Source organism: Maylandia zebra, linkage group LG10 (genome assembly GCF_041146795.1).
Source record: "Maylandia zebra isolate NMK-2024a linkage group LG10, Mzebra_GT3a, whole genome shotgun sequence".
Taxonomy (NCBI): domain Eukaryota; kingdom Metazoa; phylum Chordata; class Actinopteri; order Cichliformes; family Cichlidae; genus Maylandia; species Maylandia zebra.
In genome coordinates this window covers 6,297,186-6,369,274 of record NC_135176.1, presented here as the reverse complement: position 1 = coordinate 6,369,274, position 72,089 = coordinate 6,297,186, and the positions used below count along the sequence as shown (strand labels likewise).

At 40.4% G+C, this 72,089-nt stretch overlaps 1 protein-coding gene and 1 long non-coding RNA gene across 7 annotated transcripts; both read left to right on the top strand.

Annotated features, from left to right (window-relative positions):
• Nucleotides 1-10,967: 10,967 nt before the first annotated feature.
• LOC143420666 (uncharacterized) lies at nucleotides 10,968-11,823 on the top strand. The gene is made up of 2 exons (XR_013100392.1): nucleotides 10,968-11,196; nucleotides 11,283-11,823. It is a non-coding gene; the product is annotated as an uncharacterized LOC143420666 (long non-coding RNA).
• A 12,107-nt stretch (nucleotides 11,824-23,930) lies between these two features.
• bbx (BBX high mobility group box domain containing) lies at nucleotides 23,931-70,293 on the top strand. Of its 6 annotated transcripts, none has more exons than XM_004574905.4 (15): nucleotides 23,931-24,036; nucleotides 26,785-26,860; nucleotides 37,732-37,903; nucleotides 38,043-38,294; nucleotides 38,672-38,873; nucleotides 38,958-39,025; nucleotides 41,809-41,889; nucleotides 42,850-42,915; nucleotides 60,182-61,019; nucleotides 61,100-61,232; nucleotides 64,030-64,181; nucleotides 64,856-64,945; nucleotides 65,293-65,487; nucleotides 68,040-68,229; nucleotides 68,922-70,293. In XM_004574905.4, the coding sequence occupies exons 2-15, from the start codon at nucleotides 26,799-26,801 to the stop codon at nucleotides 68,998-69,000; spliced, it is 2,580 nt and encodes an 859-aa protein (XP_004574962.1). In that variant the 5' UTR covers nucleotides 23,931-24,036; nucleotides 26,785-26,798; the 3' UTR covers nucleotides 69,001-70,293. The 6 variants fall into 6 exon arrangements, with proteins under 6 accessions (XP_004574962.1, XP_004574964.1, XP_004574961.1 ...); XM_004574904.3 differs by lacking the exon at nucleotides 23,931-24,036 and adding an exon at nucleotides 25,370-25,489; XM_004574907.4 differs by lacking the exon at nucleotides 26,785-26,860 and having other exon boundaries at nucleotides 23,956-24,036.
• The last annotated feature ends 1,796 nt before the right edge of the window (nucleotides 70,294-72,089 follow it).

Below are 72,089 nucleotides of genomic sequence, written 5' to 3'. Positions count from 1 at the left end.
TCGAGTCTTTAATAAAAAAAAAAAAAAAAAAAAAAACGAAAAAATAATGTTGCAGTTATATGCTAAATGTAAATATTAGACCATGTAATTTTAAAATCTGTTTTTCTCAACACATGACAAAATAGTGAACTTAGAAAATATACACAAATTGTGAAATTGCACCTCTTTAAAATGCAGCTCAATTAAACCTAGTTCCAAGAATAATTTTCACCGACAGTTCTGAGATAAGCTGCATGTTATTCTTGGATGCGGTTGTAGGACCAGCTTTAAAATCGCATGACAAAAATATCATACACATTAAAAAAAAACTGTATCACCAACGTAGCCTGGACAACATTTGCTAGTTAGATGAAGTCAGCTATCTCATCTTAGCATATTTATATGCATATTTATAATCATACGGTTCTTGGAGTGAGTGCATACACTCATGAAGTTTAGTAACCAGGTACAGTTTACCGACGGATGGGTACAGGACCTTGAAATGCACCGTGTAGAACGAAAGACCATCGTACCTATCATAAGTTTACCAGTCTCACAAATTGTCGTCATAAATACACATTCCTTAACCGTTTATTAATAGGACCTTTGAGCTCAACGGTAATTAATTAGTAGTGGAAATAATTTCTGGTACCCATCACAGAAATGTAGCAGTGACAACAATATTGTATGCTGTAATCGTACTGGGCAATTAGTGATACAAAAAACCTGTTTTATCCTGTGAATAAAAGTATATGTTTTTGTCAATGTACCATAATAACAGAAGCGAAACGCAATATTGTGTCAGGACAATTCACTATTTATGCACAATAAATAAAGGAGCATAGCGCGACAATTTCTGTTCAGCGCCAGACTTGCTTGTAACCTATATCACTAATTATGTTAGGAAAATGACGTATTAACTACTAAAAAACACTGACCTTCGTGTAAATGCTTGGAGCAGACTAACCTGTGAGCTGGAGTGTTCTGGGACGTTATATTTGATCTTTGAATGGCTGCAATCCAGGCCATCCGTCGCGTCTTTGTTACTTCGGAAACATGGCTTGAACAATTTCTCTTCAACGACGTAATCCGATAACAACCGATCTCTTTACCCGTCGGCTTCCCGTGGCTGTCATGCGACCGGCTATTGCAGTTAATAATACAACGGCTTCTTGACATTTTTGTGTTTCTTTTTATTGCTGTATAACTGATTTCAATTGAAAGCCTGCGTGCGCTAGTACCGCTTGCCACGAGTTCCCAGAATCCTTTGCGGTTCTACCCGTGAATGACGTCACATTTTCAATCTCTATATAATATGCATGTTAAATTTTATATTTGGGGTAAAATATCAAGTCTTTTCAAGTAAACCGGTTCAAGTCCAATTCAAGTCCCAAGTCAGTGGTGTAAAAGTCCAAGTCAAGTCACAAGTCTTAGAACATTTTTTCAAGTCAAGTCTAAAGTCATAAAATTAATGACTCGAGTCTGACTCGAGTCCAAGTCATGTGACTCGAGTCCACACCTCTGGGAAATAGTAAACAAAGCTGGGGCATAGAAGCAGAACCGAGTTGTATGTGTGGAGGGACAGTAACGGTGTGTGTATATTTAAGCATTTAAACACTGCAGAGAGTACAATTAACAGTGTTGTAGAAATTCATTTCACCGAATACTTTGTTGACAGTGTGACGTCAAAAAAGGCGCACACTAACACTTTTCACTCGATAAAAGTTAGCATGAAGGTATGGAAGCCCGTTTCCGCCACTAAAAAAAAAAAAAAAAAAAAAAAAAAAAAAAAAAAAAAAAAAAAGATCCATAACTCGAAATTTCGAGTTATTAACTCAAAAGTTTGAGAAAATAACTCGAAATTTCGAGTTAGCGCTGCCAATAAAAAATCTACGTGGCTGATGTCATTTACTTGTTACCCAGAAGGATATGGAGCAAAGGGGTGCGCACTCAAAACTGGATCGTGTAGTGAGCTACTGTATAACAACAAATGGCGCCAGGTTCTTCAGTTTTGAATGCCTTCCTACAAATGATAACTGGATAAAAGGTATACAAAAACAGTGTGACAGCGATTGTTACATACAAAGTTGAATAGAATGCAACGTGAGGGTTAACCAAAGGTACCTATAGGATCTCTGTTACACGCTAATGACACCTGTTATGTCTGATGAAACAGACGTTTTGCTGAAAGCATGCGTAATAAGTGTACAACACTGTATAAAACAAAATCACAAATCACCCAAAGCAGGGAATATGACTGACAACTATATAAATAAGGAACAAAACCAATAAAACTGTAACCAGATAACTGAGAAAATGTGGGATTGACTGTATTGTGATGCTGATTGTAGTTACAGTGCAAATGGACACTTAAAAATGCAGTTCCCACTTCTCCACCATAGTCAGGGCTCATAATGTAGGTAGGCACAGATACTTTGATGATAATATGGTGGCTTTATAATAGGTAATTTTAATTTACATCCTTCCTTACAGCATGGGAGACTTGACTGAATTCTTGAAACAAAGAGAAGTCTCTGAGGAAATTATACAGACCTTGGAGAATGAGAAGGTACTTAATTCCAACAAGATACTGGTTGAAATGCAACTTTTCCTCATTGTTCTTAAGTTAAAAATAGGATTGTATTTTCAAGGCTGGTTGTTTTAATAAATTAAATTATTTTTCCATCTTTAGATTGATGCCAGTGTCATAAGTCTAATGACAGATGAGGAGCTGAAGACTTATTTGCCATCATACGGTGATCGTCTAGCAGTACAGGGAGTGCAGAATTATTAGGCAAATGAGTATTTTGTTCACATCATCCTTTTCATGCATGTTGTCTTACTCCAAGCTGTATAGGCTCGAAAGCCTACTACCAATTAAGCATATTAGGTGATGTGCAACTCTGTAATGAGAAGGGGTGTGGTCTAATGACATCAACACCCTATATCAGGTGTGCATATTTATTAGGCAACTTCCTTTCCTTTGGCAAAATGGGTCAAAAGAAGGACTTGACAGACACAGGAAAGTCAAAAACCCTCTAGCAGATCATTACATGAAGGAACCTTTTAAAAAAAAAAAAAAAAAAAAAAAAAAACAAGCGCGTCCATGCTCACAGGTGTACACACAGGTGATCACACCCACAAACTACACCCTTTTTGGCTCCTACCTCAAAGCACACTGTGTTCTGTTGATCTTATGTGCTGCACAATAATGTTTAATATTTAGTATTTACTGTCATATTCCCATATATCATTGTGATGTTGTTTATTCTATTACTCTTGTTCTCTTCTGCTTGTTTTCTTTTTTCTTTCTCAGCAGGTGATCCAGGTGATCGATATATGCATTTTTTTTTCTGCTCATTCTGTTGGTTTTTGTTTTTTGCCCTTCTCCCCTGTCCCTCTTCTCAGCTGTTTCTCTTTCCCTCTTTCTTTCTCCCCTTCTTTCCCCCAGTCAAGTCTGTCCCGTATTCAGTAAGTGAAAATAAAAGAATAAAAGGGGAATCAAATGGACCATTACGGCAAGGCTGGGATGGTCAATTTGGTAAAGTAAATTCGTTGGGCATCTTTCTTTGCCTTTAGACAACAATTCTGATGGGATAAGAGCCAAACGGGACAGGCAAGAGAAGAAAAAAAAAAATAGTGAGATATCTTGCAGAGGGATGCAGCAGTCTCAAAATTGCAAAACTTCTGAAGCGTGATCATCAAACAATCAAGCGTTTCATTCAAAATAGTCAACAGGGTCGTAAGAAGCGTGTGGAAAAACCAAGGCGCAAAATAACTGCCCATGAACTGAGAAAAGTCAAGCGTGCAGCTGCCAAGATGCCACTTGCCACCAGTTTGGCCATATTTCAGAGCTGCAACATCACTGGAATGCCCAAAAGCACAAGGTGTGCAATACTCAGAGACATGGCCAAGGTAAGAAAGGCTGAAAGACGACCACCACTGAACAAGACACACAAGCTGAAACGTCAAGACTGGGCCAAGAAATATCTCAAGACTGATTTTTCTAAGGTTTTATGGACTGATGAAATGAGAGTGAGTCTTGATGGGCCAGATGGATGGGCCCGTGGCTGGATTGGTAAAGGGCAGAGAGCTCCAGTCCGACTCAGACGCCAGCAAGGTGGAGGTGGAGTACTGGTTTGGGCTGGTATCATCAAAGATGAGCTTGTGGGGCCTTTTCGGGTTGAGGATGGAGTCAAGCTCAACTCCCAGCCCTATTGCCAGTTTCTGGAAGACACCTTCTTCAAGCAGTGGTACAGGAAGAAGTCTGCATCCTTCAAGAAAAACATGATTTTCATGCAGGACAATGCTCCATCACACGCGTCCAAGTACTCCACAGCGTGGCTGGCAAGAAAGGGTATAAAAGAAGAAAAACTAATGACATGGCCACCTTGTTCACCTGATCTGAACCCCATTGAGAACCTGTGGTCCATCATCAAATGTGAGATTTACAATGAGGGAAAACAGTACACCTCTCTGAACAGTGTCTGGGAGGCTGTGGTTGCTGCTGCACGCAATGTTGATGGTGAACAGATCAAAACACTGACAGAATCCATGGATGGCAGGCTTTTGAGTGTCCTTGCAAAGAAAGGTGGCTATATTGGTCGCTGATTTGTTTTTGTTTTGTTTTTGAATGTCAGAAATGTATATTTGTGAATGTGGAGATGTTATATTGGTTTCACTGGTAAAAATAAATAATTGAAATGGGTATATATTTGTTTTTTGTTAAGTTTCCTAATAATTATGCACAGTAATAGTCACCTGCACACACAGATATCCCCCTAAAATAGCTAAAACTAAAAACAAACTAAAAACTACTTCCAAAAACATTCAGCTTTGATATTAATGAGTTTTTTGGGTTCATTGAGAACATGGTTTTTGTTCAATAATTTTATTATTGAACAAAAACCAACCAACAACCAACAACAACAAGCATGATTTTGGGCAACCGGAGTGGGAGAGTGTGGGCAGAATCATTGCATTTGGATGGGTTAGAGAGACATATCTGCCTGTGAAAATTGCACCTGCCATTCTGGAACAAGCTGCCTTTGGATATGTAAAGAGTGATATTGTGGAGAATTTCCTTAAGTTCATGCCTGACTCTGAGCGTACAGTGTTAGAGGCGTGGCGATCAGACTTTAGCACCGTGGACCAAGAAGAACTTATAGACATACTTGATAACCACAGCTGCAGAAAGATACCAACAACCTGCAATGCCACTGAAGTCCTATTGGAGCTTGCACACAAAACACTTGTCCAAGAGCCTGCCTACAGTGGGGCAAAAAAGTATTTAGTCAGCCACCGATTGTGCAAGTTCCCCCACTTAAAATTATGACAGAGGTCAGTAATTTGCACCAGAGGTACACTTCAACTGTGAGAGACAGAATGTGAAAAAAAACAAATCCATGAATCCACATGGTAGGATTTGTAAAGAATTTATTCATAAATCAGGGTGGAAAATAAGTATTTGGTCACCTCAAACAAGGAAAATCTCTGGCTCTCACAGACCTGTAACCTGACCTGTAAGTATTTGGTCAATAACAAAAATACAACTCAATACTTTGTAACATAACCTTTGTTGGCAATAACAGAGGTCAAACATTTACTATAGGTCTTTACCAGGTTTGCACACACAGTAGCTGGTATTTTGGCCCATTCCTCCATGCAGATCTTCTCGAGAGCAGTGATGTTTTGGGGCTGTCGCCGAGCAACACGGACTTTCAACTCCCGCCACAGATTTTCTATGGGGTTGAGGTCTGGAGACTGGCTAGGCCACTCCAGGACTTTCAAATGCTTCTTACGGAGCCACTCCTTTGTTGCCCGGGCGGTGTGTTTTGGATCATTGTCATGTTGGAAGACCCAGCCTCGTTTCATCTTCAAAGTTCTCACTGATGGAAGGAGGTTTTGGCTCAAAATCTCACGAGACATGGCCCCATTCATTCTGTCCTTAACACGGATCAGTCGTCCTGTCCCCTTGGCAGAAAAACAGCCCCATAGCATGATGTTTCCACCCCCATGCTTCACAGTAGGTATGGTGTTCTTGGGATGCAACTCAGTATTCTTCTTCCTCCAAACACGACGAGTTGAGTTTATACCAAAAAGTTCTACTTTGGTTTCATCTGACCACATGACATTCTCCCAATCCTCTGCTGTATCATCCATGTGCTCTCTGGCAAACTTCAGACGGGCCTGGACATGCACTGGCTTCAGCAGCGGAACACGTCTGGCACTGCGGGATTTGATTCCCTGCCGTTGTAGTGTGTTACTGATGGTGACCTTTGTTACTTTGGTCCCAGCTCTCTGCAGGTCATTCACCAGGTCCCCCCGTGTGGTTCTGGGATCTTTGCTCACCGTTCTCATGATCATTTTGACCCCACAGGATGAGATCTTGCGTGGAGCCCCAGATCGAGTGAGATTATCAGTGGTCTTGTATGTCTTTCATTTTCTGATGATTGCTCCCACAGTTGATTTTTTTCACACCAAGCTGCTTGCCTATTGTAGATTCACTCTTCCCAGTCTGGTGCAGGTCTACAATACTTTTCCTGGTGTCCTTCGAAAGCTCTTTGGTCTTGGCCATGGCGGAGTTTGGAGTCTGACTGTTTGAGGCTGTGGACAGGTGTCTTTTATACAGATGATGAGTTCAAACAGAAGCCATTCATACAGGCAACGAGTGGGGGACAGAAAAGCTTCTTACAGAAGACGTTACAGGTCTGTGAGAGCCAGAGATTTTCCTTGTTTGAGGTGACCAAATACTTATTTTCCACCCTAATTTACGAATAAATTCTTTACAAATCCTACCATGTGAATTCATGGATTTTTTTTTCCACATTCTGTCTCTCACAGTTGAAGTGTACCTCTGGTGCAAATTACTGACCTCTGTCATCATTTTAAGTGGGGGAACTTGCACAATCGGTGGCTGACTAAATACTTTTTTGCCCCACTGTAGGCAGGCTCTTGGACAAGTGTTTTGTGTGCAAGCTCCAATAGGACTTCAGTGGCATTGCAGGTTGTTGGTATCTTTCTGCAGCTGTGGTTATCAAGTATGTCTATAAGTTCTTCTTGGTCCACGGTGCTAAAGTCACACACACACACACACACACACACACACACACACACATATATATATACACACATATATATATATATATATATATATATATATATATATATATATATATATATATATATATATATATATACATATATATATATATATATATATATACATATATATATATATATATAAATAAAATGCTTTCTCGATCTCTGTAGCTTAAGCACTTAATTATAAAGGCTCTCGATCGGTTTGCAATGGAGCTTTGCCTTGTATTTATCCTGTGCGCTCTCTCCAGGACAGGAGGGGGAATTTCCAAAGTATCCGATATAAACTTCTCCATGAAAGACCGTGGATCTGTACCTTCTTCTTTTTCAGGAATGCTGAGGATCCGGATATTATTACACCGACTTCTTCCTTCCAAGTCCTCCACCTTTTTGGAAAGAAATTTAGCCTGTCTTTCAAGACTTTCCATATCATTTTTCAATAAGGTGATTTCGTCCTCCGCGTTGGAGATTCTTTTTTCAGCCTCGTCAATTCGCCCTCCACATTTTTGTATATCAACTTGAACAGCTCCTATTGCTGACATAATACCGCCCATTTCAGTATGGAACTCTTGCTTGAACAAACGAATAGCGTTTAATAAGTCCAAGGTAGAAGGCATATCTGAATTTGCCGGTTGTTTTTCTTGTTCGTGTTCATGCATAGCGTCTATCTGCCCTTCCTCCACCCCGCTTTCATCTTGTGCCTCAAATGTAGTTTTTTGTTTGTCTTTGTTCAATTTTTTAGGCATGATAGCATTCTCTTATGATCCCAAGCTAGCTATATTAAACATAAGTTCTATTTGGATTTACAGAGAGTATTTAAAGAAGAAAAAAAACAACTGAGCACGCGAAGCACGGGTCTCCTCACTTTGCCGCCATTACCGGAAACTCCCATGAGTGGTTTTATGTCAGCCGTGTCAGCTCAGTAGGAGACAAATGAGAAAGGTCAACTGAAGCACAAACTTGAATGTTAGTTGGAAAGAACTTCTCAGTCACCTCCTCATTCTTAACTGAACGCACCAGTAACTGATAGACCGGCTCTTGTCGGCTATGGAATTCCTTCAACAAGTTCACGTGAAATGTCTGATATTTTTTAACTCTTTCTGGCATATTCAGTTCATAAGTGACTTTACTCACTTGTCTGACGATCTCGTATGGTCCATGCCATTTTGTCAGCAGCTTGTTATCACTGGTGGGAAGCAATAACAGTACTTTCTGACCTGGAAGGAAGACCCTATCCCTGGCCTTCTGATCATACCATGTCGTTTGATGTTTTTGTGCAGCTTTCATGTTGTCTTGCATCAATGATGCCATTTTCTCCAACCTCTTTCTCATGGTGATGACGTAGGCTGCGATGTTTTCGCCCTCTGCTTTGGATTCCTCCCAGCAGTCCTTAAGCAGATCCAGGGGGCCTCTCACTTGGCGACCGTATAAAAGTTCAAAAGGCGAGAAGCCAGTGGAAACCTGCAGGACCTCCCGGTAGGCAAACAGAAGGTATGGCAGCCATTGATCCCAGTCAGCACCTGTGTCAGAGACAAACTTGCGCAGCATACTTTTGAGAGTCTGGTTGTATCTCTCCACTAGCCCGTCCGTTTGGGGGTGATAAGGCGTGGTCTTAAGTCCCTTTATCCCTAACAACTTATAATCCTGCTGCAACAACTTGGATAGAAAGTTCGTTCCACAATCCGTCAGAATTTCTCTTGGTATGCCTACCCTAGAGAAAAGCTGCAGAAGACAATTAGCAATGTGACAAGCTTTAATTGATCTGAGTGGGAAGGCCTCAGGAAACCGTGTTGCATAGTCACATATGACTAATATGTAGCGATGACTTGTGGAGCGCCTCTCTAAAGGGCCCACAATATCCATGCCTAGCCTCTCAAATGGTGTTTCAATAATTGGCAGTGGTTGCAACTGGGCTCGTGCTACTCCTTTGCCTGAGGTCAACTGACATTTTTCACAGGAACGGCAAAACTCAGAAACCTGGACATACATCTCTGGCCAAACAAAACGGCTGCTGATCCTATTCAGTGTTTTGTGAAAAGCCATATGACCTGCCCATGGAATTGAATGACCCAAATCCATAACTTTGTTCCTGAACTGTTGTGGGAGTGCCACAGCTTCGCACTTCCCCTTTCTCTGGTACAAGATGCCTCCTTTAATCAAGTAAACTGTGTCTGCAAGACAGCTTACCTGACCTTGACTAGCCCCCTCTACCTCTGTTACCTTCTCAAACCAGGGTTTTAGCGTAGGGTCGCTTCTTTGGATTGCACCTAAATCTGAGGGAACATCAAACTCAAGTTGGTTGTTTGGCTTAGGAAACAATGCTGTACCTTTATCTCCCTGAGCCTTTGAACTTTTCTCTTCTTTTCTGAGCCCTAGACTTCCTAATCTTCCCTGGCTCTGTTTCAAGAGACTCCTCAAAAAAAAAAAAGGTAGTTCTTGCATCATTTCCTTTGCACTTTGTGCTCTTGTGACTACATGACAGGGTGTAAATGGTTCAGCTGTCGTATCTAGAGGAAGTGAGCTTCCAGATTCATCACCTAAGCCTTGAATGTCTTTCTCAGCACTCACTTGAGGGTCATAATCTGACTGATGTATTAGATCAAAAAGAGTGGGGATGTCATTACCAAGTATCACTGAATATGGCAAACTGGGAACCACAGCTACCACTAACAAGTAGGTTTGACCTCCCACTGTCAGGTAAACCTCAGCAGTGGGGTACCTGTGTTCGTCTCCATGCACACAACTTATTGTAGCTCCAACCCCACTTAGCTTTTCTCCTGAAATTATGCTAGAATGTACAAGAGTTTGGAAGCACCCAGAGTCAAGCAAAGCTTCCTCTTTACGCCCACCAATTAAAACAGGGACAGTACAAGCTTTCTTTCCTACCGGCTCTGTGGCTGGTCTTGGAACTGCACACAAATGAGATGGTTTTGACTTAAGGGGCAGGGCAAAATTGTTGTGTATGGCCAAAGTTATGACAGTGATAACATTTAATATCCTGAACTGAAGACTTAAAGGATTTCTTCACATTGTGAGGTCTATGAGAAGGGAGCTGCCTAGAACTAGAAAGATTTCTAGCCTGAACTTGACCAGAACCATGTTCACTAGTGATGTGACATTCTGTATAGAGGCTTCGAAGCTTGTGTCGAGTAATTGAGGGAGCGTTTCCGCGATGCGCGTATCGAGGCTTGCTTCATTTATGGGAGGAGCTGAAAATGATGACGTCCGAAGCCTCGCTTCCCGGCTGTACCACGTGACTGGTTCATGAAGTGGTTCGAACTTTGCCACGAGCTATGACAGCGATATAAACCCCTCAGACTTCATTCAAAAATGTGGGTGTTTGATTGAGAGTTGCGGTTAGTGAGAGTTTGGAGACAGTTTGGAGGTTTATGAGAGTGAGGAGAGAAAGTCAGGAGAGAATGGAGCCAGCTAAGAAGAAGAGGATGTCCTCCCCTGTGTGGGAACTGTCATGGTCCTGGGTCATTTTGGCCCAGCGTTTTGTGTTTCCTTGAAGTTCATTTTTGTGCTTTGTGTTTATTCTGATTTTGTATTGGTTTAGGGTTGAACCTGTAGTTTGGTGTGTGTATTCAGCCCTACCTGTGTCTGTCCTTGGTGCTCTGTTCATGTCCCCGTGTTGTGTTGTAAATCAGTCTGTGTGTTCCTGCTTTACTTTGAAGGCTCATGTTCTGGATTTCCTATTCTATTTTGAAGGTCTGTGTCTGTTGTCATTGTGTTCAGCTTGTGTCCTCCGGTCCTCATGTGTATTAGGTTCAGCTGTTCTTCCCTCCTGTGTGTGATTACCTGATTACCTTGTGTGTGTATATTTAGTGGGTGTCGGTCTGTGTTCATTGTCGGCTCGTCTGCGTTCTATGGTGTTCCTGTCTCTGCCCCGCACCCCTTTTGTATGGTCTCTGGTTTGTCATTTAGTTCTCTCAGTTTAGGTTTCTTCAGTCGTTTTGTCATGCCTCACTGCCTGTTTCTGCCATTTTCACTTTGTAAATAAACATCACTCCTATCATCAGTCACTGCTGCATTTTGGGTCCTCCCTTTCCTCCACACCACACGGCTCACTCCGCCAGCCGTGACAGGAACATTGATCTTATTCCTCCCAACAAGGTATGTAAATTTCTACAGAAGATGCATTTTCATAATACTGATGGTGCAATACAATTTATGCTAAGCTGTCTTTACTTTTGTACAAGGTGAAGTGTTTGCTATGTGCCAGGGAGCTGGGATATAACAACAACACCCCATCCATGCTTAGGCACTACAGAGCTTTGCATGAGAATAAGGGGAACACCGATTGTGGAGCAAGACCAGGTGAGCCATCAAATGCAATGATAATATAGCATGCTGTAATGTTACTAAATGATATAACAATATTATACAACTGTGTTACAGGAAAAATGATTCTATGTTTCTTTACCTTCTTTTAAATGTACAAAGATGCCTTTTGTCTGCCCTCTGCCTATGGTTAGATTAGTTTAGAATTATCTTTTTAGACTTTCCCAGCAAACACGTCTTGTTTCTGGGACATATTGTTTTAGATTGTTTTATCTTCCCTAGCTCTCTGCTGACGAGACTAGCACCATATATGGAGTTGTTTTATTTTATCTGTTTATTATTTGTTATCCTGTTCTCACTGTCTCTGTGCTCTGTGCCTATAAAAATTACCAAGCCACTGTGCATGGTGTGAGTTGTTCTTAGCAGCTCACCCGTGTACACGTTTGATAAAGAAAGTAACTTTGTCTCATTGTGTCTTTATTTCTCCTGGGTTTTTTACAGAGTTTTCCCCCAACAAACTGTTATAAGTTACGCGTGTGATATTTATATTTGTGCTTTGTTCTCCTGAGGAAAGACAATAAAGACAATCTCAAATAGATGAAGACCTGGTTAGCATGGTGATTGAGGACTCCCAGCCATTTAGCATTGTGGAGGACAAAGGATTCAAAAGATTTGTTAAATCATTAAATCCTAGCTATGTTCTCCCCACTAAAAAGGTCATAAAAGCAGTGAAAATTTAGTTTTTACAGAATAAAATGTGAACAGGCAGTATGTAGCTGTCCATACCTCAACGTTACAAAAGCACAACTACTGTCCACACCCTAACCACACCTCACAGTAAATGATCATTTCCATTTTAAGCATTTCCAAATAATCATTTTCCATACTGCCAGTATAAATATACACAGTATACTGCATCACTACAATATACATGTTTTACACACTCCTTTTGTTGTTGACATTTACAGGCTGTGTGCAAAAGGCCACACTTCAAATTCTTGCCCACTAATATTTTTACGTCCAGTAGGTGTCCTACTAGAGCAAATGAAGCTTCAAGAAGCTTTGCGCTGGGATGAACCAATTGGATGAAAAGCTTCAGTGCTTCATGAAGCTTCATCTGCCCATCACTACTGTTCACCCCCAATGGACTTACTTGGTTGGGCGTAGTGGGTCTCCCAGCTGAAGTAGGTGCTCTTGCTTCCTTTTCTGGCTGAAGTGAAAACCTCTGAGAGGCTAGCTGCTTCTTTTGCCGTCTTCGGGTCATGCTCATGTATCCAGATCTCCAGCTCTGAGTTTACCATTCTCAAAAGCTGCTCCAGAATTATCTGCTCAGATATTTCTTCTACAGTTGATTTTTCAGGTTTAATCCATCTTGAAAACAGGTCTTTCAATCTTACATAAAGTTCACGTGGCGTCTCACCTGGTTCAACTTTCAGAGATCTGAAGCGGCGTCTGTAGGTGTCAGCAGTGATCTCATATTTTGCCAGAATTGCCTCTTTCACCTTATCATAATTCTCAGAGTCTGTTAAATCCATAAGAATGTAGGCTGTGCGGGATTTACCTGTCAATTTACCTGGTTCGACGAATAGCCCACTCATCTCTGGACCATCGACACACGTTTGCCATTCTTTCAAACGTAGTCAGAAAATGTTCAATGTCATCTTCTGGTGACAGAGGAAAAAGTTTTGGTTCAATTAAAGACCTGGACCCACTGGCCACTGGAATGTCTTCACCATTGAATCCAAGTTCTTGATCTTCAGATGTTGTAGGGAGCGCTGGCGCCTCTGGTGGATCAGGCTTATATTACAGCGTTAACTTGTTGCTGGATTTGCTGAAATTGATGCTGCATACCTTTCCACCTTTGCTCCTGACGTGACAAATCCTTCTCCCACTTTTGGTCTCTGGCTGCTTCAAATTCAAATTCAAATTTTATTTGTCACGTACACAGTCATACACAGTACGATATGTAGTGAAATGCTTGGACAACTGCTCGTGACCTAAAGAAAACAAAAAAGGAAAAGGCTATGAATAAGATAAGAAATAAATATGAAAAATTAAAAAGGGTAAATTTAACTAGGAAGGAATAAAATATAAATTAAGGTTAAAAATGAAATAACTGTACAACACAAATTAGAATGAAGGGTAAATTTAACTGGGAGAATAAGATAAAATATATAAATTAAAGTTGAAAATAAAATAACTGTACAACAAAATACACAATATAGAACTATATAAGAATGTATGAAGAAATATAAATAAATATATACACAATAACAGCAGCATATACACAATAACAGCAGCGTGATTTAAGTAATGAAGTGAAACAATGTCCAGAATGTCCAGTGTGTGTAAGAACTGTATGTATGGGTCAGTACTGTGTGGTGGTGTGATTGAGAGACCGTATCTCCTGCGGGAAGAAGCTCCTCCTCAGTCTCTCTGTGTTGGTCTTCAGGGAACGGAATCGCTTTCCTGACCTCAACAGAGAGAACAGTCTGTTGTTGGGATGGCTGAGGTCCTTCACGATCTTCCTGGCCTTGGTCCAGCACCGCCTGCTGTAGATTGAGTGCAGGTCAGGGAGCTCGGAGCGGATGGTGCGCTCAGCTGACCGCACAACCCTCTGTAGAGCTCGTCTGTCCTGCATGGTGCTGTTCCCGAACCAGGTTAAGATGTTTCCCGTCAGGATGCTCTCTATGGTGCAGGAGTAAAAGTTCCTGAGCACCTTGGAGGGCAGTTGGAAGTCTCTCAAGCTTGAGACCGCATAAGAGATTTCACCAACCCTGTCAACTCCTCCAATTTGTCCTCAGGGCTTGTTGCTGCCATGGCCTCTAGCTCAGATGAAGCTCCAACTCCTTCATCAGGCTGCTCCTCTTGGCCTGGCTTTCTTCCACCTCTTGTCATCATCTTCTCACTGTGGCACGAGTGACACACTCCTGACACCACTTGTAACAGGGCAGCCCTTAGCGGCTGGAAATACAGTGAGATGGACCAAGGCAAGTGTAGTGGAACAAAGCATTTATTTCCTATACAGCTCTCCTTACTACAATTAACTTGTCAAACTTCTTCACAGCACAAAAATCCACCCTCTAATGACAACTGGCAGCCTTAAATATGTTCAGCTGTCACAGACTTAACCATTATTCCACTCTCAGGTAAATTCTTAAATCCCAACCTTCCACCACAGTATACAATATATCAATAAGAATAAATAAATACATTTTCACATTTACATATTAATAAATATTTCACACTTAATGTTACACCAAACCCAATATTATAAAAACCCAGAAACCCAAGCACAAAGAGATTCACCACACACTCTTTACCCATGGACTCTCCCGGAACCTTTAAATGGTGTCTGGACCCCCAGGGAAACCTTTGCCCAAACACCTTGAAGAGGACACAGGCAAGAAAGGTGAGTAATCATTATCTTACAAACACTTATTTGCACCACTTTTATTCCTAGATTTCACACACATATTTGCATTAGTTTTCCTTACTGGTAAACCTTGATCACAATCTCAATCACCATTCTTCTCTCCTGACAGACAACCACCACATTCATTGACGAGGAGCAGCTGTGCAGGATCTGAAATAAGGCTACCAACTGATTTTAAAATTCCCAATAAATAGTCAATAAATATTTAAACTTCTTGTGTGCAAATCCATGCTTAAAGTGTAATGCTAAATAAAGTGCTTGATAAGGTGCTTTTAATAAAGTGAAAGGTGTGCTCTAAAGTGCTATACAGATAATATAATACAGTATAAATAAATGCAGTAAGGGAGTCCTCTTCCTTACACTAGCCTATAGTGTAAATGTATATTGACGTGAAGAAATATAATGAAATTTGGCCCTAGAAGTTACTTTTTTTTTTGTTAGGGAGGATTTGTCTGTTGTTGAGTGCAATTTTAAAATAAGTTCTTTAAAAAGCAAAAACGTATATAATATGAAGGCAGTATGAGCAGAGAGTGGCTGTGTTAGTTCAGTGAGAGAGTCAAAAATGTATCAGTACACTCTTGTCTACATCTTTATTTTGTTCAATATGAACAAAATTATAGCACAAGTGCTATCACATGTATACCAATGTTTATTTGGCAGTTAAATGAAAGGCTTCAGTTAGTTAACAGTGAGGGGGGGAAAAAAACGCGTTCACGTTTGCAGGGTTTTTTTGTTACACAATATTTGAAATGAAAAATAAAATTTGAAAAAAACTACACTTTTCGAAATATTTGTGGGTGTTTTCTTGTTTGTTTTTTGTACAACTTGAGCCCTAAAGTAGCCCTCACATGAGATGACAGTCCCATCAGTGGGTTTGAGACCCCTGCATTGGAATGACAAGTTTTAAAAAAAATGCTGCTGTAATCTGAAGCATTAAATACTCCAAATGTAGCTGTGGATGCTACAATTTCAACTTCAGTTTAAAGGTTCTCCATTTGCCATCTCAGTTGATCAACTTTTTTTTTTTCTTTTTTACAATGCAAGCTTTTCCTTTAATGCAGCTGCATGAGCAATAACTGCAACCATTACTGCCTTGGAGCACTGCAGACCTTGTGGAGGGCCTATTGCTTTTGCCTGATCCTTTACACCCCACATTACAAACACACTTGTTCATTTTCAAGACCACTTTTATTTGTTTGAACACCTTTCCTTTTCAGTCAATCACTAAGCATTTTTATCTTGAACCACATTTCTTGTCTTTCAGACTCATCCTTTGGCAAATAAGTCATCAACACTTCATGTTGGGTTTTAGGATCATCAACAAAAATATATTTTTCAAGTGTAACTTTTACCTCTTTAACAAAAGAAATTTCATTCATCAAGCCCTCTGGAATTTAATCTTTCTTTCATTTTGCAAATCAGCAGTTTTTTCCATGAGTCTTTTCTCAGTCATTAAAACAGTAGGCACTAGATCAGAAGATCCAGCCTTGGGTTCAGTATCAGACACAGGCAAAGGTTCTGGATCAGAATCAGTCTTTTTCTATGGTTTTTAAACAATCAGACCTTTGTTAATCTGTTTGCCTTCAAGATTAAGAGTCACTCAGTCGGTAGCCAATGCATTGCTCTTTTGCATGCTAAGGTATGTGTGCACACTTTAAACATGAATGGCCATTCCCTGGTTTTGTAGCAATATACATACCTTTGCACTGGCCGTCATAGATGCCCTGATGTCCAGTTGACCTCCATGACACGTAGCTCCAACAGCCCTGGTGCGCAGCAGGTGGAGGACAACGGTAACAGCATCACAATTCAGCGTAGTCTCTTTTGTTCCAAAACTCTCCAAAGAGGATGTTTTTGGCTTATGTAGGACCAGACTTCACCAATGAAAGATCAACCACCACAGATGATGAAATGACAGTTGTTGTGACACATGCAAAATAAGTATCCATTAACCATTTCTTTGAAATAAAATGATGCATCATTTATTCTTCTAATTTTGACAATGTCCATAAAACAGTTGCCTCTATTTCAATTTTTCATATGCCAAGAGGATCCAACACAACCTTACATGATAATAGACGGTCAAAAAACTGTTTGCCTCAGTTCCATCTCATCACATTTGAGCACCATTGAACCTGGATTAAATGGGTGTGGAGTCAGGTGCAAGTAGCGTTACTACTCCCTCTTGTGCTGACAAGTTACAATAGCACTAAAAACATAAAATGTCTCTGACAACGGCTGTATCCTATGGGCTCAAATTGTGGTCATAAATATTTTGTACTTGTAAATCAGGATTTGTATGTGTAAAAAGAATTTGTGTGTGTAAATTTGTGTGTGTGTAAAAAAGATTTGTATGTGTAAAATGAATTTGTGTGTGCGTAAAAAAGATTTGTGTGTGGACTTAGCCAAAAAACTACGTGAGAAAGTCTGCACTCAAGTTTCAAGTTACAAGTACGAATTTTGACCCTATTTTTCTTCCTTTCATCTGATTGGCCAATGTCATGTCAATCACAAATTTAACTATCCAGTCAGAGAACAGATGGGTTTGGCTGTTTGAGGGGTGCTTTTTTGAACTGCAGGTAGAGAACCAGTTCCCAGTAGTCCAGTTTCTTGGAATAGTTAATCTGCTTGTCTATCAATTCAGGCTACGTCCACACGTACCCGGGTATTTTTGAAAACGCAGATTTTTTTTTTGGATTTTTTTTTTGTGTCCCGTTTGGATCTTTAGCCATCAGAATTCTTGTCTTAAGGCCAAGAAAGATGCCAAGCGGATTTATTTTACCAAGTGGATCATCATGGTCTTGCCATATTGGTCCATTTGATTGACCTTTATTATAAGTATGAATTTATTTTATTTTCAGTTGCTACAAACGGGACAGACATGACTGGGGGATAGGACAGGGAGAAAGAATGAAAGAAAGAGAGGGAGAGAAAGAAAACCAAAGGGGAGAAGAGACGGTGAGAAGGGGGGAAGAGAGAAAAAAACAACAACAAAAAAAAAACAAAAACAAAAAAACCACCTGGATCACCTGTATGGAGAAAAAAAACAGAAGAGAAAGCAAACAACAAAGAGCAACATAATAAAAAAAAAACAGCACCATCACAATAAACTAGCTAACAGTAGATAACAGTAGATACTAAATAATAAACAATATTGTGCAGCACGCAAGATAGACAGCGCACAATGTGCTTTGAGGCAGCAGCCAAGAAAGGTGTAGTCCACGTCTGTGAACACCCGTGTGTACACCTGTGTGCACACCTGTGTGGATCAGCATGCTTGCATTCCAAAGGTTTCTCCATGTAACGATCTGCTAGGGAGTGTGGGGGGGCCACAGCCCCGTCCTCCAGGGTATGAAACAGGTATGGAGGAGATCCAGGCCCCAGATATCCAGAGGCCCCAGAGTACAAGGACCCGAGGAGGACCACCAAAGAGCTGAGTAGAGCCCCAAAGGACGCAGATTTTTCTATGCGTTTGCACCTTTCGTCCACACGTAAACGGCGTTTTCGGTCACTGAAAACGGAGATTTTTAAAAACTCCGGCCAGGGTGGATAATTTTGAAAACTGCGTTTTTGCATTTACGTGTGGACGAGAAAAAAGGAGAAAACGCAGCGTCAAAGGTGTGTGCCTTTTTTGACGTCACACTGTGCGCCACGTTATTGTTTCGGTGAAATGAATTTCTACAATACTGTTACTGTTAATTGTACTCTCTGCAGTGTTTAAATGCTTACATATACACACACAGTTACTGTCCCTCCACACATACGACTCGGTTCTGCTTCTTATGCCCCAGCTTTGTTTACTTTTTCCCACCGAGGCTTCTAGACTTCTGATTGGCCAACATTTCTACACGGTTAGGAATATATCGCCACCTGTTGCTTTGGCATGTTCCTAGCAGCGTTTTCCTTCATTTTTGCCTTTATGTGTGGACGGGATTATTTTTTAAAACGGAAAATCTCCATTTTCAAAAATACCCGTGTACGTAGCCTCAGCTTATTGGTTCCACTTGCACTACAGTCCATCCATCCATCCATCCATTCACTTACAACTTACACCTACAACTGCACCGCCACAAGCAACTCCAACATCATTGTGAAGTTTGCGGACGACACTACAGTGGTGGGTCTTATCACCAACGGTGATGAGACGGCTTACAGGGAGGAGGTCAGCGCCCTGACCCACTGGTGTCAAGACAACCATCTCACCCTCAACGTCGCAAAGACAAAGGAGTTGATAGTGGACTTCCGGAGGTGCAGAGAAGTACACACCCCCATCACCATCAACGGCGCTGCTGTGGAGAGAGTGAGCAGCTTCCGGTTCCTTGGTGTACATCTGGCTGAGGATCTTACGTGGTCAGTACACACAAACAAAACAGTGAAGAAGGCGCAGCAGCGCCTCTTCTTTCTCAGGAGACTGAAAAGATTCGGCATGAGCCCCCGCATCCTCAGGACCTTCTATCGCTGTGCCATTGAGAGCATCCTCACTGGATGCATCACCACCTGGTATGGCAACAGCGCCGCCTACAACCGCAAAGCTCTCCAGCGAGTAGTGCGGTGCTCTGAACGGATAATTGGAGGTGAGCTTCCCTCCCTCCAAGACATCTACAGGAAGCGGTGCCTGAGGAACGCGGGGAGGATCATCAAGGACTCCAGTCACCCCAGCCATAAACTGTTCAGACTACTTCCATCAGGAAGGAGGTTCTGCAGCATCCGGTCCCGTACCAGCAGACTGAGAGACAGCTTCTTCCACCAGGCCATCAGACTGCTGAACACGTCATAGACACCTCAGCTTCACTACTGGAACTTTAACATTATGCACTCCATACTGTACAGTAATGCCACTGTTTTGCACATGTCTCAACTCTGTATATTTTTATATTTTTTATTTATTGACTCTATTTAATTTGTAAAATATGTGTACACACACACACACACACACACACGTAGAAAAACATTTAGTATACACATCCAGAAATATATATTCAATACCATCGTTCCCCTGAAGCTAGACAGAAAACTGCAGGATCTAGGACTGAGCAGCTCTCTCTGCAGCTGGATCCCTAACTTCCTGTCTGACAGACGCCAAGTGGTCAGACTGGGCAGCATCACCTCATCCCCCGTCATAATGAGCACTAGTGCTCCACAGGGGTGTGTACTGAGCCCTCTCCTGTGCTCACTATACACCTACAACTGCACCGCCACAAGCAACTCCAACATCATTGTGAAGTTTGCGGACGACACAACACCGTCCTATCACCAAAAGTGACAAGACGGCTTACAGGGAGGAGGTCAGCGCCCTAACAGACTGGTGCCAAGAGAACCATCCTACCCTCAACATCACAAAGACAAAGGAGTTGATAGTAGACCTCTGGAGATGTAGAAAAGCACACACCCCCATCACCATCAACGACGCTGCTGTTGAGAGAGGGAGCAGCTTCTGTTTCCTTGGTGTACATCTGGCAGAGGATCTCACATGGTCTGTTCACACAAACAAAACAGTAAAGAAGGCGCAGCAGGCCTCTTCTGTCTCAGGAGATGGAAGAGATTCAGCATGAGCCCCCACATCGGCAGGACCTTCTACCACTGTGCCATTGAGAGCATCCTCACTGGATGCAGCACCACCTGGTATGGCAGCAGCCTATAACCACAAAGCTCTCAAGAGAGTGGTGCGGTGTTCTGAATGGATAATTGAAGGTGAGCTTCCCTCCCTTCATGAAGTCTACAAGAAGTGGTGCTTGAGGAAAGCGGGAAGGATCATTACTCCAGTCACCCCAGCCATAAACTGTTTAAACTACTTCCATCAGGCAGAAGGTACTGCAGTATCCGGTCCCAAACCAGCAGACTCAGGAACATCTTTTTCCATCAGGTCAACAGACGGCTGAACACTTCATAAACACCTCACTTTCACTTACCAGACATTTATGCACTCCATATTGTACATATATGCCATTCCTTTTGCACAATAAGTTTCTTGGATTTTGCACACCACTGTTGCTTGTGAAGCTTGCACACAAGAATTTCACTCACATGTGCTGCAGTAATGTGATGTGACAATAAAAGTGATTTGATTTGAGAAGTCCTCATTTTAAAGTCTGGGTTGTAAACAGGACTGGACTGGGACAAAAAAAAAAAAAAAATCATCCGGGGCATTTTGACTAGAGAACAGCCCACCAGGTATTATAGGAAAAGCCATAAAGCCTTTGAATGAAAACAAATGCTGTTGTGACTGTGATGTACACTGTCTTGTTGGTATATATGTATCAATCTAATAAACTTAAACCTACACCATCCTCCCTATTCTGGTATTTTAAACAGTACTTACCAGAAATATCAAACAACCTAATCAATAATTACATATACAGTGGGGCAAAAAAGTATTTAGTCAGCCACCGATTGTGCAAGTTCCCCCACCTAAAATGATGACAGAGGTCAGTAATTTGCACCAGAGGTACACTTCAACTGTGAGAGACAGAATGTGAAAAAAAAAAAAATCCATGAATCCACATGGTAGGATTTGTAAAGAATTTATTCGTAAATCAGGGTGGAAAATAAGTATTTGGCCAATAACAAAAATACAACTCAATACTTTGTAACATAACCTTTGTTGGCAATAACAGAGGTCAAACGTTTACTATAGGTCTTTACCAGGTTTGCACACACAGTAGCTGGTATTCTGGCCCATTCCTCCATGCAGATCTTCTCGAGAGCAGTGATGTTTTGGGGCTGTCGCCGAGCAACACGGACTTTCAACTCCCGCCACAGATTTTCTATGGGGTTGAGGTCTGGAGACTGGCTAGGCCACTCCAGGACTTTCAAATGCTTCTTACGGAGCCACTCCTTTGTTGCCCGGGCGGTGTGTTTTGGATCATTGTCATGTTGGAAGACCCAGCCTCATTTCATCTTCAAAGTTCTCACTGATGGAAGGAGGTTTTGGCTCACAATACATGGCCCCATTCATTCTGTCCTTAACACGGATCAGTCGTCCTGTCCCCTTGGCAGAAAAACAGCCCCATAGCATGATGTTTCCACCCCCATGCTTCACAGTAGGTATGGTGTTCTTGGGATGCAACTCAGTATTCTTCTTCCTCCAAACACGACGAGTTGAGTTTATACCAAAAAGTTCTACTTTGGTTTCATCTGACCACATGACATTCTCCCAATCCTCTGCTGTATCATCCATGTGCTCTCTGGCAAACTTCAGACGGGCCTGGACATGCACTGGCTTCAGCAGCGGAACACGTCTGGCACTGCGGGATTTGATTCCCTGCCGTTGTAGTGTGTTACTGATGGTGACCTTTGTTACTTTGGTCCCAGCTCTCTGCAGGTCATTCACCAGGTCCCCCCGTGTGGTTCTGGGATCTTTGCTCACCGTTCTCATGATCATTTTGACCCCACGGGATGAGATCTTGCGTGGAGCCCCAGATCGAGTGAGATTATCAGTGGTCTTGTATGTCTTCCATTTTCTGATGATTGCTCCCACAGTTGTTTTTTTCACACCAAGCTGCTTGCCTATTGTAGATTCACTCGTCCCAGTCTGGTGCAGGTCTACAATACTTTTCCTGGTGTCCTTCGAACGCTCTTTGGTCTTGGCCTTGGCAGAGTTTGGAGCCTGACTGTTTGAGGCTGTGGACAGGTGTCTTTTATACAGATGATGAGTTCAAACAGGTGCCATTCATACAGGTAACGAGTGGGGGACAGAAAAGCTTCTTACAGAAGACATTACAGGTCTGTGAGAGTCAGAGATTTTCCTTGTTTGAGGTGACCAAATACTTATTTTCCACCCTAATTTACGAATAAATTCTTTACAAATCCTACCATGTGGATTCATGGATTTTTTTTTTCACATTCTGTCTCTCACAGTTGAAGTGTACCTCTGGTGCAAATTACTGACCTCTGTCATCATTTTAAGTGGGGGAACTTGCACAATCGGTGGCTGACTAAATACTTTTTTGCCCCACTGTAACTAACTAGCAGGGTTGCCAACTCCCAGTAAAAAAATAGGGGACCACCCCCCCACCCTCCGCCTCATGATGCTTAATCGACGTAATCGACTTTAATGTATTGCCAGGGTAAAGGGTAAAACAAATGCACAGAAACCAGTTATTTTTCTACAGTAATTAAATAGATTCAATATCTTTCTGCAACAGAATTGCAGACTGCACACATGGTACTATAGCTTATTAGGGCATATATTAGACTTAATATTTACTATATACAATAATGAATTTTTATATACATCAGATGACCACTTTGGTTGTAAGATTCGGTTGTATTTATTAAAACCTAGACATTTTAAATGAGAATAAGAAAGAAAAGTATACGGCTGTGGCTCCAGCAAACATCAGCTGATACTAGAAAGTAATATCAAATAAATTATAACAACAGCTTATCAAGCTTAAACGTGTTGCTGTTGTTTAGCGCGACATCCGCTGGTTTCGTCTTTCTGGCGCAAAGTGGGGGATAAACAAACGAGACGGGACTTAGGACAGCAAAGCCGATCAGCTGATCATTGATGAGTTTCATGATTGAAGTAGCAACAGGAGATGGAGGGGGAGAGAATGAGAGAAGAAGAGGCAGCTATGCAGCGTAAAGACACAGAATAACTCCAGTTTTGTGTCTTTTTTAAATTTTTTGCTGAAGTTCGGGACAAATGACGTTCCTTTACACCTAAATACGGAACTTTAAAATAATAACCCCTGACTCTGCTCTGTGTGTGTGTGTGTGTGTGTGTGTGCGCGCGCGAGCGCGTGTGCGCGCGTGCGTGTGTGTGTGTGTGTTGGAAAGGTTAAAGGTTGAGGGGTTTTCTCTCTCTAATTTGTCCCCTTACTGTAACATCAGTCAGTATTATCTTTGCCACACACACACAACGTATCTACATGTTTTCTCTACATTTCCACAAAACGAAGAATAAAACACCACAGAGCAGTTTCCTCTTATGAATACTACAGAAGCTCAGTGTGACGATATTAACGATATTTTGCGTTGTTTATGAGTAATTTTATCCATATTAATCTTGAGGACTTTGCACAGTCTCTAAACGCTACAATATAACAACGATTCTAATTGGCGAAGACACCCCGTCAATCAAAAACGGTGTCCATTCACGTACGGAATTGCATGACGGGGTGGCTCTTTTCGGTCCGTACAGAATTCTGTAAAACTGTTGATAGTTTCTCGGCTAAAGCTGTTAAAGAAGAATCATGCAGTTGACTAGCCGTGTCAAGTGGTGCTTTTGACAGGTACGTATCTTTAACCCCGCTGGTATATATCAATAGAACATTTTTGAATCAGTTATCACGCGCAAACGCCCAGGAAGCTTATAACAAGTAGGCACTCGGACGATATTGATTGGAACAGCGGTAAGTACGTAGTTATCGGTGTTTTTACGTGCAACCGCAGCTTTTCGGTGACCTTTGACACCCAGGCTGAGCTCAAAGATATAAAGTTAAGTGAAAGATGGTGTTGGCGAGTACAGGCCAGTCTGTGAATGAGCACTTCGGAAACCGGGGGAGGGGAGGGAATAGATGAGATATGAATTTTCTCCCACCTCGAGGAAAACGAAAGTGATTTCTGTTATATTGAGTGACTGAAAAAGTGTGTGTTTTCCCCAGATTGAACCCATAACGGTGTTATTATGGTGGGTTGAAGCAGTTTAATGTGTCGCCTTCGCCGACAGTAGCATTCATCATCTGGTTAAGTCCTGCGTTTCTGTACCACAATAAAGTTCTAGAGAATAACAAGGTCGACATCCGGTTTGTGTTATGAAATAAAAGCTTTCAATTGACGGTAGTGTTTTATATTTTTATAACATAAAATTGCTGTTCGCAAGACAAGGGGAGGATAGTATTTAAATTAATATTTTAGAGAAAGATGGATGTTGTTAAGTCCTAGGGCAAAATGGAAAGTTTTTGTTTATTAATGGGTCACAAGTAAAACTGAAGAAGTTAATAATTCCTATGACAAGAAAGTATTTGGCAATATATACTCTCTCTCTCTCTGTGTGTGTGTGTTAGTGTGTGTGTATAAATTAAAAGCTAATTAGTGGGGCCTTGTGCTCACTTGTGGGGCTTGTTACTCCCTAATGCGCTGTTAAATGTCATTTACATACATTTTCCCCAATCAAGCTAATGTTGTTGCAGAATTGTTGCAGTGTAAAAAAAAATGACTGAGAACAGTGTATTTTATATTCATACGTCATGTCTGTGGCAGATTCATCTTCATCACTCATACAGCCTTTCCATAATTAATTCAAAGTAATTATTTTATATGAACTATTACAATATTATCCCAGACTTCTGGCAGATTCTTCCAGAAAATTTTTTACAACCCTGGTCCTTGATCTGTGCGCATCCTGTCCAGGGCTTACCCTATGGCAGGTGGGACGCTCTCCAAGCCCCCCCCCCCCACACCCTGAATCGGATAAGCAGAAGAGCATGGATCACACGTCAAAGATAATATAAATAAATACCTGTACCTGGAGTGAAGATTGATATAGTTTTGCTGAAATATGTGAAGTTTTATTTTAATGGTAAATAACACCACTTCCTGTTTCTGTTGGTGTTCTTTGAATCGACTTGACCTCGCTTGCTTTCGTACAGCCAGTGCAGAACTGTTATGATGTGTCAATAAGTTAAAAAGGTGGACGGCGCCAGTGATGAGAGCCCCCTTCGGTACTTGAGCAGGATACCGGAGGTATGTTCAGACGTTTAGGGAGTGGTCATGACAGAGAACGTGTGGTTCTATGTTTTTTACGTGAAAAAGCAGTCGCTGTTTTGTCAGCCTCTCAGTCACTCACACCGAAAATTGTTCTAATCGCTGTTTGGACATGATGTCCGCCTGCTGGCTTGTCCTTTTCATGTTTTTCCCTCGTCCACATCTCATTGCTTACCATTGTTAGAAAGCATACAGTGTTGTCACGGTTAGGGTGCTGCCAGATATTTCCTCAGTTCTGTTTCAAATCGCCGTATAAAATAAATGGCAACTGTTTCACGGTGAGGTGGTATGCCCCCGCCGCCTCCTCCTATCCGCATCAAATACATGGCCACAGACCTGCGTTGTATGTAAAGGAACAGTTGAAACAGCACAAATACGTGAAATCCAGTTTGTGTCGGTGTCTTTGGTAACAGCTGCTCGATACCTTTTTACAGTATTGGAAACTATTGCACATTAAAAGCGTACCTCGTCCAGTTAGCACAGCTAGCAAGCTAACTAGCTACTTTTATTCCTAGTAACAGTGTGAGGAAATAGAACTACTGCTGTGCAAAACACTGACCACAGATGCATGTGCCCGGTCAAAAAATTCCCACTTTAATTAACCAGAGAGATTGTTTTCCTTCTTGGTGTGGGAGGCATTTTCGGCGACATTGTCGGGGAGTTTGACAGGAGTGAAATATCCCCACTACTGTACCGTACTTGGGTTTTTTCCTCCTCTAAACCAAAGCAAGATGGACTCGCATTTTGCTTGTCTGTCTTGTCAAGGCTTACGTCGACATTTTGCACGCAGATTTTAAAACAAATGTGTGCTTAGTGGTAGAAGCGTGTTAAATGGACGAACGGGTCGTTTATTCACGCAGCTCGCATATTTTGTGGCGTTACTGTTCACGAGGCTCGACACAGTACATCGGTACCCTCAACACAGATAGTCCGATCGGGCATCTGCCGATTTACCTGAGACCACTGCGTAGCAAAATAGTCACTGCAACTGTGCCTCCTTAATTCGGGGCAGTTAGATGAAATGAACCCGGTGGTCAAAGGGTTTTGGCCTACATGTCTTGTTCTGGCTACAAGGGCGAATTCATTGAAATGAGACAATGCCTCTCGATATTTTCACGCCGGTGGGGTCTCGTGCTATGCAATGTTTACTCACTAATGCGCTGTTAAAGTTGTTTTGCATACATTTTTTGCACTCAATCAAGCTCATGGTGTTGCGGAATCATTGCAGAGATGGAAGTGTAAAAGATCACTGAGCGGTGTCTTGTGTTTTATAGGTCATCGTCATTGCATGACAAAGGCTGTGACAGATTCATCTTCATCACTCATACAGCATTTCTATAATTTTCTTCAGTAAGTATTCCTGTTTTCCACACAACATTCATAAAAGCAACTGCTGTCATCTAGTCTAACTGTGGTTCACAGTCATTATATCATTCATTCATTGAATGGTAATTAAATTTGTCCTATGTTTGATACACATCCAGAAGTGCAAACATGTGGAAAAATTAAACATCAGCAAGTGAAAATAAACAGAAAGGATACATTTACAATGTTCAGTAATTTGCCTGGTTTGTGTGTAAAACATTAAAATGTAGTAAGAGAACTACAGCTGAACACAGGGGTGCCATTTTATTAAAACGATGATTTCGCTTGGTAGCTCTTCATAATAGTCTACAACTAAGAGTGCACTTCCCCTTGAATGAAATAGAACTTCCGAATTGGAATTTGTACCAGAGATTATGATGTCATTATATTTATTTACAAATACCAGCAGTGCACTAGAATAAGAAGGTGACATTGAAATTGTTACATGAAAAAAATAATTAGACTGTCATTTTTAATTTTTTAAGAGAAATTGGTCCCAAGGAGGTACAGTACATATAAAAAGTGTACACATTCCTGTTTAAATGTAACCTATAACCTGCTCAGTTGAATTGAAAAACAAATCTGTTTAAATGTTTTTTTTAAATGTTTAAAAATGGTTACATAACTTTGCACACCCTTAAACTGATACGTTGTATTCACATCAATCAGTCTTATTGGTAAGAGTCTATCAGCATGGCAAATCTCGAGTTGGCAATATTTGCCCACTCTTCCTTGCAAATATGCTCCAAATCTTTGGGATTGTGAGGTCATCTCTTATGTCTTTAGGTTGCCCCACATACTCTGGGTACTGGTGGACCATTTCAAAACTTTACTTTTTTCTGGTGAAATCATTGTTTTGTTGTTTTTGCATTCGTGGGATCCTTGAGTTTTGTTGTCTTTAAAGTTGAAAGTCTTCTTCATTGTCATCTTCCTAGCAGACATCAAAAACTTTGGATCCAAAAGCGACTGGTGTTTGTAACTGTACACAATTGACTAAAGCTGCATTTCCAACTGAAGAAAAGCAACCCCAAACCATGACCCTGCCACCATGTGTATGGTGGTCTTTTGGTTATGGATAGTATTGTCAGAGCTAAGCGTACAACCAGTTCAACCATGGTCTTATCATACTATTACACATTTTACTATATGCTTTTGGGAAACTTTGAGTATTTTTTTGCAAATTGTAGCCTGGCTTAGATGTTTTGTTTTGGTTGTTTGTTTGTTTTTGTTTTTGTTTTTTTTAGAAAAGGCTACCATCTTGCAAACCTACCCCATAGTCCAGACATATGGAGAATACAGGAAATTTCTGTCACATGTAGTACACAACTAGCACTTCCCAGTACTGTAGCTGCAACTCCTTCAGTGTTGTTGTAGTTCTTTTAGCAGCCTCTATGATGAGTTTTCGTCTTGTTGTTTCATCAGTTTTGGGGACGCCCAGTTCTTTGCAATATTACTGTTTTTCCATATTTTTTCCACTTTTAACTTTGACTGTCTTCACTGTGTTCCATGATACAGTGGGGCAAAAAAGTATTTAGTCAGCCACCGATTGTGCAAGTTCCCCCACCTAAAATGATGACAGAGGTCAGTAATTTGCACCAGAGGTACACTTCAACTGTGAGAGACAGAATGTGGAAAAAAACAAATCCATGAATCCACATGGTAGGATTTGTAAAGAATTTATTCGTAAATCAGGGTGGAAAATAAGTATTTGGCCAATAACAAAAATACAACTCAATACTTTGTAACATAACCTTTGTTGGCAATAACAGAGGTCAAACGTTTACTATAGGTCTTTACCAGGTTTGCACACACAGTAGCTGGTATTTTGGCCCATTCCTCCATGCAGATCTTCTCGAGAGCAGTGATGTTTTGGGGCTGTCGCCGAGCAACACGGACTTTCAACTCCCACCACAGATTTTCTATGGGGTTGAGGTCTGGAGACTGGCTAGGCCACTCCAGGACTTTCAAATGCTTCTTACGGAGCCACTCCTTTGTTGCCCGGGCGGTGTGTTTTGGATCATTGTCATGTTGGAAGACCCAGCCTCGTTTCATCTTCAAAGTTCTCACTGATGGAAGGAGGTTTTGGCTCACAATACATGGCCCCATTCATTCTGTCCTTAACACGGATCAGTCGTCCTGTCCCCTTGGCAGAAAAACAGCCCCATAGCATGATGTTTCCACCCCCATGCTTCACAGTAGGTATGGTGTTCTTGGGATGCAACTCGGTATTCTTCTTCCTCCAAACACGACGAGTTGAGTTTATACCAAAAAGTTCTACTTTGGTTTCATCTGACCACATGACATTCTCCCAATCCTCTGCTGTATCATCCATGTGCTCTCTGGCAAACTTCAGACGGGCCTGGACATGCACTGGCTTCAGCAGCGGAACACGTCTGGCACTGCGGGATTTGATTCCCTGCCGTTGTAGTGTGTTACTGATGGTGACCTTTGTTACTTTGGTCCCAGCTCTCTGCAGGTCATTCACCAGGTCCCCCCGTGTGGTTCTGGGATCTTTGCTCACCGTTCTCATGATCATTTTGACCCCACAGGATGAGATCTTGCGTGGAGCCCCAGATCGAGTGAGATTATCAGTGGTCTTGTATGTCTTCCATTTTCTGATGATTGCTCCCACAGTTGATTTTTTTCACACCAAGCTGCTTGCCTATTGTAGATTCACTCTTCCCAGTCTGGTGCAGGTCTACAATACTTTTCCTGGTGTCCTTCGAAAGCTCTTTGGTCTTGGCCATGGCAGAGTTTGGAGTCTGACTATTTGAGGCTGTGGACAGGTGTCTTTTATACAGATGATGAGTTCAAACAGGTGCCATTCATACAGGTAACGAGTGGGGGACAGAAAAGCTTCTTACAGAAGACGTTACAGGTCTGTGAGAGCCAGAGATTTTCCTTGTTTGAGGTGACCAAATACTTATTTTCCACCCTAATTTACGAATAAATTCTTTACAAATCCTACCATGTGAATTCATGGATTTTTTTTTTCACATTCTGTCTCTCACAGTTGAAGTGTACCTCTGGTGCAAATTACTGACTTCTGTCATCATTTTAAGTGGGGGAACTTGCACAATTGGTGGCTGAGTAAATACTTTTTTGCCCCACTGTATATGCAATGTTGTGGATTTTCTTTTGGCATTTTAGCCTTTTTTGGATAGAGACGGTGTAGAAAGACAGGAAAGCAGGGAAGACATGCAACAAAGGGGTGCAGGTTGGTCTCAGGCCACTACTTTCTGGCCAGGTGCCACCTGGATGTCTGCTCACCCACTGAGCTAAACTGGCACCATGAACATTTTTCTGTAGGGCTGTGCAATATGACCAAAATCTCATATCCCGATGTAAGAATTCTATCGTCCTGATAACGATATAAATCACAAAAATGTAACATTTTCTGTAAATTCTGTGAATCTCGGGCAGCTCGACTTGCGGGAAGTGCTTCCAGCTGCGCGTCATGTAGCTGGAGTCGAGTGTTTTAACAGATGCATGAAACTATACATTTTTAGACATAAGTTGTAACGGCCGCCATTTTCTTTGTGAGTATTTATTACACGGCGTGCTGGGGGGAAAAGCCTGTTCTACCGTTTGAGTCTAAGGTTTATTTTTTAGCACCTGGCGGCTCTTTTTTTTGCTTCTCATCCGTGAATAATCTGCTCTTTCACGTGATTCAGTTTATTTTGAAAAGTCTCAACAGGATCTTGAGCTTTATTGTGAAAAGTTTATGTGGAATATAAACAAGCGGACACGCGATGGTGTTACCGTCGTTGTTGCTAACCAAAACGCATAAAAACAGGCGCTTGTCGTCCCTAGTGTGGTTATATTAAATATAAGAGAAAGAGAGAACTTTAAGAAATTAATATAGCCACTACAGTGACCATCAAAACGATGACAAAATATTGCCGTAAACAGTTTATTTTGCGACACCATGAAACAAACGATAGTGTAAAATGAAACGATAGACGTTTTTATATTGTCATCCAATATATATCGTTATATCGAACAGCCCTATTTTTCTGTATCGTTCACATTACTGATACCTTCAAGGTCTCTTTGATGCTTTGTGAATTCCCCGTGAACCATGGCCTTTTCCTGTATCAAACAACTGAGTAAATGTCAGAAAAAAATCTTACTAGAACAGCTGAACTTTATTTGTGGTGAATCAGGCTGTCTTTACTTGATGGCATGTGTTTACGCAAGAAGACTGATTGCTGTGGTTAAATCAAAAGGTGCTTCAACAAAGTGTTGTTTTAAGGATACGCACACTTTTGCAACCAGCTCATTGTATGTTTTTCATTTTATATTTTTTCCCTAAAAGATGTGTTTGTTTTTTCCAGTTGAAATGTACAGGTTATAGGTCATATTAAATATGGGAAAAGTTTTAAAATTATTTATTAGGGTCTCTATTATTATATCACGTGGTACTGCACCAAAACTAGAAGGTTTACAAATGAAAATACATTTGTAAAATCCATTCTTTTTCATTTCTCTTGTTCCTTATAGTTTAGGTGGGTGTCTTGTAGATAAACTACACTCAACAAAAATATAAACGCAACACCTTTGTTACTGCTCCCATTCCCCATGGGATGGACGTAGAGACCTAAAATTCATTCCAGATACACAATATAACCATCCCTCCCAAACAGTGGTCACAAATCAGTCCAAATGTGTGGTAGTGGGCACATCTGCTATATTGAGATAATCCATCCCACCTCACAGGTGTGCCACATCAGGATGCTGATCTGACATCATGAGTAGTGCACAGGTGTACCTCAGACTGCCCACAACAAAAGGCCACCCTGGAATGTGTAGTTTTTTGCGCTATTGGGGGTCTGGGGACCCAGAACCAGTCAGTATCTGGTGTGACCACCATTTGCCTCATGCAGTGCAACACATCATCGCATGGAGTCTATCAGATTGTCAATTGTGGCCTGTGGAATGTTGGTCCACTCCACTTCAATGGCTGTGCGAGGTTGTTGGATATTCGTGGGAACTGGTACATGCTGTCGTATACGCCGGTCAAGCACATCCCGAACATGCTCAATGGGTGACATGTCCGGTGAGTATGCTGGCCATGCAAGAACTGGGACATTCTCAGCTGCCATCTGCCCTGAACAATGTGAACCATGATTCATCCGTGAAGCGCACACCTCTCCAACGTGCCAGACGCCATCGAATATGAGCATTTGCCCACACAAGTCTGTTACGGCGACGAGCTGGAGTCAGGTCAAGACCCCGATGAGGACGACGGGCATGCAGTTGAGCGTCCCTGAGACGGTTTCTGACAGTTTGTGCAGAAATTGTTTGGTTGTGCAAACCAATTGTTCCAGCAGCTGTCTGGGTGGCTGGTCTCAGACGATCTTGGAGGTGAACCTGCTGGATGTGGAGGTCCTGGGCTGGTGTGGTTACACGAGGTCTGCGGTTGTGAGGCCGGTTGGATGTGCTGCCATATTCTCTGAAACGCCTGTGGAGACGGCTTATGGTTGAGAAATAAACATTCAATGCACGGGCGACAGATCTGGTTGACATTGCTGCTGTCAGCATGCCAATTGCACGCTCCCTCATTGCTTGTGGCATCTGTGGCATTTTGCTGTGAGACAAAACTGCACATTCCAGGGTGGCCTTTTGTTGTGGGCAGTCTGAGGTACACCTGTGCACTACTCATGATGTCAGATCAGCATCCTGATGTGGCACACCTGTGAGGTGGGATGGATTATCTCAATATAGCAGATGTGCCCACTACCACACATTTGGACTGATTTGTGACCGCTGTTTGGGAGGGATGGTTATATTGTGTATCTGGAATGAATTTTAGGTCTCTACGTCCATCCCATGGGGAATGGGAGCAGTAACAAAGGTGTTGCGTTTATATTTTTGTTGAGTGTATATGTGCTTTTTCTTTCCTCATTTTTCTTAAATTTTACTACTTTTTATCTGGTTCAACAGACCATTTACACTAAATGAAAAAACGTCTATCCTGCCACTACCCATGCTACGACTGTTTGATTCTTCTTTAGGCAGTAGGCAGTATAAACAGTCCACTCCAGGAACCTAAATATGTGAACATTAAATAAATATTACAGCTGTCCAGAACATCAGCCATACAGCGAACCCTTAATTTTAATTGAACAACAAGAAAAAGAAATGTGCTGTGGGGTCTCTTTTATGACCTTATGAAGACCCAGATTCATAATACGGAAATCTTTAATAATATATGTAACATGCTGGACATATCACAGTGCTAAACTCACTATCAGTCCCCTTTATCATTGGACTCTCAGTGTTCAGCCGTCATTCCTGCTCTTGGCATCTAAATACTTGGATAACAGTAAAGGTTTGATTTTTACAGTATTTCTTAGATGAAAGAAACAAGACTAGATGAGCTCAGACATGTGTGACTCATCTCACTGATACAAATATATAGTTTTATTATTACTTTTATTACTTGCAAGAAAGGTAATGTGTTTGTCAGGAAGCTTAGCGCTTACCATTATCATTCATAAAAATAAATTTACAGAAGAAGACAACATTATGGGATAGTGGATCAGCCTCAAGTACTGGAGAGACTGATGGAAAAACAGGAGCAGCAAAGGTTAGGCCTGAACCCCCCTTAGTTAGGTCATTGACAAGACTGGTTACGGGTACCAACTATGGAATGGAGCAATTATCAGGCACCTTCTTTACATGGATGACATCAAGCTGTATGCCGAGAGTGAATGAAACATCGATACACTGATCCAAACCACCAGGATCTACAGCAACGACACTGACATTGGAATACCATTCGAAATGGAGAAGTTTAGTTGGATGGTAACAAAGAGAGGAAAAGTAGTCAGAACTGAGGGGGTTGCAGAAAGGGAAGATTATAGAAATTCAAGTCAGCTACAAGTACCTTGTAGTCCCACAGGCAAATGGACGTTATGGAGAGGCTGCTAGCCACAACCACTAAATAGACTGAAAGACAACACAGAGGCAGTAATAGTGGCAGCACAGGAACAGCTTCTAAGCACAAGATACATACAGTGGGGCAAAAAAGTATTTAGTCAGCCACCGATTGTGCAAGTTCCCCCACTTAAAATGATGACAGAGGTCAGTAATTTGCACCAGAGGTACACTTCAACTGTGAGAGACAGAATGTGAAAAAAAAATCCATGAATTCACATGGTAGGATTTGTAAAGAATTTATTCGTAAATTAGGGTGGAAAATAAGTATTTGGTCACCTCAAACAAGGAAAATCTCTGGCTCTCACAGACCTGTAACATCTTCTGTAAGAAGCTTTTCTGTCCCCCACTCGTTACCTGTATGAATGGCACCTGTTTGAACTCATCATCTGTATAAAAGACACCTGTCCACAGCCTCAAACAGTCAGACTCCAAACTCCGCCATGGCCAAGTCCAAAGAGCTTTCGAAGGACACCAGGAAAAGCATTGTAGACCTGCACCAGACTGGGAAGAGTGAATCTACAATAGGCAAGCAGCTTGGTGTGAAAAAATCAACTGTGGGAACAATCATCAGAAAATGGAAGACATACAAGACCACTGATAATCTCCCTCGATCTGGGGCTCCACGCAAGATCTCATCCCGTGGGGTCAAAATGATCATGAGAACGGTGAGCAAAGATCCCAGAACCACACGGGGGGACCTGGTGAATGACCTGCAGAGAGCTGGGACCAAAGTAACAAAGGTCACCATCAGTAACACACCACAACGGCAGGGAATCAAATCCCGCAGTGCCAGACGTGTTCCGCTGCTGAAGCCAGTGCATGTCCAGGCCCGTCTGAAGTTTGCCAGAGAGCACATGGATGATACAGCAGAGGATTGGGAGAATGTCATGTGGTCAGATGAAACCAAAGTAGAACTTTTTGGTATAAACTCAACTCGTCGTGTTTGGAGGAAGAAGAATACTGAGTTGCATCCCAAGAACACCATACCTACTCTGAAGCATGGGGGTGGAAACATCATGCTATGGGGCTGTTTTTCTGCCAAGGGGACAGGACGACTGATCCGTGTTAAGGACAGAATGAATGGGGCCATGTATCGTGAGATTTTGAGCCAAAACCTCCTTCCATCAGTGAGAACTTTGAAGATGAAACGAGGCTGGGTCTTCCAACATGACAATGATCCAAAACACACCGCCCGGGCAACAAAGGAGTGGCTCCGTAAGAAGCATTTGAAAGTCCTGGAGTGGCCTAGCCAGTCTCCAGACCTCAACCCCATAGAAAATCTGTGGCGGGAGTTGAAAGTCCGTGTTGCTCAGCGACAGCCCCAAAACATCACTGCTCTCGAGAAGATCTGCATGGAGGAATGGGCCAGAATACCAGCTACTGTGTGTGCAAACCTGGTAAAGACCTATAGTAAACGTTTGACCTCTGTTATTGCCAACAAAGGTTATGTTACAAAGTATTGAGTTGTATTTTTGTTATTGACCAAATACTTATTTTCCACCCTGATTTACGAATAAATTCTTTACAAATCCTACCATGTGGATTCATGGATTTTTTTTTCACATTCTGTCTCTCACAGTTGAAGTGTACCTCTGGTGCAAATTACTGACCTCTGTGATCATTTTAAGTGGGAGAACTTGCACAATCGGTGGCTGACTAAATACTTTTTTGCCCCACTGTAGATGTTGCTACACCAGACCTCAGATAGTAGGGTTCAAGATGCTAGCAGAGAGGGCATACATGGAATGCCATAACCAATTAGGTGGCATAGTATACAGAAACATCTGTGCCAGTTAGCTAAGGAACACAAGAAGCTTCAAAAAGCCAATGGCTAAAAGAGGAGTTAAGAGATGTGTAGGATGAAGGCAACAGCGGGGACTAGTGGTAATTTGAGCGCTTGGGACAGGGACACCTTAAACTGGGCGAGTAGCTCCAGTTTATGGTAAATGGACTGGTTCTTATGTAGCGCTTTTCTACTCTGTCCGAGCACTCAAAGCGCTTTATACAGCTAATTCATTCACCCAATCACGCCCATTCACACAAGCACTTCTAAGCTTAAGTGCTAAGTATCTTACATTGATACACATTCACACTCCGATGGATGCATCGGAGAGCAACATGGGGTTAGTATCTTGCCCAAGGATATTTGGCATGCAGACTGGAGCAGCCTGGGATCGAACCACTGACTTCCAGAGTTGGAAGAAGGATTCCAAAATAGCAGTTCTCTCCTCCTTGCAATGTGTCTAGCGCAACAGTGAGTGGCTTCAACACAATACAATACTCCTTTAGGAACAGATACTCCCGATCAGTGAAGCATTTGATTCCAAACTGAGTACAGACAGTATTTAAGTCAGCAAGGGGAATGTCAGTGATCCTGGACAGGGCGTCATGAAATGAATTCCATTGTGTTGAAACGGGAACTATGAGTTTTTTCTTGAAAAAATTATCTACTAACTCTGAAGCAACAAAAGAATGGTTTGCTTTTGTCCACATTGCAGAACACTTTGAAGTTGCACTTCTGTAGATGAATTTTGCCTCATTTGCTTGAAGCCATTTCTCAACATCATGAAAAATTAACTTCAGTGTGTGTGATGCACACCTTAAGTGTGGAGGGAGAGAAAACTGTCCTTCAGATTCTGTGGAGAGGGACTGCTCAACATCAGTAAATGTCACCTCTTCATCTTCTTCGGATTCTTCATCAGAGTCTGATTTTTGGAGCATTCTAAAAGCTTTGATAAAATTGGACCCGTTGTCGGTCACGGTGGCTGTCACTTTAGAGTTCAGTCCATAAGCCGAATGTACTTGCTCGATTTCATTGCCGATTACATCATATGTATGTCTACCTCTAACTCTTTTACATGCTAGCGCTGCATGTCCTCGTACAAAAGTAAAAGGATCAATCCAATATGCCGTCATTCCGAGAAAATTTTTGTTATGACTGGTCCAAATGTCAGCAGTCGTGGAAATATATTCCAAACTCTCGAATGTCCCTTTAAGCTCCATTTCCACGTCAGCATAACACTTATCTAAGTAAGTAGAAAACGTTCACGTCGTGTCAGGTGCTTCAGTAGATTACTCGTGCTATTGACAGCGGCCGATAGTTTTTTCTCCCCAGGACATAGCTTACATATTACTTTAATGTTCTTGTCTGCTTGTTTCAGAAAAGTGAAGTGACGGGAATATTTCCATTTCATAAAGCAGCCACTCGCTTCAGCCAAGTCCGACATCTTCCACTTCAGGATACAACTATGCAGTGAACTGGCGTGAAATGACGTGCACCTGCACTACATCAATGTTATAGTGGCAGAGTTTACTTTTACCTTTAGATGATAAAATAATGAAATTAAATAATGATATTCAGCGAGTTCAATTATTTTACAATTTAACACAAGTACATTGTAAGTAACTGTAATTAAAAAACGAACAATAATCAGTTACTCTGCTTTTTCAGTGGAAAAGTAATTTAATTACAGTACCAAACACTGGCTGAGGCACATACACATAGGTTGACAACATTCTGCATAGTCATTCACTACAGACCTCCAAACTTCATATGACCTTCAGCTCAAGAACAGTGAATAGAGATCTTCATGAAATGGTTTTCTATGGCTTAGCAGCTTAACATCCCCAAGCACAGTGCAAAGCATTGGATGCAGCAGTGTATAGCATAGCCAAAAAACAAAGAAATAAGAAAGGGGGCAAATACTATTTCTTGGCACTGCATGCCCAGGGACACCAGCTTTAAGTAAACCTTTGTCCTACTTGTTCACAGTATCTTATTACTATAACACTCCAGTAAAATCTATTTTGTCAGCAAGTATCACAGATTCCATGCTTGATGCTTTCACTGTGTGTTTTGTACAAACTTATAGTGCCCATTCTGATGTGTTTTTTCTTTTCTTTTGCTTTAGGTGCAGTAGTACGATGAAGGGTGGAGGAAGGAGCAAGGAGCCACCTGTTGCAGGGGAGGTCACTGGCAAACGCCCCAAGCGCAAATGCCTACAGTGGCACCCACTTCTCTCCAAAAAGGCTCTTGATTTCTCTGAGGAGGAGGAGGAAGAAGATGAAGAGGAGCTGGTGAAGGTTAGTGGGTTTCCACTACAGGTTGTTCCTGTAATAACTTCTGCCCAACTGAATAACTAATATTTCAGATTATTACAAATAAATCAGACAGAAACTATGGTGCAACATTGAATCAAAGGAATTTATTAAATTTTATTAGCAGGCAGGGCTGTTCAACCAGACACAGCATTCACAGTGTGAAGTCACAACAGAGGAAGTGGAGGAGGACACAAACGAACAGCGGGCACGCCGGCCAATGAATGCCTTTCTGCTCTTTTGCAAACGCCACCGCTCCCTGGTGCGGCAAGAACACCCTCGCTTGGACAATCGCGGGGCCACCAAAATCCTGGCTGACTGGTGGGCTGTCCTGGAACCCAAAGAGAAACAGAAATACACTGACATGGCCAAGGAGGTGAGGCTACTTTATGACTCTGAAGTTCATGATATTTCCATGTTTTGTTCAGCAGGGTCAAAGTGGTGCACTTCTGAATGAATTCTAAAACTTCAATGCAATTTCCTCTGATTTAAAAGTACAATAATGAAAACTAATTTCTGAATTTTAAGACTCATTCCTGTGGTACTCTATCCTAGGCCAGTAGTACTTAAAGAAGTGCTTGTAAAAAATAAAGGTGTTTTTTTTTTTTTTTTACCCATCCTTTTTGCTTGTCAGTTTATAATGTGAAATAGAAATACTTTGTTAAAGTATAAAAATGAAATGATCAATTAAATAAAAATTAAATTGCTTATAGGGTTTGCTTATAACCAAATTCATTCTGTATGTTCTTCCAGTACAAGGATGCCTTTATGAAGGCAAACCCAGGCTACAAGTGGTGTCCCACCACCAGCAAACCAGTTAAGAGCACTTCCTGTCAGCCAGTCAGCAATCCCCGCAAAAAAGTTTGGTCCTTTTCTTGCAACTCATCCAAGGACTCCACTGCCAAAAAAGTGCCCAAAACGGAAAGTATGCCACAGTTGAACTTTGCCATGGCAGGTGTGTATTATTAAATATTATTTATTATAGTGTAGCATAATAAAATATTGGCCTGTTTTGTAAATTAACGCTATTCCTCACTAGATCCTACAAAGATGGGGGGCCTGAGCATGTTGCTGCTAGCTGGGGAACATGCCCTCACAAACCGAGAGGTAGGTCACTTGATAAGCCACAGATACTGTTAGGTCCATAACTTGTTGGACAGCGACATACTTTTTGCAGTTTTGCCTCTGTCCACCACCACAGTGGATTTTAAATCAAACAATCAATGTAAGTGCTTTTCAATTCAAGAAATTGTTCGAGTGTTTGGCCTTAACTCTTCAGAAAACAGACAGTTTATAATTAGTCCCCCATTTTCAGAGACTTGAAATTACTTGGGCAAACTAGCATAATTTTAAATATAAGGATTGTTTTTAATCCTTTGTAGTCAACGAAGCCCAGAATCCATGGATATCACCAAATGCTGTATTTCAACCCTTGAGATGCCCTTCCAGGCCTTTACTACAGTCGTCTACATTTCCTGCTTGCTTGTGGTTCTTTCTGCCTTCAGCACGTGGAAAAACATGCTCTAACCTAATTACTTGACTGACTTGGAGATTGAAAAATATTCAATTTTTTTCCTTAAGAAACCCTTGGGTTACTTTTGTAGTATGCTTTAGGTCATTATTCATTTGCCTTGTAAAGCACTGTCCAATCCGTTTTTGGAAGACAGCAGAGAGTTGCCCTAAGGAATTCATCCTGCTTCATCTTTCAGCAATCACATAATCAAGAAGTACTAGTGACGTGATTTTACAGCAGGGGTGGGGAGCTCCAGGCCTCAAGGACCGGTGTCCTGTAGGTTTTAGATGTCACCCTGGATCAACATGCCTGAATCAAACGATTAGTTCATTACCAGGCCTCTGGAGAACTTCAAGACATGTTGAGGAGGTAATTTAGCCATTTAAATCAACTGTGTTGGATCAAGGACACGTCTAAAACCTGCAGGACACCGGCCCTTACGGCCTGGAGTCCCCCCACCCATGTTTTACAGCCATACATGCACGTACCATAACTATTGCCACCACCATATTTGACAAATGATTTGGTATGTTGTGGTTTGGATCATGAGCTGGTTCTCTTTCTCTGTAGCCTTCCTGTTTTTGGCAATAACCAGTGGTTTGCCCCACTGTATTTATAATCATCACGGCGTCTCTTGGTTGTAGATTTTGACAATGATCACTCATTAAATGTTCTTGATTTGGCTAGATGTTATGAAGCTTTTTGGGGGTTTTTTTGTTTTGCTTTTGTTTCTGTTTTTTTTTTTTAACCAAGGAAAGAATTCTGCAATCATCCACTTTGTTTTCCGTAGTCTTTCAGACCTTGTTGTGTTGCTGACAGTGCATTCATTCTTTTTAAGTATGTACCAGATTGTTGATTTTGGATACTCCTTAAGCTTTTTCATTCTCTTTTTCACTGTCTATTTTGCTTCTTCAAGCTAGTGATGGCCTCCTTCACTTGCACTGACATATATTTGCGGTTCATATTTAAAAGTAGGGTAAAAAGCTCTAGAATATAAATTTAGCAGCCTAAATGAGCTTCAAATATTATATCTGCTTCATTTGTCATAAAATAACAAGGGAACAGCCCTCACTTGGCTATGAAACTGCTTGCCAGACAGTTGTCCAATTATTTCCAAGCTTCTGAGAATGTGGGCCTATTAAAAAATGACTAGAATTCGTAAACGGTTAATGCAAACTTTTTTAAAAGTTTAAAACTGAATTAGAACTGGAAATCTGCACTTCATCACATTTTCATTGTTTGGTTTAAATTTCACTGTGTGGTGTACAGCAAAACAACAAATAATGTCTTTCTCCAACAAATTATTGCCTTAATGCTGTGCTCCATTTACCAAAAGTCAAATGTCATAGCTGGCAGTGATGTCACTTCCAAGTTAAATGCGTTCCATTAGGAAAAGCAATAAAAGAGGATATCTTTGCTTTAAGCACGGCAGAGACATTCATTTATCATTAGCAATAAAGCCCAAAGCCAGCCCAAAAACACTGCTTCAGCATTTTCATGGACAGGGTTGTCACAAATACACAACAGTAGTCATACAGATTTAAAAACGTTTCAGTTTTACGACTGATAATGTGAAGTGAGTGATGATGGGGGGTTTTCTTCCTTTCTTCCTTTTCTTTAAGTCAAATTTGAATTGAGGGGGCTTTGCACTCCGAAATGGAAGCTGAGATTTCTGACTTCCCACTTGAAATGTGAAGCAGTATAATTTTAGGTGCACTGTGATAATGCACAAGTTCTCCAGTAGAGGGCCTTCAATACTAATATTTTTTTCATTACCCCAAAGCCATAAAAGGCTGATGAGGTGTTGTTGTCACCCAGCATTGACACCTGGGATGTTGATACAAGTCGAGTACGAGGAATGGTATGATTTTCAAATTGTTACCATGTACCATGTATATCCGATTGAAAATCATACCATTCCTTGTTGTATTGACAACCTAGGTGTCCATGCTGCGTGTGTGTGTGTATATTTGAAAGCACCTGACCCAGTCAGTGAAGGAAACCATTTACTGAATTTAATTTAAATATCTAGTTAATATTATTTGCTTTGCTGATTTATATTATTAATAGAAAAGGAAGTCAACAAATAGTAATGTACATACTAATATAGATTAAGTTGCATGTGGCGAATAAACTTTGTACTTGAACTTGAACTAAGTTGCATAGCAGTTTATACATTAGTCAAAAAATAAAACTTACTTTACCAACTCGGGTACTGGCATATTAGTGTTGCTCACATATAATTGCATCATTGATTAGTTTTAAATTTATCTGATTAAAACGACAACTGTCTCGGGTTTGAGTTTTCGAAAAGTCATTTAATGCTGATGTGTTATTTAGTTTTATGTGTTTTTTACCCTCTTTATTTGATGCACAGATGTTTTCTGGGACAATACCAAACAGAGTGCCTGACATTTCTGAAAACAGGGTCCAGTCAGCCCTTTCACCAGTGGCTGAGGTAGGCTGAAATTTTAGTTCATGAAAGAGGTACCTATCATCATAACTAAGTCATTAGATGTGGGAGGAGTTACTCCAAAACACAAGAAAGTGCTCTGCATGGCCTAGAACTCAAAACCAGCCAGCAATACCACTGATTAATCACACAACTGAAAAATTTTAGGTCATCATTTTTCCAGAGATTACGATAATGTGAAAAAAATGAAAACATGTAGCACTTTTATTTTGCAGTGCTTCTTGTGTCATGGCAGGAGTCCTGACAGTGTTGCCACATGTCAATTCATCAAACGCATTTGGCTTTTTGAGAAATTGCCCCCAGTATTTACATAATTAATTACTTGTGATTAATTCCAAAAAACAAATGTATGTTTTTTTTATTGCCCTAGACTCAAAGTCTGGACACAGATTACATGCTTTGGTCTCATGCTTATGCTTGAAAACCCTTCAATGTAGCTGAATTAACCTCCAAAGACCCGAACTCTTTCATGGCATGCCTTTTTAATTTCTCTTTGCTATTTGGGCTTTATACTGTTGATAGAACACTATAAAGTCACAATTGAATAATGATGTGCAAAACTCTTTATTTGGTGTCTGAACACAGCTGAATTTTTCCTGAGTATAAAAACAAAATGAGAAACAACAATTGTGCCCCTTTGAGCAATATGGCTCATTTGAAAGCAATTTGAAAGAGCAAAATGTCGTATTGTGGTCTAGACAACCCAAAATGTGATGTGCCCATATGTGGGTGCCAGGCCCTACGACATTAAAACAATTCTGCAAAGAAGAGTAAACCAAACTGGTGATAACTGAGCATTCTCACCAGCAATGCTTGTTATTTCGAATGCTCTAGGTTTACTGTCAACACAGTTGTATTTGTTATTCGTAGTTGTTGTTGCTGAATATTAATGGTATCAGCAGAAAGCTGAACTGTGTGATCACACTTGTTACTGTGTGTTCACAGTCATCGCTGTCTGCAGCACCTGAAGGAAAGTTATGCAGACAGTCTGCTCTCTTCCAGCTTGCTGAGGTAAGAATTTTCATAGTATAATTGAGCAACCAAACTGGACTTCGTTTGAAAACTGAAATACAGATGCAGCCAATTTTAATTGCCGTTCCCAGCTGACTGACAGAAAACTCTCAGTCAGTTCCTATCCAGTTATCAATTGCTAGGAATCTCTCCTTCTCCTGTGATGTTTCTGCTTCTGAATAGGAACACCTCTATTATTCATTTGCTGTGTTACCAAGAGGTGGCAGTTTCTTCACAAAAACCTTGACTTGTAAAGCTTTAAACTGTCTTGATAGCTTTCATGCTAAAATATTTCGACCTACACTTATTAAAAATTACATTTTACTAATATAAAATAGATGACTTGAATTTTTTAAGACATTAAGATTTATTAAGAGTAAACGATGCACTGCAAAACAACAAAACCATTCGCAGTAAATATCCTTCCATCCATTTCAATCTAATCAATAATTAGATAACATTTAATAGAAAGTTAAATAAAGAAAAAATATTTTTGCACACAAATATCCTTGTGCTATAGATTCAAAAGCAAATGTAGTTTGTGTTTTTGACTGGTAGAATTTAATTTTTCATTTATTGTTTCCTATGTTGTATCTGTTCAGATTTCTTTTTGAACAGGTACAACAGGAAGTGTGATCTACATATCCATCTACATCCATTTTCATATTATTTCCCTCTGTGTGTGTGTGTGTGTGTGTGTGTGTGTGTGTGTGTGTGTGTGTGTGTGTATTAGGGGTGGGCTATGAGGTGCCGTAAGGGACATTATTACTGAAACGCTCTCACACACACAACTGAAACGCTCTCACACACACTACTGAAATTTTAGCTCTCACACACACTACTGAAACGCTCTCACACACACTACTGAAATTTTAGCTCTCACACACACTACTGAAACGCTCTCACACACACTACTGAAATTTTAGCTCTCACACACACTACTGAAACGCTCTCACACACACTACTGAAATTTTAGCTCTCACACACACTACTGAAACGCTCTCACACACACTACTGAAACGCTCTCACACACACTACTGAAATTTTAGCTCTCACACACACTACTGAAACGCTCTCACACACACTACTGAAACGCTCTCACACACACTACTGAAATTTTAGCTCTCACACACACAACTGAAACGCTCTCACACACACTACTGAAACGCTCTCACACACACTACTGAAACGCTCTCACACACACTACTGAAATTTTAGCTCTCACACACACTACTGAAACGCTCTCACACACACTACTGAAACGCTCTCACACACACTACTGAAATTTTAGCTCTCACACACACAACTGAAACGCTCTCACACACACTACTGAAACGCTCTCACACACACTACTGAAACGCTCTCACACACACTACTGAAATTTTAGCTCTCACACACACTACTGAAACGCTCTCACACACACTACTGAAACGCTCTCACACACACAACTGAAATTTTAGCTCTCACACACACTACTGAAACGCTCTCACACACACTACTGAAAAACCAAGGCATTTCAGTTGAACAGGAAGGCATTTCAGTTAAACAGGAAGGCATTTCAGTTGAACAGGAAGGCATTTCAGTTAAACAGGAAGGCATTTCAGTTGAACAGGAAGGCATTTCAGTTGAACAGGAAGGCATTTCAGTTAAACAGGAAGGTGTTTCAGTTGAACAGGAAGGCGTTTCAGTTGAACAGGAAGGCATTTCAGTTAAACAGGAAGTTAATTCTTGACAAGGAAACTGAAGGAAAAAGTGTTAGATTTCAAACAAACCACTACACAGATGTTTACTCAGCAACCTGTTAGTTAGGGGTGGGTTTTTATAATCGATTTATTGATTAAAATCGATTCTGGCTTGGATAACGTGAAATCGATTCATTAAAATCCTGAATCGATTTTTTAATATAAATTTATTTTACCCGAAATGCCAGAATCTCTGGTGAAACCTCACAAAATTTCAACAACCACCAAACAGCTAAGACAGTAAATGAGAGCAGGTACACGGCTTCTGCACAAAGACGTAAACACACAGCGCGGACCCGCGGATCAGAATCAGTGAGATGTCGCCTTTCTCACCCGACAGCACGGACACGGTCGGGGCTGAAAGCCGACAGCTCGCTGACTCTGATCTGTCGGCATGTCCGCGCTTTGTTTTCACGCCGTTTTTGCGCCAATTCTAAAGCTGTTAGTTTGATCTCTCTCCAAACAATATTGACTGAACCAGCAGCAAAAGAAGATCCAAACTGCGCTTCACATAAACATCGTCATGAATTCCCTCACTGTTTTGCTTCCACCACGATAAAATCGCACGTCATGCACAGCCCCCTCTCTCTCTTTCTCTCTCTCTGTACTTCAAGAACAGTTTCCCGTCTAAAAATCTGTTTTCTGTATTATTCGCTTGCTTGTTATGCACAAGTCTACTGTTGTTTACAGCGCAGTCGGCCGCTGTTTTTTTTTTTTTTTTCATTTTACATACTTCCGAAAAGAAAACCTAATTTCTGCCGTTCAATACTGAATAAATTTAAACTTTTTAAAATTATGCAAAATGCAAAACGTTAGCCGTGTCTCTAATAAAACCGCTGTAACGTCAGAGGTAACATTCATATGTTAATGGTTTTCTTTCGTTTTTGATGTACTGCAGAATATTTTTTATAAAATCCCAGGCCAGGAAAACCACCTTCATGTTTTTATGTGCTTTATCTTCAGCTACTTTGACACAAAGGCATCTGCTGTGATGCTCACACCTTTGATAAAGTCTTGCGTGTGTCAGCTTCCTTTTTTTAAATACAAAAATATGTAAATGTACTGATCTGAATTATAATATTTCTGACTGTCAAAATTCCCCATAATCAAATCGAATTGAATTGAATCGAATCGTGGAACAAATCGATTCTGGACCTTAGTGAGACAGCTGCATTACTTAACAATATATTAGCCTCAGCATAAGTCAAAATTTAGAATAGCGGGAGACGTGCATTATCCTGGTTATTTTTTTGGCATATGTGCTTTTTGTCTTTTTTTTAGCAAAGAAAAATATCTTAAAATCATCAATAAAACCAGGGAGAGAAGACTTAGCGTTCCTCCATTTAGCACAATGGATATGATATTTACTCAAAAGTATTGTTAAGATATTCATTGTGTGTACTCATGTTGTACAGTGTTTAACTGCATTATGGTTACTGTGGTTTAACAGAGACAGTATTTTAGTTGCCACCACAAGGAGGCACTGTTTCATTGTAAGAGCACGGATGCCCCTAAGATGCCCCTAAGATCACGCCCCTAAGGAAAAAAAAAAGTATACCACAACGAAAATGGCACCCATGAGAAAAGTTTTGCCGCATGTTGATGAGGAATAAAGTTCCCAAAAATATTAAGGACATTTTTGCCTCCGTCGTCATTTTCCTTCGAGTTGATCGCTGTCGATGCTGCAATACTCAACAAGTATGATGATGTTAATAATGTCTGAGACATCCAATGCTAGATGATCCATATAAAAAAAATTATGATGTAATTCAAACAGTGGCACATCATTAATATTTAGGGAAATCCAATTTTTTAAGTTGCACCAAATACATTGTGTGATAGGGCATAGGAAAAAAAAAAAGATGTTCTAGGGTTTCATTTTCATCAGTACAAAAAGAACACTGATCCACCTCAAAGCCAAATCTCTTTTTTTAGAAATTCTGCCACAGTATTAGTTTTGTTTAAAGTGTGTTTCTTTAACTTTAGGTAGAATAGGCTATTTCATAAATTTTTAGTATGCTTTATCCAGTGTATATGAAATAACTAAATTAGAACCATGCCATGTAACCATTCTGTTGTAACTATGAAATATTTTGTCTTTGAAGAAACTACTAACAAATTTCTTATTGCATTTTTATCAAACAGCTGACATTGCCCTAGCAATAAATTTGGGAGCACTGATGAGAAATTATTGTATATCATAAAAATTTTAATCAAATGAAGCAGAGGCAGTGGGACCAGTTCACAAAATTTGTTATATTCTCTTTGAGAACAGTTTAGACAATATTTTTCTGAAAAGTCTGTGTAACTTAGAATGACACCGTTATCATCCAACAAATCTGTTATGAATATAATATTTTTGTTCAAACCAGTCACTCTTGAAAATTGATTTTTGATTAAGTGTTATTACCCTATTATTCCATAAGGTTGAATTATGGGGAGAAGTTGTGGGTAAATCTCATTTTCCCAAAAATGCAACGTCTGTTTTGGAAAGTTTGATATCTTTATGGGGATTTTATTTGCCGCAAAATCACATTTCAAAATAAAGTCTAATCCTGTATACTATTTTATTAAACAAGAATCATGGGATGTGGAGCTAAGTAGAGTCTGGCTGTGACAGACAAGATTTTAACCATTTAATTCTAAGGGTGCCAACCATAAATTCCAATTCTGGAGTTTTGATACCACCTTTATTGTATCCCTTCACAAGCTGAGATCTTTCTATGTAATGGGTTTTATTCCTCCACAAAAATTCGAACATATTTCTATTTATGGTTTTCATGGTATTTATCGTTTTTTTATTTTTTATATTGTTTACGTGGCGCAAAAAAGGTTGGGGACTGCTGTACTAGCAGGTTGCTGAGTAGAAATCCTTGTAGTGTTTTGAAATATACCACTTTTTCCATCAGTTTCCTTGTCAGGAAACAACTTCCTGTTCAGCAGAAATGCCTCTGGTTTCAGTGGTGTGTGTGAGAGCGTTTCAGTTGTGTGTGTGAGAGCGTTTCAGTAGTGTGCGTGAGAGCTAAAATTTCAGTGGTGTGTGTGAGAGCGTTTCAGTAGTGTGTGTGAGAGCGTTTCAGTTGTGTGTGTGAGAGTGTTTCAGTTGTGTGTGTGTGAGAGCTAAAATTTCAGTTGTGTGTGTGAGAGCGTTTCAGTAGTGTGTGTAAGAGCGTTTCAGTAGTGTGTGTAAGAGCTAAAATTTCAGTAGTGTGTGTGAGAGCGTTTCAGTAGTGTGTGTGAGAGCGTTTCAGTAGTGTGTGTGAGAGCGTTTCAGTAGTGTGTGTGAGAGCGTTTCAGTTGTGTGTGTGAGAGCTAAAATTTCAGTAGTGTGTGTGAGAGCGTTTCAGTAGTGTGTGTGAGAGCGTTTCAGTAGTGTGTGTGAGAGCATTTCAGTAGTGTGTGTGAGAGCTAAAATTTCAGTAGTGTGTGTGAGAGCGTTTCAGTTGTGTGTGTGAGAGCGTTTCAGTTGTGTGTGTGAGAGCGTTTCAGTAATAATGTCCCTTACGGCACCTCATAGTGGGCGATATAAACGATATACGATAGAAACTATATAAATTTGGCCAACGATAGAGATTTTGACTATATCGCTCTATCGCGATAGCTCATGTTGATGATGTCATCAAGCTGCGCCTGTTTTGGTCGAAAGCATCACAGCGGCTAAAACCATTATCATCTGCAAATTATGCCGGGCGACAGTCATAGCAAAGAGATGAAGCACTTTTGAAATATGGGGAAAGCCAAAAACTGCGCTTCCTACACTTCCGTAACATTGATTCATTAATGTTGATTTCTCTTGCAGCTGTTCTACTCCCATGTTGTTGCAGTATATTAATGACTAACCTTGTATTGTGGATGAATAATCTCAGTTGTTCTCCTGACTGAAGTTTGCCCCGTGTATAGCATCCTGCTATGCGATTGCATTTGTCCCTAACCACCAGAATCCCTCACGTTAACTTTTATCGAGTGAAAAAAAAGTTGGCGTTCATCCTCCAGCTTCACTGTGCTAATGTTATGCTAACATAGCTGTGTGGTTAGCAAACACGTAGCACAACATTATATACCAGGTAGTCCAACTTCAGTAACCCTGCAAATGTCACTGCTGTTTAGTTGTCTGTCAGTCAGAACATGGTATGAAATGTTTAGGTGTAAACTAGCGAGCTAACTTCCTGTTAACTTCTAACTCCATTAAATTTAATAAATTCTGTTTTCATGGATGCATGGATGTAAAACTTAATTGTTACACCCGATAAAGCAGCAATGCTGATGATTTTATTAAAGATTAAAGAATTTAGACCGTTTTTAACTCTTAGTGTTCGCTTGACTTTGGGACCTGAAGTGGACAGAATTTTGGACCCAGATTACTCCGAGAAGCTCCTCACTACGGCAGCCATAATGCTGTGACAATCCATAAAGCAGTGCAGCTTACCAAAGTTGTACTAAAACATTTTTTAACAGATTTCTGCACTCCCAAATTGGTTTGAGGTCAGTAAGCACAACCAGAATTCATACATAAGGCACAATCTCAATTTTTGAGAAAATTAAAGGATTTTAAGTGTGCTTTATAGTGTGGAAAATACGTTATACATAAGAAAAGGATATATCGTGATATATATCGTTACCGCACATTCTTCAAATTATATCGCGATATGAATTTTAGGCCCTATTGCCCAGCCCTAGTGTGTGTGGGGCAACACACACACACACACACACACACACACACACACATATTTCCCCACTTGACCCTGTGGGCAGTCAATCCTTCAAGCTCGGGTCCTCTACCAGAGGCCTGGGAGCTTGAGAGTCCTGCACAGTATCTTAGCTGTTCCCAGGACTGCACTCTTCTGGACAGAGATCTCCGCTGTTGTTCCCGGGATCTGCTGGAGCCACTCGCCTAGCTTGGGAGTCACCGCACCTAGTGCTCCGATTACCACTGGGACCACCGTCACCTTCACCCTCCACATCCTCTCGAGCTCTTCTCTGAGCCCTTGGTATTTCTCTAGCTTCTCGTGTTCCTTCTTCCTGATGTTGCTGTCATTCGGAACCGCTACATCGATCACTATGGCCGTCTTCTCATGTTTGTCTACCACCACTATGTCCGGTTGGTTAGCCACCACCATTTTGTCCGTCTGTATCTGGAAGTCCCACAGAATCTTAGCTCGGTCATTCTCCATCACCCTTGGGGGCATCTCCCATTTTGACCTCGGGACTTCCAGGTTATACTCGGCACAGATGTTCCTGTACACTATGCCGGCCACTCGGTTATGGCATTCCATGTATGCCTTGCCTGCTAGCATCTTACACCCTGCTGTTATGTGCTGGATTGTCTCCGGGGCATCTTTACACAGCCTGCACCTGGGGTCTTGCCTGGTGTGATAGACCCCAGCCTCTATGGAGCTTGTAGTCAGAGCTTGTTCCTGTGCTGCCATGATTAGTGCTTCCGTGCTGTCTTTCAGTCCAGCTTTGTCCAGCCACTGGTAGGATTTCTGGATATCAGCCACCTTCTCTATTTGCTGGTGGTACATACCGTGCAGGGGCCCTTTCTTTCCATGATGGTTCCTCGCCTTCCTCCACTTTCTTGGGTTTCTGCTGCCTGAGGTATTCACTGAGCACTCGGTCAATTGGGGCCATCTTCCCAATGTATTCGTGGATGTTCGTTGTCTCATCCTGGACTGTGGTGCTGACACTCACCAGTCCCCGGCCCCCTTCCTTCCGCTTAGCGTACAGCCTTAGGGTGCTGGACTTGGGGTGAAACCCTCCATGCATGGTAAGGAGCTTTCTTGTCTTGATGTCAGTAGCTTCTATCTCCTCCTTTGGCCAGCCTATTACCCCAGCAGGGTACCTGATCACGGGTGTTGATAGCCCGGATCTTGTTCTTACCGTTCAGCTGACTCCTCAGGACTTGCCTGACCCTCTGCAGGTACTTGGTGGTTGCAGCTTTCCTAGCGGCCTCTTCATGGTTCCCATTCGCATGCGGGATCCCCAGGTACTTGTAACTGTCCTCCATGTATGTATGTGTATGTATATATATATATATATATATATATATATATATATATATATATATTAGGGGTGCAACGATACACAAAATTCACGGTTCGGTTCGATACTTTGGTGTCACGGTTCGATATTTTTTCGATACAAAAAAAATGTTCATGCCTTTTTAATTTGTCATTTATTAAAATTATAAATATATATTTTAACTCAAAAGTACAGTTTTTAAATTTAAGCCTAACCCTTGTGCGTGTTTTTTATTTTGACAGCAAATGCGCACCTGCGGACCACTTATGTGCAGCCCTGGTTATTTAGCTCGTCATATTGCAGCCACAGAAATTCTTTTGTCCATGAAACCATAAAGCTGCACTTTCTTTTTGCCTTATAGTCTGATTTGTCATAACTTCTCCGTTTTGTGGTAAGCTTTTCTTTGGCTGTCACTTCTTCACCCTGACCTGTCTTATTTGGCTCAGAAGAAATGAAATATATATCCTCCTGCTTTTACACACGCACTCACATAAGCTCAGCGATTCTCTGCGCGATCAACCTCTCACATGTTTAAGCTTGCTGCGGGAGATTTCACTTGTCATGTTTGCATAGGGGCAGCACGGTGGCACAGTGGTTAGCACTGTTGCCTCACAGCAAGAAGGTCCTGAGTTCAATTCCACCATCAGGCCGGGGTCTTTCTGTGTGGAGTTTGCATGTTCTCCCCGTGTTTGCGTGGGTTCTCTCCGGGTACTCCGGCTTCCTCCCACCGTCCAAAGACATGCAGCTTGTGGGGATAGGTTAATTGGATAATCCAAATTGCCACTAGGTGTGAATGTGAGAGTGAATGTGAGTGTGAATGGTTGTCTGTCCCTGTGTGTTGGCCCTGTGACAGACTGGCGACCTGTCCAGGGTGTACCCCGCCCTTCGCCCTATGGCAGCTGGGATGGGCTCCGGCACCCCCCGCGACCCTGAAAAGGATAAGCGGAAGCGAATGGATGGATGGATGGATGTTTGCATAGTAAGCTAACGATTAATAAGACGATGTCAGAGGAATTGGTGCACAAATTTTCATCACTCACAGATCAGTGCTGTCGCTCTCTATACACAGTTCGCGCGATTGCAAAGTGAAAGCAAAAAAACAAGCGCAAATTCAAACGCGATTTCAATATGTCACATATTAACAGTGGCTCACCGATGCCAATGACATAATTACCCAGCTACATTTCTGAAAGAATGCAAAAGCATTGACATATATTTTTCCTTCCTACAATAGCCCGACGGGCAGGGAAGAGATAGATTTTGGTAGCCCGACTGAAAAAAATCGCTAGCTCCAGGACGTCGGGCTAGCGATATTGCAAGCCCTGTATTTGATTGAGGAATCACTCATCTTTGGAAAAGAGAGTTTATTACAGAGAAATGTCTCTTTCCAAAATAAAAGCTATACTATCCGCTTCTTCTGGGCTATATTCTCAGCAGCATAAGGAGAATCATGTGCTAACAGCTGTCTAAATGACTCGGCTAAAGTTAGTAGCATGCTTGTTGTTTTGGTCTTTGCACTAGGATGATGTCTGCGTAAATGTGCAGTCATATTCATTGTGTTCCCACTAGTGATTTCAGGTTAATCTCGTTGAAATGACCTTAACGCCACAACACTGCAAATCTCCGTTAACGAGCTACCGCCGATCGCCCCGTGCATGGGGCTAGACGGCCAACACGTTAACAAGCTAACTGCTCTAACACACTAGCTCCCACCCATGTAATTGAGCATTGCACGGCACATCCAACATACTGTTTTACTTTAGTCCATGACTCGCTTACCTTCAGGGTCATACGTCACATGAAAACCAAAATAATTCCAAACGCCAGATCTGAATGGGGGAGGTCCATGTTGCAAGGAGAGTTTAACTTCTGTCTTGCTAGCTTGCCCTGAACTCTTCCTTCTGACGATGCTGTCTGTGTTGAGCGCTCAGTGGATCTGCGCTCGACAGTGCAGCCTAGGCGGAGTAGTCGAACGCAGATTCACTGAGCGCTCAACACAGACAGCATCGTCAGAAGGAAAGTTGATAAAATAAATTACAAATGTTGTATTGTTCGATACATATGCGTACCGAACCGAAAGCACTGTATCGAACGGTTCAATATCGATACGAATATCGTTGCACCCCTAATATATACACCCCTAGTTTTCCATACTATATATATATATATATATATATATATATATATATATATATATATATATTTTCGTATCGTGTGTGTGTGTGTATATATATATATATATATATATATATATATATATATATATATATATATATATATTAGTATGGAAAACTAGGATCATATATAAACTAGGATCATATATATGGAAAACTCATATATATATTTGGTGGTCTCAGGATCTCATCTCTGCTTTTCGCAGATGATGTGGTCCTGTTGGCTTCATCAGGAACAGTTGGCAGCAGAGTCTGAAGCAGTGGGAATAAGAATCAGCACCTCCAAATCTGAGGCCATGGTCCTCAGCCGGAAAAGGGTGGAGTGCCCATTTCGGGTAAGGGACGAGACCCTGCCCCAAGTGGACAAGTTTAAGTATCTCAGGGTCTTGTTCAGTACCCGGAATGGGAATAGTGAGCTGAGCGTAAAAGCGAAGCTCCCAATTCAGTGGTTCCCAATTGCGGTTTATTTCACACCTCAGACATTTAGTAAACAATTAAGCAAATACAAGTAAACTGCAATAAATTACAGGTAGTAATAAAATACCCTACTAACTCTTTTACGCTACGTCTACACCTACAGGGTATTTTTGAAAACACAGCTGTTTCTATGCGTTTGGGCCTTTCGTCCACACGTAAACGGCGTTTCGACTCACCAAACACGGAGATTTTTTTTCAAAACTCCTTTTTTGCGTTTACGTGTGGACGAGGAATACAGAAAGTGGTCATGTAACATCAAAGGTATGTGCCTTTTTTCACGTCACGCTGTGCGCCACCTTATTGTTTACATGAGATGAATTGCAAATAGAGATAAAATACTGTTACTGTTAATCTTACTATCTTCAGTTTTTACACGCTTACATATACACACGCAGTTACTGTCCCTCCATTTAGAAAGGCAGAGGCGTCACAGTGTAATTATTTTACGTGTAGTTGTTTTTTTCCTGTGTAATAATATTCAACATTGCTATGAATACATTATTCAAAAAATGCCTCTCTGTGCAAAATGGGTTCAAAAACATAAACAACTGTGGGATACTGTTTGTTCGTGATTTGGATGGGGGAATTAATCGTGGCATGATCAGCCTGATATTTGTATCCCACTGTAACTTTATTGTATAAAGAGCAAAATTTCAGGAGTAGTTATTCATTATAAGAAGTGTTTGTGAACTAAAAATCAAGAATGTGGGATTCTGTTTGTCCGTGATTTGGAGAGCCCAGCGCTGCTCCCGACGCAGGGAAAACCAATTCTGCAAGGGAGACCTACATTGGCACTTGTGCAGGTGAAGCCAAAGGGAAGATATGCTTCACCATATTTTCTAGTCTTTGGCTTGGAAGGAAGTTGGTTTGGAAACACATTTGGCGATGCTTCATATCCTGCTTTGCATTTGTGTGGAAGCCCCGTCAAAAACCTGTCCATTACGCTAGCAGTGTCCAAACGTTCGGCCATTCGGGAGGGGCTCAGAGTAGAGCCACTGCTCCTCCGCATCAAAAGGAGCCAGTTGAGGTGGTTCGAGCATCTGACAAGGGAGAATCCTTGTCAGATGGGCGCCCCCTGGGTGAGGTTTTCCGGGCATGTCTCACCGGGAGGAGGCCCCAGGGCAGACCCAGGACACACTGGAGAGATTATATCTCTTGGCTGGCCTGGGAACGCCTTGGTGTTCTCAGGCTTGGTGCAACTGTAAAAAGTTGATAATCAGCATTTATCAGTGCATTTGTTCACTGTTTATTGAAACAGTTAAGTTAGTAAACATTTTACTAATATCTACAAAAGTACTTACCAGAAACTGCTCTTGAATATTGTTTTTGCTAGTCTCTTTATGAACACTATTAGGATTTTTATATAAAGAAATATGTAAACTTAGCAAACTAAAATGAAAAGAATTTAAAGAAAATTGTACAAATATTTGATCAGTGACAACAGACAACAGATAGACAAGACCCTTTACATTTACACAAAATAATAGCAAAAACCTGAACCATTTGATTAAAAACAACAAATGAGACAGCCTGTCACATATTCCTCTCCTTTCCACTACACAGACTCAAGCTTACTCAGAGAACTTGTGATATTATCTAGATGAACTATTGCAGTCTGAACCCACAGTGAGTTGACTTCACAACTGTGCTTCACTGAGTGGCTATCTGGCAGCAACATAAGCACATTTTATATTTACTGACATTTTATAAAATGAAGTTTATTCAGCTGGCTAAGAAACACATTTTCCTTTTTCTTGGAAATGATGTGTGCTCTTTGTGATGATTTTCTTTTTTTATCGTAAAAGTTATGCGACTGAGGTCTATATCTTTCAGAACTTGTCTTTGATTGATTTCTTTAGCACTTTAGCAATCCAGTGACAGTTGTTAGTATTTCCGCTGCTTCCCAGCAAACAATAAATGGTGATAATTAATTTGTCAAAACTTATTTCCTGAATTATAAATACATAATGGTTTAAAAGAATGCCTATGTTGCTGCCATGGGGCAACTCGATTTAATGCAGTAACCTGAACTGTCCATCAAAGTGATTGACACATTAGGAGTTCACATTAGGAGCCTCGCTTTCTTTGGGCTTTGCCTCCAAGCAGTCAAAAGTCAGTTGATTAGAGCAAGCAGTATTTCTCTCAAAGAGCAAACCACAAGAGCGTGAAACTATAGCAGCACATGCACATGGCTGCTGAATTCTACCTGCACAGGCTGTTGAATTTATGCACGTTTTGCAATGAATACCTCGTCCATGAAATGGACACAGAAGACAACACAGCATCCGTACTGCTACCATCAGCATTTTACTGCAGATGTCATGACATCTTAGTTTTCTTAACAAAAAGAGGCGACTTTCCCCATTTTGTATAGTTAGACACCAGTCTAAGTTGTTATCTAGGTGTAAACCTAATATTTTGTTACTACCTCTACATCCACCCCATTAACATGCTGGGGAGGGGGCCTGAAACTTGGTAAATCTACTATTATTTACATTTCATTTGTCTTTAGAGATGTTCAGTATGAGGTAGTTTTTGTGACTGAATGTTGAATTAAGAAGAACAATTATTTGAGGGCTTTTATTTTGAAATTAAAAATCAGACCGATATGATACTGACTGAATACCACTATGAGCATGTACAGTGGCTTGCAAAAGTATTCTGTTCCCTTGAACTCTTCCACATTTTGTCACATTACAGCCACAAACATGAATCAATTTTATTGGAATTCCACGTGAAAGACCAATACAAAGTGGTGCACACGTGAGAAGTGGAACGATCATACATGATTCCAAACATTTTTTTACAAATAAATAACTGCAAAGTGGGGTGTGCGTAATTATTCAGCCCCCTGAATACCACCTTTTGCTGCAATTACAGCTGCCAGTCTTTTAGGGTATGTCTCTACCAGCTTTGCACATCTAGAGACTGAAATCCTTGCCCATTCTTCTTTGTAAAACAGCTCCAGCTCAGACAGATTAGATGGACAGCGTTTGTGAACGGCAGTTTTCAGATCTTGCCACAGATTCTCGATTGGATTTAGATCTGGACTTTGACTGGGCCATTCTAACACATGGATATGTTTTGTTTTAAACCATTCCATTGTTGCCCTGGCTTTATGTTTAGGGTCGTTGTCCTGCTGGAAGGTGAACCTCCGCCCCAGTCTCAAGTCTTTTGCAAACTCCAAGAGGTTTTCTTCCGAGATTGCCCTGTATTTGGCTCCATCCATCTTCCCATCAACTCTGACCAGCTTCCCTGTCCCTGCTGAAGAGAAGCACCCCCAGAGCATGATGCTGCCACCACCATATTTGACAGTGGGGATGGTGTGTTCAGAGTAGAGATGGCACGATACCACTTTTTTATGTCCGATACCGATACCGATATCATAAATTTGGATATCTGCCGATACCGATATGAATCCGATATAATGTTTTTTAATCAACAAAACTGTTTTTTTTTAAATATCTTGCTGCATTTTGTATAAGTTCATACTCAAGTTTAAAACAACAACTACACTAAAGCTATTCTGTTATACCTGTATGCAAAAAAAAAAAAATTTCATAGTTCAGCAATACTGATCAGTCTAATAAACTTAAACCTACACCATCCTCCCTATTCTGGTATTTTAAAGAGTACTTAGCGTAAATATTAAGCAACCTAACTAATAGGGTTCCAACTCCCAGCAACAACAAAAATAAATAAATAAAAAATAGGGAACCACCCCTCACACTCCACCTCATGATGCTTAATCAACGTAATCAACCTTAATTTGATGCAGTGTGAAAAAAAAAAATGCACAGAAATCAATTATTTTTCAAGAAATATTAAATAGATTCAACATCTTTCTTCAACAAAATTGCAGACTGCACAGATGGTACCTTCCCAAAGGAAAAAGTACTATAGCTTACTAGGGTATATATATTAGACTTAATAGTCACTATATACAGTAATTGACTTCTATTCATTTTACATCAAATTAAAACTTTGGGTGTAAGATTCGGATAATTATTTATTAAAAGCTAGACATTTTAAATGAGAATAAGAAAGAAAAGTATGTCTTTGTGCCCCCTTTTCCCTGTTAATGCCCTATCGGCCCCCGTGGCTAAACTTTGCTAGATCCGCCCCTGCACAGTTACCAGCCGTCAGCTACGTAGAAAAAGATCCTCGAGTAGAAAGTAATAATAAATAAATTCTAACAACAGCTGATCAAGCTTAAACGTGCTGCTGTTGTTCAGCCGATGGTTTCCTCTTTCTGGTGCAAAGTGGGCCAAAAACAAACCAGAGAGACGGACTCGCGACAGAAAAGCCGATCAGCTGATCATTAAGCAGTTTCATGATTGAAGTAGCAGCCAGAAGAGGCAGTCGCTCCATATATCGTTTGGTAAGCTTAACGCAGGAATGCTTTACAAACATTCAGAGATGGACTTGCAAACTTGCTTTACTTCTCTCGGGGATAACTTTGTCAGAGATGAAATGCCGGGTTGCTAGCGAAGCTCCACATGCTATCCAGACCACCGACAGGTCCCGCATGCCACAGCCGCTCTATCACGTGATGCATACTGCTCCGACGTGCTAACGTTCTGAGGTGAGTTACGGCGTGTTGCAAGTTTTGTGAGGTGCTTTCGTGATATTTAATGGATCGGATTACATTTTTTATTTTTCTCCGATATCCGATCCAGTAATTTAGGTCAGTATCGGACCGATGCCGATACGTAATATCGGATCGGTCCATCTCTAGTTCAGAGTGATGTGCAGCGTTTTGCATTTTGGTCAAAAAGTTCCATTTTGGTCTCATCTGACCAGAGCACCTTCTTCCACATGTTTGCTGTGTCCCCCACATGGCTTGTGGCAAACTGCAAACAGGACTTCTTATGGTTTTCTGTTAACAATGGCTTTCTTCTTGCCACTCTTCCATAAAGGCCAACTTTGTGCAGTGCACAACTAATAGTTGTTCTATGGACAGATTCCCCCACCTGGGCTGTAGATCTCTGCAGCTCATCCAGAGTCACCATGGGCCTTTTGGCTGCATTTCTGATCAGCGGCCTGTGAGTTTAGGTGGACGGCCTTGTCTTGGTACAGTTGTGCCATACTCCTTCCATTTCTGAATGATCGCTTGAACAGTGCTCCGTGGGATGGGATGGCTTGGGAAATCTTTTTGTAGCCTAACCCTGCTTTAAATTTCTCAATAACTTTACCCCTGACCTCAATAACTTTACCCCCTGACCCCTGGTGTGTTCTTTGGACTTCATGGTGTTGTTGCTCCCAATATTCTCTTAGACAACCTCTGAGGCCGTCACAGAGCAGCTGTATTTGTACTGACATTAGATTACACACAGGTGCACTCTATTTAGTCATTAGCACTCATCAGGCAATGTCTATGGGCAACTGACTGCCCTCAGACCAAAGGGGGCTGAATAATTACGCACACCCCACTTTGCAGTTATTTATTTGTAAAAAAATGTTTGGAATCATGTATGATTTTCGTTCCACTTCTCACGTGTACACCACTTTGTGTTGGTCTTTCACGTGGAATTCCAATAAAATTGATTCATGTTTGTGGCTGTAATGTGACAAGATGTGGAAAAGTTCAAGGGGGCCGAATACTTTTGTAAGCCACTGTATACTGTTAAAGTGATATTATTATGTAGAAGCTCCATTTCCTTTTAGTAACATTCAAAACTGACCTGACTTGATGGCAGAAATCCTCAAGATGTTTCACAATGCACTATATCTGAACAACCACTAAAACAAAAAGAGCAAAATAGTTTGGGAAATACAAAGAAGACTGTTTTTGTAACATATAATAATTAGTTATTTACAGTTAAACTTATATTTGAGTTTTTTATATGGAAACCTTTAGAGTTCAATAATATTTCTAATCTTTTATGTTAAGAAACATTAATACTTTCAGTTTATATTTGCTAAAAACATAAAAACAAAACTACACCGACAAACATGTATCTTCTTTTAGCTTTTCTCCTGTTACTATAATGATCATGGCATATATACATATACCTCTTTATACCATCTCACCTCCTTAATGGGTGTGCCAATCATTGCCATACATACAGCATTAATTAACATCTATATGGTTTTTTTTTATGGTAAATGGGCTGGTTTTTACACGCTGCTTTTCTACTTTACTTGAGCACTGAAAGCACTTTAAACAACATGTCACATTCACACAAACACATTTTTTTCTTTGCCTAAGTGCTTTCTGTCTAGCATTCAAACACATTCACTCTCAGATGGATACATTGGAGAGCAATTTGGGGTTCGGTCTCTTACTCAAGGATACTTTGGCATGCAGGCTGGGGCAGTCAGGGATTGAACCACCAACCTTCCAACCAGCTGTATTGTAAATGCTATTTCTTCTGATTTTCATATTCATCATCCATCTGCAAACACAATGTTATGTCCTCAGTTTGCATTTGTTACATGTGTCACTTTAAATGTACTTTGCCAGTACATAACATAACAGTCACCAAAATTTGTATCTGCAACAGAATTTGATCCAGTCACCACTAAATACGAAATGAAGAACTTGCAAAAGCATCACTGGCCTATATACACAAATAATTGTTTTAAAGACAGGTTGGGCATTATGATTCCATGACAATTATAGAAGACCTTAATACATTTAAATGCATGATAGCATGCAGTAAATAAAATGACTACATCACTGATGGGTAATTTTGGTACTGTCATTTTAAGGGGCTGTATCTTTAAATGTTAGACTTCATTGATAGGCATGAGGAATTGATAATATTTGAGAGGGAAAAACTGCTGTTGGTGGTATTTGAGTGAACTTTTGCCAGTCTTTGTCTTTGATTTAAGCTTTTCTGTTCCAAATAGATGTGTTTAGCATCTGAAGCTGGAAAAATGGACACAGTTGCATCTCAGCCAGAAGACAGCTCCTCCACAGACCCTCTCCAACAAACTGCTATCAAGCCAGAGGTCAAGGAGGAGAGAGCAGACACTGACCTCTCCCCTGCCTCTCCTCACAAAGCAGCACTCTTACCTTCGCTCTACTCTCTCACGTCTACCTCCACTAATGCCATTCTCCCACAATTCAGCAGCCAAAATGCACTTGTCAAAAAAAAAGGTAAGAAAAGAGACGTGGCAAAGTCAAATGACAATGATGAGAGCCGGTGTTCATCAAAGAAAGTTATAAAGAAGGCTAACCCTTCAGAAAGCCTGGACAGTGTATTCAGTACAATCGAGTCAGTGGCTAAAGGGGTCTGTTTGGACACAGAGGAAAAGTCCAAGAAGAAGGATGACAATTGTCTTAGTGGTGGGTTGCCCAAAAAGAAGAGTAAGCCGAAAATCAAGAGCTTTGTCAAAGATGAAGAGGAGATGGATGACAGCAGTGGGCAGAGTGGACAGCACAGGTCCCCTGAGGTAGAAATGAAAGAAAAGTTGTCTGATATTGGCTCCAGGACAGAAGCAACAAACGTGGAAAGCACTGATTTCCAAGGACAGACAATAGAACCCCATAAGTCCTCTTGCAATCATTCACTTGTTAATCTTGAAGAGCACGACAAAGGAAAGGAAAGGTCAAGCGATGCAACTTGTGAGTCTAACACTGAAAATCGTGGGTCCAGGAAATCAGAGCGAACCTGTAAAGGCGCCTTATATAAAACTCTGGTCTCTGAGGGAATGCTGACTTCACTGAGAGCCAATATTGACCGAGGTATCTATTTTGATTCAAGAACGATGTGACTGATACATGTAAGGGGCAGAATTTAATTCGTGTTTTGCAAATATCTGCAGGTAAAAGAGGTATTTTCCGTACGTCTGATCATGACGCTAACTGGAGTGATGACAGCTGGACAGTTTCACAGATAGGACCTAATTGTCCCAAGAAGCTCAAGAAGTCCAAGTCCAAAGACGAGTCTTCTCAGGGGTGAGTTGGCTTTTCTTACAGTCATTCTGAGGAATAGGAGTAAGTAACTAATCCTTCATTTTTAATCCAAGTATCATTCTCACTCTTGTGGCCCGTAGTAACTTGAAAATATAATTATATATAGATATATTTGTAATATTGGTCCCAGAAAAAAAGAGAGGTCAATTGAATCAAAGTTTGAAATAAACTTTTTGGGGGGGCGGGGGGTGTAATAATTTTGCCTGTATTTATACATCATATTAGCACTATTCCACTTTTGTGTGTATGTGTTTAGATTTCCTTTGGTGAATAATTAAAAGGTTTTAGAATATATATGTAATACTGACAAAGCTGTAATAGAATTCCTGTCTGGAATGCTTTTAGAGCAGCGGTCCCCAACCTTTTTTGCGCCACGGACCGGTTTATGCCCGACAATATTTTCACGGACCGGCCTTTAAATAAATACAACAAAATAAAACTAGTACCGGTACCGAAAAAAAGAAGATTTATTCATAACACACGTGAAAAGACCCAGGAAAACCGAGTTAATGATAAAAACTATAACAAAATAACGCTGAAAACTGATAAAAACCCTGAAAACCATACATTTCACACCTGAGCCTCTACTCTCGCGGCCCGGTACCAAACGACTCACGGACTGGTACCAGTCCGAGGCCCGGGGGTTGGGGACCGCTGTTTTAGAGTGGTAATACATAAATGATATTTTTAGCTAATAGATTACCAGTGTTGGGTAAGTTACTTTAAAATAGTAACTTAGTTACATTACTAGTTACTTCTCTCAAGAGTAACTCAGTTACTTCAAGTTACTCGTTACTTTCAAAGTAACTAGTTACTAGGGAAAGTAACTTTGGTTTTACTCAGAATTCTCTTGTTAATGTGTTGCTTCCATAACTTTGCCAGTCTTCTAGCTTGCTTACTTGCCACAAGTGCACTGTGCCACCTACCAATAGAAAGGAAAAGATAATGTGCATATTTCCACGAGAGAAATCCCACGCCTGGACCGTCATTGACTACTGCCATGATTCTAGCCTACGTCACAGAGTCATGTGCGCCTTTTACATCCAACACAAAAACTGCAGTCGTGGTGCTTTCGTTTGTACTCAGAACTCAGAAATTCTGCCTTCTGAATAGGAAGATGTAGGCAACACCAGACTGCAGATGAGCTGCATACAGGGCTGGACTGGGACAGAAAATTGGCCCGGGCATTTTGACTAGAGACCGGCCCATCATTATAGGAAAAATCATAAAGCCTTTGAATGAAAATAAACACTGTTGTGACAGTGATGTACACTGTTTTGATGGTATATATGCATCAATCTATCAATCGTTTGTTGTAAGATTCAGATAATTATTTTTTAAAAGCTAGACATTTTAAATGAGAATAAGAAAGAAAAGTATTTCTTTGTGCCCCCCTCTCCCTGTTAATGCCCTACATGCCCCCCTGGCAACACTTTGCTAGATCCGCCCCTGCACAGTTACCAGCTGTCAGCTACATAAAAAAGGATCCTGGGGTTATTTGTCTCTCAGAAACAGTTCATAACTTCCCTTCAACTCATTCATGTCACCTAAAAGGTAAACCTGTTTCTCCATCACCTGTTCAGCTCTGATGATTCAGTAAGGACATCTCCTGGTTTCATCTTCATGTTTCCCTCTCACCAGATAACCAAACCATATCATGACCAGCAGCTTTTTTGCAGCTGTGGCTCCAGCAACCATCAGCTGATACTAGAAATTAATATTAAATAAATTCTAACAACAGCTGATCAAACATGCTGCTGTTGTTTACCGCGACATCCGCTGGTTTCCTCTTTCTGGCGCAAAGTGAGCGATAAACAAACAAGAGAGCCGATCAGCTGATCATTGATCAGTTTTCATGATTGAAGTAGAAACGGGAGAGGGAGGGGGAGAGGGAGAGGATGAGAGAAGAAGAGGCAGCTGTGCAGCAAAGACACAGAATAACTCCAGCTTTGTGCCTTTTTCATTGTAGCTGAATTACGGGACAAACTGTTCCTTTTCACCTCAATAAGAAACGCGTAATATTTTCTCTGAATACCAGACGGGACGGTTGGCAACTCTAATAACTTATGAACAAAATAAAGTTCAACATCATTAACTTCATAGCACCCACCCAGCTGTATAGAAACTCCGTCATGCTAGCTAGCACGCAGTACGGAAAAAGTCAGAATAACGAAAATAAACTCCACCTAAACTTGGTTCATATCTGACCCAGAGAGACTGCAGGTCATAACTTCTTACCTGAAGTTCAGTTCACACTTGGACCGGCGGCTTCCTCGGGTCTCTTTTCCTTCTGCGTCCCTTTTCCTTCATCCATCTGCTGGCCTCCACCACTTGCTAATGTTACTGAATCTGTTGGAAGCTCCGCGATAGCCACCACACGAAGTAACGAGTAACGACCCTATCTAAATCCCAGTAACGACTAACGCGTTCCTGATTTTAGCATAATAACTAGTTACCGTGCTCGTTACCACAATAATAACGTAGTGACTGTAACGCGTTACTTAATAACGCGTTAGTCCCAACACTGTAGATTACACATATATAATAGTCAAGTATGTCGAGTATGCCATAATGAACCACTAAAATGGAAACCACACTCAACAGTTCATTGCACCTAAATTTTGTTGTGCAAGTAGTTGTAATGCCCATTCTTTCCCTGTGTCCAGTTTATTGTTCTGTGCTGGTGTTTGAAGAATTTACAAGATCACTGACATTTGGCTTTTTTTTTTTTAAAGCTTGTTAAGCTACCCTTTGTGAATCTCTGAAATTTACTTGTCAGCCTAGGTAAACTGGAGGAGGAGTTTGAGAAGAAGTTTAACAGCCTGCCACAGTATAGCCCGATGACCTTTGATAAAAAGGGCACTGCTGTTGCAAAAAAAAAGAAGTCCGACAGCACCACCATCCAAAGAGATGAGTCTAAGACCGGAAAAGGTAGGAACAAAGTTTGAGGTCCAGTCTACACTAGAATAAATAATGTGATATAACATATGAGTGACAAATTAAAGAAACACTCAAACCCTCGGCCCCTGAAGATTTGGAGGATTTTGTTTGGGGGGTTTGTGTTCCCTTTGACTGAAGATTGAATGGTTACTGGATGTGGTCTCTTGAGGATCACGATATCCCAGTGTATAGGACACAACAGTTCACAACATTTCATTGGGTGATTAGATGAGGATTATTTGAATGACATTCTATGGCCTTCACAGTCATTGGACCGTACCCTAACTGAAGATTTCGCCCAGTTGTTAGACAGCAATTTCCACTGCCGGCATCAAAACATCTAACTATAAATATATTTTCGATCAATGTTTTAGACACCTATGGACATTAAGGCACTAAAGCTTGATGTTGAGTTTTTTTTATTAATTTGTCACCCATTTCTACACCCTCACTTATCATCCATAATCCACTCTATACCTGTTTATACAGTCCTATTCAGGTACTAAGGACCAGTTCTCATTATGTATAAAAAATAGAAACAAACCAAAGAAACCTTTGGACTCCATAACATTGAATTTCCATGATCTTCCTTTCTTTACCTATCTGTTTTTTTGTTGTTTGTTTGTTTTTTTTGTTTGTTTGTTTGTTTGTTTTTGCTATATCAGGGCCATCTCAGAAAAAGACTACATTCCACAAGATTGTTAGGACGAGATTGCACAAACAAAAAAAGGAGAAACCAGGTGCAGTGGAAAAAGGTGAAATAGATTGTTGATTTTTGCGCTTTATATAGCAGGTCCATGAACCATTTTCAAATTAAAACTGAAACACAGGGGATGAAAATGTTCAAAAGTTACCTGTTTTTGTGATTTCTAAGTTATTAAACAAAACTGTAACTATAGGACACAGGGGATATCTATGAAATACTCTGCAGAGAATTATTTGTAAACAGTATGCTTTTGTTTGGTCACAATGAATGATAAAATTGTAATCGTTAAGTCATTGTTAAGAGGACTCAAATGTCTGTGCCGGTGATTTTCAGGTTTTTTTTATGTCTGTGCAATGGTCAAATGACTGAAACCATTGTGGTGATTGTGCTCCACAGCAGTGGGACAGACTGATTCCACACTGGATATAGGTTCGGAAGTCAAATTATGTGCTCCCGTTCCCATAATGTGCCCAGATGTCCAGGGCACTGCTACCATGGAGATACTAGTTGGTAGCCAGAAACGAAAGGCAAGGAAGACTAAGATTACACACTTGGTGCGCACGGCACATGGCAGTGTGTCTCCAAGTGAGGGTGAGTAACGTCAATATCCATTTTGTTTTTGCAGTTTAGCTCAATGTATCAATATACATGAAAAAAATGTCATTTTGGAAGTGGCAGGTCCAACTTGATAGTCCAGAATTTGTCTTATGCTGATATTATATTTTAATTTATTTAATTAGTAAGATACTCAGTCCACCCAGGCTGATATATTAAGGAAACTGGAACTAAAAGCTTATTAGCTTGTAGCAGCCTGTACCTACATTGTCTGATAATTCTTGTATACAGTATCTTGGCACTAAACTGTAAATTGAAAATGGCAGCAATGTATTTCTCAAAATCTCCGCAACTCTGAAAGTGTCCGTGTGGTCAACAACTGACACACATCATGCCGCTATCGTGTGACCCAATCAGAGATAGTCAGGGGCGGGACCTCTAAAATTGGCCATGGTCCTGTAGTTGTCCCGTAGTCCTTTGTGTGTACATTTGAAAGTGCAGGTGGAAGAGGGAGGTGAGTAGCTTGAATAAAGCGATATCAATTCATTAAATCCTGAATCAACTTTTAAATATAAATATATTTTGCCAGAAACGCCAGAATCTCAGATTAAAGCTCTCAAAACTATTTCAACAACCACCAAACAGCAAATGAGAGCAGGTACACGGATTCTGCACAAAGACGTAAACACAGAGCACCGACCCGACGCATCAGAATCAGCTTTCTCTTTCTTGGCTTTCTCACCCGACGGCACCTACACGGACACGTCTCTCTCCAACCAAAATTCACTGAACCAGCAGCAAAATAAGATCTAAACTACGCTTCACATTTGATAAATATTGTCATTACTTTCCTCTTACTTTTGCTGTTTTGCTTCCACCACGATAAAATCACACTTCGTGCACAGCTCTCTCTCTCTCTCTCTGTACTTCAAGAACAGTTTTCCCATCTCAAATCTTTGTTTTTTGGCGTTATTTATTCGCTTATTACCCACCAGTCTACCGTTGTTTACAGCACTAATGGCTGCTGTCTTTTTTTTTTTTTGGACTTGAATGTCCTCAGACAAGAAAGCCTAATTTCTGCTGTTCAATACTGTAGAAATTTATACTTTTTAAAATTATGCAGAATATTTTTAAGGTTATATGCTATAAAAAGCCAGGCCAGGAAAATCTCCTTCATGTTTTTCCGTGTTTTATTCTCAGTTACTTTGACACAAAGGCATCTGCTGTGATGTTCACACCTCTGATAAAGTCTCACATGTATCAGTACTGATAAATGATCAGAATTATAAACAGCCTTTTTGTGTTGTTCTTGTTAGTAAATGGTAAATCGACCAATTCTTTTTTCCAAAGGTTGATTCTGTTCATCTGGATGTAGCGTTTTCAGATTCTGAAGATTTACTTAACTGGCTGATTGAGAATGCATTAAGATATAGCGCTTTTCTACTCAGTCTGAGCACTCAACTTGTGCAGTCACCCAAACTCTTTTTCTAAGCTGTTTCTACATGCTTCCTGTGTAACAATCACACAGTCTTTTTGTGGCAGAGCTGAAATGCAGTGGAAATAGAATATTTAGTCATATGTTTAGTTTTATGGTAAAGAGGGACCACTGCATTTATGCAAACTGGCATAATAAAAACTGAATCCACAGACTTTGTGAAAACTAATAATTTTATTCTTAAATGTACCACTTTATTAGATAAACCTGCTTAACTTCTTGTTAATGCAAATATTTCAACAGCCAATCAAATGGCAGCAGTTTAAGCATGCAGAGATGGTTGAAGTTCAAACCTAACATCAGAATGAGGAAGAAAGCTAGTCTGAGTAATACTCAACTATTTCAGAAACAGATCTACTGGGATTTTCCTGCACAACAGTTTCCAGATTTTCAATAAAATCCAGTTTGTCTAGGCAAAAATGCCTTGTTTGTGCCAGAGGTCAGAGGGGAATGGCAGGTGAGTGTCTAAAATGTATCCAGGAGTTTGTATCTCACGTATGGTATCGGCCACAATTTCATTGTACATGTACAAAAGGAATAAAGGGCTATTTTATTCTGTTCTACTCTGCTTAAAGCATTCTTCAGATAAAAGAATTAGCGAAAATATTCACGCACTCGTACTCTGACGGATGCATCAGGGGGAACTCGAGGTTCTCGCCCAAGGATACTCTTACACACAAACATAAGGAGCTGGGATTCAATCTACCGAAATTCCAGTCGGTAGATGACCCTTTCTGCCACCTGAGTCACAGCATCCCCAAACATAAGTGTTTGAATATAGCTCCTTCCTTCTTAGTACACCCTTTGCTGTGATGTGTGATGCTACATGTGCTGTAGATAGTGAAAGAACTGAGTGAGAGCACATTTGACCAAATTCATTTCTACGTACCACATAAATCAGCTAATATTTACTTATATGATCCAACCATTTCTACTTTTTGGTGGCACGATACACTCTGGCATCTCATGTCATGACGGTTTTTGGTAAAATTATTTTGAAACTTAATATGTGAGCAGAAACTATTAATGACATGTTCTGAAAAATATTCAGTTATGTTCCTGAGAATTGTACATATGTGCTTTGTTACTACAGAAGACAAAACAAGGGACCTGAACCAGGACCAGGATAAGAAGCCATTACCACAACAGAATTTATGCAATGAAATGGGGTGCTATAGTCACAGAGGAGAGGAGGCAGAAAGAAGCACCATATCACAAGAGCTGCCTGCCTTGTTCAGCTTGGCTGCCCTCGCTGAGGTTGCAGCCATGGAAAATATTCACAGGTAGAGACCGGTTACCGTATGCATGGACTTGGCTTGTGATTGTTATTCTTTTGCTAACACTTAAGGATTGTAATATACCAGAGATTAGTTAGGTTTTATTTATTGGGTCATTTTAATTAAGGTAGGCAAATTTTTTTTTTTGGGGGGGGGAGTATTCCTCACTCAAATGTTATAAATTTGACCATTTAAAAAAATAGAGTGCACTGCTAGCACCCTTACATGCTGCTGTCTAGAATTTAGATATCTCATATGAACCATTCAGTTCAGTTCAGCTTTATTTATATGACGCATCCATATGACTCATTGCAACCCAGTATTTTTATTTTCATTTCTACTCTCTGATTCAGCTTTATATCAAATGACTCTTTATTTGTGTTATTCAGCACTGCAATAACAAAGCTTGGAGAGTTATAGCATTTTTAATACTCTTTCTTTTTATTGTATATTGTGTTATTTTGGTTTTATGACTGATTTGTCTTCTGTCAAGAATGAAGACATGAAAAAAGGAAAGAAAAAAATGCTATTCATATGTCATATAGTCTTTTAGACTATGGTGGAAACGCAGAGAACTTGAAAGAATTTCCAAGAACTTTGCATTAAAAGACAATGGGCCTAGTGCTTGAAAGCAAAATCTTTAAACTAGTTTAAAAAATGAAGCATACTCTTCAGTCTCTCTTACTGTCTTGTTTCAGAGGTCAGAGAGGCTTGGCTGAGAGTCAGAATAACGAACTTTCCCAGACTCCAGTTCTCATCTCCTGCGCTGATCAGTGAAACTCTTCTGCTGTTCTGAGAAGCCACAACACGAAGGTTTGCATTGGATCTCAACTTTCCTCTGTGGTAGCCCCACACTGAATGAAGACTTGATCGAGAAGCTTTGGACATATTCCACCTTCCGCTTTGTGGTAAATTTCCTCGAAGGAGAAGGAGACCTTCTCCTCCTCCTCCTCTTCTTCCTCCACCTCCTCGTTATCTCAGTGTTTCCCCTTAAACCTTCTTTTGGTTTGGGGGAAAGATGCCTTTCTTAAGTCCATACATCCCCATCCCCACTCCCAGATATGCTAATAGGGCCTTTGAAAGTATCAAGCTATCAACCAGTGCATGGCTTCTCTTATAGAGATGGATGTCATGGGTTTATTGTACATGTTTATCAAACAGAGGCCATTTTAAAGTTAAGGCATTTTAGATGGAAAGAAAAAAGAAACTGCATTTGTTTTAGAGACAAATCAGCTTTCTCTCATCTTTTATACCTCACACATACACCTGCTGAAGAGTTCCCTCCACCTCTGTTACAATACCTCTGCATTTAAATAGCTCTTAATCCCTTTTAGCTTCAACCCAAAATGGCTTAAACCAGGGTAACCAACCACGATTGGTAGACCATTACTAACTTAGTCTTACGGTGTACTCAAACACTGAAGAAATCTTGGTTGAGGTTTGGATATGTGTTAAAATTGTGATGCTTTACTACAAAAGTGTGGTAACCGCAAATAAATGTGTTATAGCCTGAATATGAAAAGTAGACCTGTGCATCACTTGCATGTAAACAAGGAGCCCTGTCTAATTTCTAGCAGTAGAATCACAGTGTGGCTGTGAGGCTTGTGGGGGAAAAAACACATTTTTGTGATGGGGAGATTGAGGAAAAGTGCTTAAACTATAGTCTTAACCCTCCCACCTACACCCTCTTTGCCACCAGAAAGCCCTCAAGCAGCTTCTTGCTCAGTGTCCCAAAGTCAGTGCAAACATTTCTGAAAAGTGAATGCAGTTTTTGTCAATACTTGATCTTATTGCAGTTTGCGTAGCAGTTAGAAAGGTTAATTTATGTGTACGTCTTACTTCATGAAAGAGGTGTTTTGCTTGTTTATACCATAAAAATAGACTAATCTTAAGTTTAAATTGCTCATGTAACGGGGTAATAAAATGCATCATCTCCACCAGAGGCAGTGTTCTTACTTAAGTCAGTAGTATCTTTAACACCCTCAGGACCTGGCTAAAACCAGCCACAATTTCAACATAGATGAGAGGAGTCTCAGTGGAATATATGTGTGTGTACATATATGTATGTATATATATATATGTATCTGTGTATGTATGTATATATATATATATATATATATATATACATACATATACATACATATATATGTATATGTATATGTGTGTATATATATATATATATATATATATATATATATATATATACATACATATATACATACATATATATGTATGTATATATGTATATATGTATATATGTATGTATGTATGTATATATGTATATATGTATGTATATATGTATATATATATGTATGTATATATGTATATATGTATGTATATATATATATATATATATATATATATATGTATATATATATGTATATATATATATATATATATATGTATATATATATATATATATGTATATATATATATATATATGTATATATATATATATATGTATATATATATGTATATATATATATATATATATATGTATATATATATATATATATGTATATATATGTATATATATATATATGTATATATGTATATATATATATATATATGTATATATATATATATATATGTATATATGTATATATGTATATATATATATATGTATATATATATATATATATATATATATATATATATTCATTCCACTGAGACTCCTGTCATGTATGTACCACGAGGAGCCTTCCTCTTTGGAGACCAATACTTAGATTCAGTCACATTTAATAACTTTTATAGCTTTTAGCTTTCTATTTGATCGTTCTTTTTTGGGTGTGTGTTTATGATATTCTTTCAACTAAGTCCCTTAAGAACTTCACTGTTTTTCCTGAGGTGAAGTTTACTGGATTAGGACTGTTGTTAAAAAAAAAAAAATTAAGCTCACGGATGACAAATGTGTCTCTACTGTGATAAGCAGAGAGGCACCAAAAAATGCACTGTCTTCAAATAATGAGGTGTCTTTCAGTGCTTTCAGACACTTAATGACAGGAGACAGAAATATTGTAATATTGGATCTCAGAGAAGTCATTTTTTTTAGAAATACATTATTTCAGAGTCATTCATATCTTATATAGGCCTTACAATGCAAATATTCCTGTACATGCAACAAGTCTTTAATTCATCTAAGAACTTGTTTTATTAAAAAAAAAAAAAGAGTCAAAGTTAAAGGAACCCCAAAATGCTTTATGATAATCCTAAGAATGGATGTATGTAGTTTTTTTCTGATATAAAAGAAAGTTACATTTCTGTCACTTGGTACAATGGTAAACTGTATAGTTCTTCCACTGGTGGAAATCAGTGTAGTTCTTTGTAAAGACAAAGAAGTTGTCTTCCCCCAGACCACACAGAGAAAAAAAAGAGACAGATACTAGCTTGTAGCAAGTGAGTATGTTGACATTTGCCAAAGAAGGGAAAGGTATATTCAGCCACAAATCCTGCTTTTTTTTTTTTTTTGGGGGGGGGGGGGGGTGCTCTAGATTGTTTCTTTTTGTTTGTTTTTTAGGTATTTAAATATTCAGGTAACATTATCAGCACAATTCATCCTGTGTGGGATACAGAGTTGGAATTAAGTGCAACAAAAAGGCACCACTAAATGCCTGTATATATTCAGTATTTGCACCTTATGACCCAAGGCAAAATGGTCATGGTCTTGGAAGCATATATAAATTTTACCCACTCTGTGGAAATTATGCATTTTAATGATATATGTATACAGTGTCATGGAAAAGTATTTGCCACCTTGCTAATTTCTTTGTTTCTTTGCCTGTTTGTGAAACACAGAGGTTTGAGAGCATTAAACAAAACGAATATTAGACAAAGATCCAAGTCCTTGGTGGCAAGAACTCATACAC

Coding starts and splice junctions, on each gene's coding strand:
- bbx (XM_004574905.4), top strand. CDS start 26,799: ATGACAAAGGCTGTGACAGATTCATCTTCATCACTCATACAGCATTTC. Junction 61,020..61,099: donor GAGAGCCAATATTGACCGAG/GTATCTATTTTG, acceptor AAATATCTGCAG/GTAAAAGAGGTATTTTCCGT. Junction 65,488..68,039: donor CAGTGTGTCTCCAAGTGAGG/GTGAGTAACGTC, acceptor TTGTTACTACAG/AAGACAAAACAAGGGACCTG.